General features: G+C 36.0%; 3 protein-coding genes and 3 pseudogenes across 3 annotated transcripts; 3 read left to right on the top strand and 3 right to left on the bottom strand.

The window, feature by feature from the left end:
- Positions 1-2,348: 2,348 nt before the first annotated feature.
- Positions 2,349-8,450, top strand: LOC113349137. Its single transcript, XM_026593058.1, has 4 exons — positions 2,349-2,500; positions 3,995-5,680; positions 6,343-7,057; positions 7,588-8,450. Exons 2-4 carry the CDS (start codon positions 4,066-4,068, stop codon positions 8,222-8,224), a joined length of 2,967 nt encoding a protein of 988 aa, XP_026448843.1. The 5' UTR covers positions 2,349-2,500; positions 3,995-4,065; the 3' UTR covers positions 8,225-8,450.
- Positions 8,451-34,523: 26,073 nt separating this feature from the next.
- Positions 34,524-36,542, top strand: LOC113353951 (annotated as a pseudogene).
- A 1,850-nt stretch (positions 36,543-38,392) lies between these two features.
- LOC113351968 lies at positions 38,393-40,278 on the top strand (annotated as a pseudogene).
- Positions 40,279-40,431: 153 nt separating this feature from the next.
- On the bottom strand, positions 40,432-42,582 carry LOC113353950 (annotated as a pseudogene).
- Positions 42,583-42,693: 111 nt separating this feature from the next.
- Positions 42,694-44,921, bottom strand: LOC113349135 (L-gulonolactone oxidase 3-like). Its single transcript, XM_026593056.1, has 2 exons — positions 43,923-44,921; positions 42,694-43,834 (listed from the first exon to the last, which is right to left on the bottom strand). Exons 1-2 carry the CDS (start codon positions 44,875-44,877, stop codon positions 43,017-43,019), a joined length of 1,773 nt encoding a protein of 590 aa, XP_026448841.1. The 5' UTR covers positions 44,878-44,921; the 3' UTR covers positions 42,694-43,016.
- Positions 44,922-45,145: 224 nt separating this feature from the next.
- On the bottom strand, positions 45,146-46,734 carry LOC113349136 (E3 ubiquitin-protein ligase PUB23-like). The gene has a single exon (XM_026593057.1). The coding sequence runs from the start codon at positions 46,464-46,466 to the stop codon at positions 45,408-45,410; it is 1,059 nt and encodes a 352-aa protein (XP_026448842.1). The 5' UTR covers positions 46,467-46,734; the 3' UTR covers positions 45,146-45,407.
- Positions 46,735-72,089: the final 25,355 nt, after the last annotated feature.

Here is a 72,089-nt window from a genome sequence, read left to right as displayed (position 1 = left end):
TCAATGTATCAGTACAGATTCTTATTCGGTGTTAGTTAATGGCTCTCCGGGTGATATTTTCTATCCTTCCAGGGGAATAAGACAAGGTGACTGTCTTTCCCCTTATATTTTCATCATTTGTATGGAAATGTTATCTCGTCTCTTATTAAAAGCTGAAGCAGATAACATGATTCAGGGGTTTAAGCTAAAGAGTAATAGTCCTTCCATTTCTCACTTATTCTTCGCCGATGATTGTATGTTATTTTCAAGAGAATCCCTTTCTTATGCTAGACACCTTATGAAGATTATTGGTAATTTCTCAAAATCCTCAGGTTAAGCAATAAACTTTGAAAAGTCTGGGTTTTTTACTAGTGCAAAGATGCATCATAAACATGTTAAATTGATGTCTAAAACTATAGGAATCAAATACTTGAGTAGTACTGAAAAATACTTAGGTACTCCTTTGTTTATTAACAGAAAGAAGTCTGAATCTTTTCAGTTTTTGATTGATAAATTTTATTCAAGATTATGTAATACTAAGAGAACTAACCTTAATATTGCTGGTAGAACAGTGATTACTAAGCATGTTCTTTCAAGTTTGGTAGTTTATCACATGTCATGTTTTCCTCTCCCCAAAAAGATTACAGCAAAAATAGATTCAATACAAAGAACTTTTTGGTGGTCTAAAAGCAATCCAAGACGTGCTGCTTACTTTCGGTCTTGGAATGATATTGGTAAACCAAAAATGTGTGGGGGTTAGGTATTAAAAACTCTTATGCTACAAATAGAGTCTTCATTGATAAATTGGGTTGGAGAATTAGCAATAACCCATATCTCTTAATTTCTATTTTCTTAAAAGATAAGTACTTCCCAAATCAGAATTTACTGGAAATTGATAAAGCTGCTGATACGTCTTCTTGGATTTGGAAAGGTATAGTAAATAGTTTAGCTTTCTTAAGGTCTAACATTGTGATGAAAATAAATGATGGTACTGGTGCAAAAATCTGGACTTCTAACTGGTTTCCCTTAAGTAATGCTCCACCAGTGTCGAATAATCCAGATCATATCAATTTTACTTTGGTTAGTGAGTTAATCAACAATGAGAATAACACTTGGGATTTAGATTTATTGCAATCCTTGTTTGTTCCTGAAGATGTTAAAAAGATTAGTTCTTTAAGGATAAATACTAATAAGAAAGATGAATTAAAATGGGCTCATACTAGAAGTGGGAATTTTACTATTAAATCTGCTTATAATGTGTATATGAATATTTCTAGATCAGTAGAGGATACTTGTTTTTGGAAGAAAGTTTGGTCTCTTGATTGTCTACCTAAAATCAAATACTTCATGTGGAAATTTTTTGCAGAAATGTTGCCTGTTGAAGTTGTACAATGAGTATATTGATGATTGTTGTCCCTTATGTAAGAATGAAAGAGAAACTGTGATGCATTTGTTTTCCAGGTGTCCTATTGCTTCTCATATTTGGTTTGCTTTATCAATACAACATATGGTAGCTTCTGGGACTGATTACATTGAAGATATTTTTCTGTTTTGGTTTGATAATTCTTTTGGAAAGTCTCCCTTTGTGGTTAACTGGCCAAGCATTGGGGCTATAGTTATGTGGAGTATATGGAAAATGAAATGCGAGGTTGTTTTCAAAAATGCTTCTATTAATCTGGATAAAATCATCTTAGATACCAGAAGACTTGTAAACACTTATGTAGCTGCGCTAGAGACTAAGAAGTCTTCTAATTTGATTGCTAAAACTTCCATTCAGAATGTTGATCACATAATGTTTTTAGATGGTTCTTTTAAGGATTTTAACATGGGAGTTGGTGTTATTCTGTGTGATATTGCAGGAACAGTAAGGGAAACGAAGGCAGACTTTGGACTTATCTCAGATGTCGTTCTCTCATTTTGGCTATCTCTTGGACGAAGGAGATGGATTTGTCTAGAGTCCTGTTCGTGAGTGATTGCCTCTAGTTGGTTGATTTTGTAAATGGAGGCAATGATATGGTACATTGGAGAAGCAGTGACCTGCTGGTGCACTGTCGGAGTTTATTTGTTTGCAGTAATACTTTCAATCTTGTTTATATTAAGCGTTCCCAAAATAATGTAGCTGATCGACTTGCACGTCGAGCTAGGAAGTTTAGTTTAAAAGACAGTTGGATCTCTTTTCCTCCCTTTTTGAACTCTCTGTTGAGGAAAGATTCCCTTTCGGCACTATGTAATTCCCTTTTATTGTGATATAGCAGTATGTTTCTCATAAAAAAAAAAAAACTGATTTGGGTTCCACATCTTGTGGCAATCAAACTTCAAAGCCTACTATGTAGGTAGCCCTTATCTACTAGGTATGTGGTGAGTTAGAAATGGTGTTTTGTTTCGAACTCTATCTTCGATAGTACTACAGCAACTCTGAGTAGGGATAAGGATTTAAAGCCCCGCCTTTCGTTCCTCTCATTTTTACTTCTTCTACTCTGAAATCCTATCAACAACACTAAACCCTCTCAAACAGAAAGAGGTTTGTTCTTCAACTCTACATTTTTCTTCTTAATTTTTCTGCCAAATTCTTTGGGGGGTGAAGTGTTGTATCTTTGTGATTGTCACTGATTGTTTTGAGTAAATGAGTTTTCCAATTGTAGTTTTTGGTTCTTCCTAATTGCTTCACTGTATCTTTTCTATCTGGGTTTTGTTTTTTCTTCGTTGGGGTTCCTTTTGTTAATTGAAATTCTCAACTTTAGTACTCTTTGAAGAGTAGAATTTTTGTGAAAAGATAGAATTTTTATGTGCGTCCTTGTGAATTAAACATGGAAAAGATTGTATCTTTGAGTCTTTGGAATCAATATGATGATAATTACATGGAGTTCGGAGTATGAGACAGAGAACATAGAGAATTATTTGGTTTATTAGTAAGAAGACCACAGTACTACCAGTAAACATTGTTCAACCTAGAAATTTGATTAGAATTTATGATTACTTTGAGGAATTTTACTGTTTTAGATTGAGACTGAACAATGTTTATACCCAATTGTACAAAGAGGCATTCAAAGGATAGGATACCTCTTGGTACAATTCGGCTCACTCATAATGGTTCAATTGTCATTTTTTATTCTAGTTTTCTTGTCTTAAAAGGTGCTTTTTATCTTGAGAGAACTGTGAACAATTACCATCCGAAGTATCTAATAATTTTGGATAATTTTAGTTTCTGCAATATAGAGTGTAGGTAGTTAAAAGTTATTGCGACATTTAGTCCGTGCTTGGCATCTGCTAAAAGTGAGCATGATTCAAAGGCCAACTACGCCTTGAATATGAAGTGAGCAATATTAAAATCTGATTGCAGTTTGCATTGATTCTTAAAAGAAAGAGGCAGTAAGGCTGAGAAATTTGCACATCTTCTAGAAAATGTTAACCGTCTCTCCCTTTGCCTCTTTAATTGGCTCCAAATGTCAAATGATAGCGAAAATCTAAAAACAAGGCTCACAAAATATAGTAGAAGTTATAACATTTGCGTCATGCAAATTGTTGGCTGGATATGAACATTGTTAATTTTCTGTATGGTAAAAGACTAATAGGGATAGTTAGTAAGAACTATTGAAACTGTAAGTAATGAATAAAACATGTCAGAAGTTGTCTTAATTGGTGATTTTGTGGATATTCGTCTGGGTACTTTTCACCAAGTTAATGAAATTTATACTCCAAGTAAGCTTGTTATACTAGTATCATTTTTCCTAGAAGTTTTGGGATGGAGACAGACTTCTTTTTCTTGTTTTGTGGTTGTTATATGCTACTCCTTAAAATAGCAATTGATACCTCTGTGAAGTTGTGCTTCTCGAGTCTCCTGCAATAAAAAAAAGCTAAGTTAATCAAGCGGATTGGAGCTTACTTTAAAGATCTTGCAGTGTTGCTTGCTAAACCTTTTGTTTCAGATTTTTTATCTGTCAAGAATATAGCTGCCAAATAAATTCTCATATCTATGCATTTATATAATCATGCTCTTTGGTTTTACAATGTACAGATTGGAAGAAGAATGAGAAGAACCATATCTGCTACAGAATAAACCTTTAGGCTGTGCGGTTTACTGTCAATATGACTCCTCTAGCTCCTTGTTCCACAAGCAATGCTGTAGTCTTTCCTGGAACTACCTTTGTGTCGCCGAAAAGTAACCATCTAACACGATACAGTACTCTCAGAAAATGTTCAAGACAAACTTTATCCTCGAAAAGGTGTCTCTTACCCCTTTCGACATCAGTTTGCCTGATTCCAACTTACAGAAGTGGATATTCGGTACCGCATCAATCCAGATTCCGTATTGTAGCAGCTACTGGTACTGATGTAGCTGTAGAGGAACCAGCTCCTGTCGTTGAAGGTGAAGAGGCTGGAACTTCAGAAGTTCCACCAACTACTAGTGAATATGGTGAAACGCCCGCAGCTGCAGATCCCGTTGTTACCCCTACATCTCAGTCTAAACGTCCAAGACCCGCGCGGAAAAGTGACATGCCACCAGTAACGAATGAGGAACTGGTTCCTGGTGCGACTTTTACTGGTAAAGTAAAGTCAATCCAGCCATTTGGTGCTTTTGTCGACTTTGGAGCATTTACAGATGGTCTTGTTCATGTTTCTCAGTTGAGTGATGGCTTTGTTAGAGATGTTGGCAGTGTTGTCTCTATTGGGCAAGAGGTTAAGGTTAAGTTACTTGAAGCAAATACTTCAAATGGACGTATTTCTCTCACTATGAAAGAGGGGGATGATACCAATAAGCCACAACAACGTAGAGATAGTCAAAGTGGTAATAGCAGTGACAGGCCAAGACCACAAAGAAAGAACCAGAATCAGAAACCCTCAAAGTTTGTGAAGGGGCAGGAATTGCAGGGTACTGTAAAGAACTTAACTAGATCCGGTGCTTTTATTTCTCTTCCAGAAGGAGAGGAAGGATTCCTCCCAACATCTGAGGAAGTTGATGAAGGATTTGCAAGTCTTATGGCCGGAGGATCTTCACTTACGGTTGGTGAAGAAGTTAGTGTCCGGGTATTGCGTTTGGCAGCGGGGCGCTTAACTTTGACAATGAAGAAAGAAGTAGTTGGTGGAGAAACCGCAGAAGTCACTGAGGGGGTGGTACACTCAGCAAGCAACCCCTTTATGCTAGCTTTCCGAAAAAATAAGGATATTGCTGCGTATTTGGATGAGAGAGAGAAAGAGCAAACACCACCTGAAACACCAAAACCCTTGCAGGAGATTGCTAGTGGGATTGTCGAAACAGAAACCATTACGGATTCTTCTGATGTGCCGGATCAGCCAGCAAAGAATGATGATGACCAGCTCACCGTTTCATCTGTAGTGGATGATAAAACTTCCGCGGATGAGGTGGTTGTTGAAAAGGAAGTTGAAGAGGTAAGCTCAACAAATTTGAATGCTGAGGAGAGTTTGGAGGAAGCTCCTATCTCAAATGAAGGTAATGAAATTACAAATGAATCTGAATCCACTGCAGAAGTTGGTAATAGTGATGAGGTTGTAGAGGCTGAAGCTGATAACACAATAAAAAATGAAGTCCAGGCAGAAGCACCGTTGACCGTAGAGAATGAAATACCATCAGTTACACCAGATGAAGAGGAAAAAGTTGAACCGACTACTGACAGTAATGGAAGTGTTGACACCTCAAATCAGCAAGCAAACAATCCAGCACCCCAAGAAAGCGCGCCTAAAGGTTTTTAGCTCTTTAGTTTTGTTTAGGTTTTTGTTTCTTGTCTAATTGGAATATGCAATTTTGGCGTGAACTTGATGTTTGAATGTTGGCTTTGGAAACCTAACCTTTTTGACATCTATAAACGTTTTTCTTACTTAACACTTAATGCTAGCATATCGGATCTTCGAACGCAATACTGTAGACTTGCATTTGCTTAAGCTCACTGAGGGTTGGTTGAATCCAGTTTAATATAGTCTATTAACTTGTAAATTTGGTCTTATCATTTAGGAGGTCTTTGCTCATTCTATGTGATGGATCTACAGAATTGAACCCCAACATATGTCATTTTCATGTTATTATAGTGTAGGAGAACTCTCACATTGGTCTTTTCAGTCGTAACTTGATGCAGAAAATATGGAATATGTTGTGAACAAGTAAAAGGAAGGAAAGACTTTAAAAATGAATGAACAAAGTAAATCTATTTATCTTTTTGTTTGTTTGATTATGTTTGGTGAAAAACAAGACTTCCGCATTGAGATAAGAAAGTAATTCAGAGTATCAAGAGAAACCAAACAAGGATATAAGTAAATGGAAATCTTTCTGTTTTTGGTAATGATAAGAAAGCCCAACAGAAAATATATCTTCCTTTACTTACTGATACTAGTTTCATGTGTGAAATTCAGCAACTATATCTCCAGCTCTTGTAAAGCAGCTACGTGACGAAACCGGAGCAGGAATGATGGACTGCAAAAAGGCTCTCACTGAAACTGGAGGGGACATAGTTAAAGCTCAAGAATTCCTCAGAAAGAAAGGTTTAGCTAGTGCAGACAAGAAAGCCAGCAGAGCCACAGCTGAAGGTAGGATTGGGTCATACATTCATGATAGCAGGATTGGAATCCTAATAGAGGTCAACTGTGAAACCGATTTTGTATCACGGGGGGAGATTTTCAAGGAGTTAGTTGATGACTTGGCAATGCAAGCCGCTGCTTACCCACAAGTAGAGTATCTTGCTACTGACGATGTCCCAGAAGAGCTTGTGAACAAAGAAAGGGAGATTGAAATGCAGAAGGAAGATCTTCAGTCGAAACCGGAACAGTTTAGGTCAAAGATTGTGGATGGTCGGATAAGGAAATGGCTTGAGGAGAGTGCGTTGTTGGAGCAACCTTACATAAAGAATGATAAGATAGTTGTGAAGGACTGGATAAAGCAAACAATTTCGACAATTGGGGAGAATATAAAAGTAAACAGATTTGTAAGGTACAATCTTGGGGAAGGTTTGGAGAAGAAAAGCCAGGATTTTGCTGCAGAGGTAGCTGCCCAAACTGCTGCAAAAGCTTCCCCTGTTGCACCAGTACAGGATCAACCGCCCGTGGTCGAAGCGAAGGATGCTGTTGAGAAGTAAGTGGTTTCTTTTCTCTGTAGCGAGTAACTTGCAACTTTTTATCATTTATATGTTCTGCTAATTTAGACTTAAGTAAAACCCACTACCTTGATACAAGTCGATGTGTTTTGAACAGATCCAAATTACCTTGATTTGAAAGAAGTATGAGTAAATATGTTGATTGGCCTGGAAGAATCACGGTCTTTTCTTAGTTACCATGATTGCTTCATAAAGTATAAACTTTAATTTGGACAATCCACCATTTCCAAAACTTCGAAAGATAGCGGAATCGGTTTACAATTAAGAGTGTAATAGGTTTTCCATTTATCAATCAACTTAGAAATACCGTTTGATTTGAAACTTAAATGAGGTAAGGTTGTTGTAAGACTCTCCATGGTCCCAACTAGATTATCTCCATAGTAGTAAACCGTCCTCAAAAAGAACTAACCTATAAATATGTCTCTCTCTGTAACGATTGATGTCCAATAACTCCATCCTAAGGAATTTTTATTCTTCCACTCACAAATATCCTGTTGACATATTGCAGAGCACCAGCAGTGAAAGTATCAGCTGCATTGGTGAAGCAGCTTCGTGAAGAAACAGGTGCTGGCATGATGGACTGCAAGAAAGCTCTTGCAGAAACTGAAGGTGACCTCGAAAAGGCACAAGAATATCTAAGGAAGAAGGGTCTTTCAACTGCAGACAAGAAATCCAGCCGACTGGCTGCAGAGGGACGGATTGGGTCCTACATCCATGATACCCGCATTGGGGTATTGATCGAGGTCAACTGTGAGACTGATTTTGTAGGGCGAAGTGAGAAATTCAAAGAGTTGGTTGATGATCTTGCAATGCAAGCAGTTGCCTGCCCGCAAGTGCAGTATGTTTCTATTGAAGACATTCCAGAGAGCATAGTGAGCAAAGAGAAAGATATAGAGATGCAGAGAGAGGATTTGCAGTCGAAGCCTGAAAACATTCGACAGAAAATTGTTGAGGGAAGGATCTCAAAGAGGCTAGGAGAGATCGCTCTTTTAGAGCAACCTTTCATCAAGAACGATAGTCTTCTCGTTAAAGATTTGGTAAAACAAACCGTTGCAGCACTTGGTGAGAACATTAAAGTTCGGCGATTTGTTCGGTTTACTCTAGGGGAATCAGTTAAGGATGTGAAACCAGAAGAAGCTGAATAATGATCTTGCAAAAACTATTTTTTCACATGAATGCGGCAAATGATTCTTTTTTGTTGTGCTGTTGGAGAGTTCATTAGGTGTAAGGTCTGAGTTAGCTGGTACTTCATGTATCTGTTTGTATTATTGTTCAAAGTTATTTTTGGCATCAAAATTTTGGGAATAGTGGTGCAAGAAAGATGCAAATTCATGTGCAGAGATAGAAATGCATTTACATTTGTGCTTGTTATTCCTAAACGGTCTTAAAACTCGATCATCAACATAAATCCTCTTACTTTCGTAACTCAGCTTCTATAATGAGCGTCTGAGCACGAATCATTTTCAGATACTTCCTCTGATCGTACCATCTGATAGGCATTATACATCAATGAATGCCACCTCACAGGAAAATAATGCAAGATAATTGGAATCTAAATTATTTAATGCTCCAGAAGGTGTCATTCTGTCACTCGTATGTTATTTACATATGATTAGGAGATTATCTCATACTTAGCGTCTTGCTCGTGAAAAGAATATGGAGTCTCCGTGATAAGAGCCTCTCGAATGGAACGTGTGTGAAGAAAAAAGTCTTCGTTCACTTGCGATCCATTACCATTTTCTTTTTAAATTCTTTCTCCCACCCTAACCTCTTTAATTAACATGTAAATGACATGACATGGTTTTAACAAGACATCCTCTTCCTCAACCTCTTGTTCCAGGGGTTCACCAGGAAGATTTGTTGCCATCCTAGTCAGACTTTTATAAATAAAAAATATAACTAAATTATGAAAAAATATTTTTAATCTAGAAATAAAAACGATTGGCGATTTTTGTTTTCTCCCTCAATTTACAAAACGAACAATTTTACCTCTCTTTTTTCCCGTCCAGAGCCATTACATCATCTCGTTTCTACTGCGAATCAATCAGGTAAAATATTATTTTTTATTATCAAAATAACTCTTGATTGAATTGAATCTCTAAAAATATATGGATGAAAATCAGCATATATCTTTTATCGGTATTTCAGAAAGAAAAAAATTCGGCTTCCATTGATGATGTCTAGGTTAATATGCTTGTCACATAGGAGCGATATAGGATTTGATTAAACCAACTCTCTCAAGATTTATAAAATAGGAGCGACGTAGGATTGAACTTTTTGATTATTTCTATAAAGTACTTTTAGTATGTGTCACATGTATAACTATTTTAACATCAAGTTGTAATATTTTTTTATTCGAGTTGTACGAGTATTTATGCATATATTATATTTTGTAGGTCGAATATTCGTGATGGCATTATCAAAACTTAAATATGACAATGATAGTTCGTCTTCTGACAGTGAATCAGATAAGGATGATTAATTATCTGTCGTGCTGAGCTTTAAAAAGAAAACACGGATTAACAACAACTTAGACTGTACAAATATAGCGAAGAAATCAACTGAAATTATGACCTTTTTTTCCACCCATGGTTGCAACTACGATCATAGACGACAAGGGGCCTCATGGTAGATCAGTTTTGGGTAGAAGATACATTGAACGGGATAGGAAGACTCGTCATAAGATTGAGTTGCTCCTAATAATCAGCTTATGGAGAGTTTTTCTATCACGTTCGATGTATCCTCTACCCAAAACTGATCCACCATGAGGCCCCCTGTTATCTATCATCAAGGAGCAACTCAATCTTATGACGAGTCTTCCTATACCGTTCGATGTATCCTCTACCCAAAACTGATCCACCATGAGCCCCCCTGTTATATATCATCGTAGTTGCAACCATTAGTGGAATAAAAAATGTGATAATTTCAACTGATTTCTTCATTATATGAGTATTGTCTAAGTTGTTGTCGAACCGTGTTTTCTTTTTAAAGCTCTGCACGACAGATATGAATCATCCCCATCCGATTCACTATCAGAAGCCGAACTATCACTGCCATATTTAAGTTTATGCCATCACGAATATTCAACCTACGAAATATAATGTATGCATAAATACCTACAACTCGAATATAAAAATATTAAAAATTGATGTTAAAATAGTTATACATGTGATCTCACTTATTAAGAGTACTGTTATAGAAAAACCCAAAAAGTTCAATTATACATCGCTCCTATTTTATAAACCTTAAGAGAATTGATTCAATCAAATACTAGATCACTCTTACGTGACAAGAATATTAACCTAGACATCATCAATGGAAGCCAAACATTTTTCTTACTTCTCTGAAATTTACCGACAAAAGATATATGTTGATTTTTATCTATATATTTTTAAAGATTCAATTCAGTTAAGAGTTATTTTGATAATAAGAAATAAATATTTTACCTGATTGATTCGCAGTAGAACCAAGATGATGTGATGGATCTAGATGAGAAAAAAGAGAAGTAAATTTTTATGTTCCGTAAAACGAGGGAAAAAAGAAAAATCGTCAATTAGTTTTTATTTTTAGATTAAAAATAAAACTCATAGATTAAGTATATTTTTTATTTGTAAAATCTGACGAGGATAGCAACAAATCCTCTTGGTGAACCTCTGCCATGTCATCCGCATGTTAATCGAATATGTTAGTTTTGGAGAAAGAATTTAAGAAAAATGGTAGTGGATCCCACGTGGACAAAGATTTTTTTCTTCACACACGCTCCATTGGAGGAGCTCTTAGCCTGACTCCATCTAGGTATTTTTCCTCCACGAGTTGCGCAGCACGGATGTGCCTAAAACGGTCATGTATCTGCACCGGACTCGCGTCCGACATTTGGACGCGCGCGTCTCTGCGTCAGACACATCGGTGGGATCACATGCATATGTCATATATTATTTCAATACAAATGTCTACTAAAAATGCTTGATTTTTTTTGTGTATGTATTATTTCATTATTAGTGTATATGTTTGTTCTTACACAAATTTATCATTTATCAACAATTTATAAGCGTTGTTGAGAAATTACATTCATAATATGTAAACTTTAGTAGGAAATATTACTAATTCCATAACATGTCCACTTCCTAGTTTTTTCATAATTTGTTCGCGTCCATGTCCGCATCCGTCGTGTACCCGTCACCATGTCCATGTCACTGCTACCCAGTCTGCAAGGAAAAATACCTTAAACAACAACCAATTTTCCAAAACATCGCGATCAACCCATCCTCGTCTAGTTTACAATGGAAACAAACGGTATTCCTCATATTTACATTCCAACAACTTATCTTCCATAGTATCTGAAACAGATTAACAACCGCAATACATACTAATTTGATTCCACTATTTGAGAATCTAGATCCTGCACAATGCACACTACCTAGACACTAGCAGGCTAGCAGATATTATTGATCCTCTTTCTCATAATTGGATTCATGATAAGGTAACCTGGTCAAAAAATCATAAATATCTACCTGCCCCAAGACAGACCCACTAACATGATTATCTGGACGCATTTAAAATCTGTAGAATACCTATTGCATCCGATACAAATACCTAACTAAAGAGGTTAACTAATCTCATTAAAAGCCCGTCATGGTTACCAAATTCCCTCGGACCTTACCATGTCCACCAAAAATACAACTTTTCTCATGGAAAACAATTAACGAAGGTCTACCGAACTTCTCTATCCTAAACCACATTCAACTCACCAACTTCAGCCTATGCCCTCAATGCAATTCTGATCTAGAATCGACCGATCACTTTCTCCTCCACTGCCCAATTGCAATTAATGATTGGAATACTTTCCTCACACGCCTCTCAGTCAATCCAAAATCCACCCATATTTTTCCAAACGTTATAACTCCCCAGACAACCATCTCGCAATCCTTAATTAGAAAAGACAACCCCAACCTCAACCACTACCTCCTTCTGTTTTCTCTTCTGGTCGTTATGGATAGCCAAAAATCATATACAACCAAAGTCTACCCGAAGGAGATTTAAAGCAACAACTATAGTATACTTGAGTAAAATAAACCTTACCTCCTCCTATACTACCTAGCGTTCCACCATCCGGTACACAATCAAATAACAAAAAAACAACAACAACCATCTCAGTGGGCAGGTCCAGCACTAATATGGATTGGATTAAGATCAACATAAATGGGGTTGCCAAGGGACACCCAGGAATTTCTGATACATATTTCATTTGCAGGGATTTGGAGGCGAGAACCGTGATGGTTGTGGCGCAACCATTAGGAATAACCACTCCTCTAACATGTGAAACTTGGGTCATGTTAATAACATCCAGAACCGCAATAGAAAGACAATGGCCATAAGTATTTTTTGAGACAGATTCATAAAATTTCATGTGTTTCATATGTTCTCCTACTGAACCACCATGGTATATATTAGGAATGATTTCTAAAATAAAGGAGAAATCATATTTTATATTAGGAGCATTAGAAATGTTGAGACAAGCTCGTGTTACTATGAAGAATCTGAAGACATATCGACATCAGCGAACACATTATCCTTTTGTTCGAGGTAAGTAATACAAACTTGTTTTTGTTTCTATCTACGTTGCTTTTAAGTTGTTTATACTGAAAATATTACATACAAAGTTATATATCAATACTTCTTTATATAAAGGAGGATGTTGAGGCTGACGTGTCAGATCCAGGTTGATTTTTATGTTTTCTGTAAGAATAGGATGCCACGTCGGCATATCAGTTTTACCAAATGAATCAATGCGTATCTTGGTCAAAGGTTGTTTTACCTAACAGATGAAAAGACTCAACTGAATGTATTACGTAGATAAAAAGTATTACCAACCAACACGACTCTTCAGTTACCTTTCCTCTTCGTCGTTTTATATGCCGAGATTCTTCCAAATGCAGTAAGTAGAGTCAATTTGGATTGTCTTGAAATGGCGCAAAGCTTTCTGTTTTACCCAATTGGCTTTATAGTAGTAGTGGTTAGAAATCAGTTCTTCCCATGGTTTACAATCACTGTATTGGTTTTGATCAAAACAACCCATTGAAATGATGGAAGTTGGAGAATTTGGTGAAGTATGAGAAAAAGATGATTTCTTGTAACTTTTGTTAGAGCACTGCTCGGTCAAACTCGCATGCGTTGCTATCTCAAGCATGTTTGTCAATGTTAGTGATCAAAACTATAACTAAGTCTCTTATAGCTAAGTCTCGGACTAGGATACTAAGTGTAGTTGAGCTCAAGGATTTCATGGCGATTCATCATACAAGTAGAAGATCTACTCAAGGAACCGGTGGAACTTATCGACAAAAAGGTATGTGGAGACTTGAACTTATCTGTCACTCAAAAGTCTATCTATTCTATCTCCTACTCTTTGAGACAAAAGTCGTATGCTATATATATATACTAGATCATACACATTTGGTATTTCGAGTCGAGTATACCTCGCCTATATATATCTCGAAATATGTGTTGGTAAGCTTTTCGCTTCGACCAAGTTTATCTTTACCTAGTGACGAAAGTCATGAATGTTTCAATCACTTTGAAAATTGCTTTGACGAGAAATAGTGTAACAACTATATAACGTCCTCTAAAAATGTTTTAATGATTGGAATGAGAGTTTAAATTACATAACCAATGGATTCCTTGAATCGAAGTTTTCGAACTTTGTTGATTAAGAGAACCAGAAGTATGGCAAGTGCCAATTCCGCGAACTCAGTCCGCGAACTGCCGAAGTTCTCAACCCGAGAATGTTTGCTGGAGTTGACAAACTACTTGCGTGAGCCCAGTCCACGAACCGGCGTAGTTCTCGAACCCGAGAATTTTTGCTAGAGTTTGTAAACTCTATCCGGTGTCTTAAGTTCGCGAACCTAGTCTGCGAACTTGAGAAGGTTATATATCTAAAGATGATTTCTAAACTTAATCTTAAAAGACTAAGGAATGCGTTTGAAAACCGTGGCTATTGAAGTTCATGAACCGATTCGAGTGAATCAAATCATCTTTGCTTCAATTGTGTCTTGTGTAGTTACATAAGATTTCCTTGCAATTGAACAACTCTCTTAACTAGTTCATTTGAGTCAATTGAACTAGTTATGGTGAAGAAGAACATGGTTGGTATGAAACGCTCATATGGTTAACCTCTTTGGGTAGACTATTGTTAAATCAGGTTTTCATCTAACGGTGGATATTGATTGCTTTGTAACTAAGGCAAAACCCTGATTTGAAAGGCTATATAAAGGAGACATCTAGTATTGTACAAAACTAATCCCCACACCTTAAGTGTGATACTAGTTTGCGTGCTAGAGTCGATTCTCCTTTAACCTGTGGTTTTCTTCTTCTAAAACCAGGTTAACGACTTAAAGACTTCATTGGGATTGTGAAGCCAGACCGATACTACTTTTATCGTAGTTGTGTGATCTGATCTTGCATCTTCTATCGTAACAGTACAATCATATTGATTGGATTGAGATCGTGAGAGTTCTCCGATAGGCAAGATATAAAAAGTAATCACAAACACCTTCGTCTCATCGTTTGTGATTCCACGACATCTTGTTTCGCTACCATACGATTAAGATTGTTCTGAGGTGATTGATTAATCTAGGTTTTTTTTCGGGAATATACAACCGGATTATCAATTGGTTCCTGTTCACCTTGATTATTATCAAAAGACGGAACAAAAACTTTTAGTGATTTTATGTGGGGGACAGATTGATCCTTTGATAGACTTGTCTGTGTGAGACAGATTTGTTTATTGTTAAAGCCTGCGATTTTGGATCGTAGCAACCCTTCGTTGTAGGTGAGATCAGCTAAGGGAATCAAGTGCGCAATATCCTGCTGGGATCAGAGGCGTAGGGAGTACAACTGTACCTTGGATCAGTGGGAGACTGTTTGGGATTTAACTATAGTCCAGTTCGAAGTTAGCTTGGAGTAGGATAGTGTCTGTAGCGGCTTAATACATTGTGTATTCAATCTGGACTAGGTCCCAGGGTTTTTCTGCATTTGCGGTTTTCTCGTTAACAAAATTCTGGTGTCTGTTTTATTTCTATTTCCGCATTATATTTGTTTATATAATTGAAATAATACAGGTTGTGCGTTTGAATCAATCAATTGGAAATCCGACCTTTGGTTGTTAAGTGATACTGATTGATCCTTGGACATTGGTTTTTGGTAGTGTTTGATTATAGACTCGCTGATTTCTATTAGCTTGAGTGAATCAAAACAAGAGAGAGATATTAACTCCTTGAGATAATTTTACCTAGATTGAGTCTGACTGTCTAGTTGATTCTCTTGAAAGTGTTTCGGAGTTACTCCATACAGATTGCTAAGCGAATATTGGGTGGTGTTGTTAGACCCCCGCTTTTTCAACTTTCATGCACAAGTTCTTAGATAATTAATGGACAGGTAATTAATAACTTTGAATTCAAGTCTCTTTTGATTATATTCTCTCTTCGAAACATCTTAGGATGCGTCCCTTCGCTCCAGTATCAGAAAAGATAAGGTTATCGCCACCATCACCAGCGTCACTGTGTTTCGGAAGACAGTCAGGCATCATCTTCCTTGACCAACAACCATGTGTTTTGGGGAAAAAGAAATCATTTCCACATTGTTCAGAGATCACGATGATTTACTGTATGGAAGTGAAGATATGCCACATTTTCAAGTCTCAAACACATTTAGTTATGCCACATTTCAAATCGAAAAAAAACATGCTGTGAAACTTTAAAGGTATAACTATACATGGTAATCTTTACAGGAACACCGTTTAAGATATTTGTACGTGTAATAGTAATTTTCATCCATGGTAATAAATTAAGTTTTTTTTTTTTATTTTTCAGTCATTTTTGATTGGGAAGTTGATGCTCTAAATAACATTAGCAATATTTTCGAAAAAGTAAGACATGAACACATTATGGTTTGATTTTCTCAGAATATACGAGAAGATAGGCTTTAGTATAATGTATGCCGAATGCACATCACTTATCAAATTGACACCATGAAAGATGCAACAGTTCTTTCTTTATGGTGATAGTAGAAATATTAAGGATTTCCTCAAAGGAATCCTAACACTGCCAAACATGTTAGATCCTTTTCCCTGTTCTTCTTTTCTATTAATTCTGAAGAGATAATTCTCGACCAACCGATGGATCGGAACAAGGGGTAAGTAAAAATGGTTTTAATGTAAAATACAAATTCTTCAAAATTTATATCTGTTTGTTACCGTTTTTGAAGATTAGGTTGATTTAGTTGGAGGTTATAATGATGTTGGTGATCGTGTAATCCGGATGGATATGACTGTAACTATGCTTTCATGGAGAGTAATTTCGTGTGGAAAGCAAATCGCTAACTCTGTCATTACGAAGACATTGTTGAAGCGATAAAGGGGAAATTCTTTATAGCTCATACGTACACAAATATTTTGTGGGTTGAGGTATTTTCATATGCAATGAATTTTTTTATTCAGCATTTTAGGAAAACTTAAGTATGACAATAATTCTAGATTTAAATTGAAGTTTAGGATAGGAGATTGTGTAATGTTGATCATTATTGTTGGTACTTGGTAGTGATTGGAGTCTTGGAGACGGTCTTACTAGAAAGATATATCAGAGAGGTAAAAAAGACAGTTAAATTGTAGGCTTCCACAAAAGAAACACGATGAAGGTGAAATCAAGTTTTCTTTTAGTTTTTTGTTGGAAAGATTAATAAGATCATTTGCTGTAGTTGCAGGAATCCTACACCCCTCGTATGATTTTATTATTAATCAACTCATTTTAGGTTTAAACTCTTTATTTTATTGAATAATCTTTGAATATTCTTACAAGAAAAGATAAAGAAATCAAGAATGATCTCTGTTCTAGACTTTCTGTCTCCTATTTACTTGTTTCTTACTCAAAAAAGATCCCTCCTCTCTTTACAATTCGAACGACTATTTATAAGGAAATACATATTGGATGACAACTAATTTGTCCCTTATTTTCGGATATGGCTTGCGACATTCTCGCAACCTTACAAATGTTAATTTCGCAAACTCTCTAATTTTCGCAGGATTATCATATCTTTCTCGTGATCTTAGCTGACGTCATTTATTTTATCATTTCTGAAATTGTTCTGCGACGCTGTTGTTCTGTGTCACTGATAATTTCGCTGAAACATTGTCATTGCGAGATTCTGATCCTACATCTTTCCTCTTCTCATATCTTCTCTGCAAAGTAGAGAATGATGTGAGAAATGCCGCAGCTGTTTATCTTTTCATATTCTACATTTATCACACGTATTCTCTCTTCCATTTATTTCTTGACACATCTTCTGTAACCGCTGCTTTTCAACCGCTCACGTCTTTTCGTCTTAATGCTGTTTATTTCTTCGAGTAAAAAATCTCCTTTATATACTCTTCTTACCCCCTTTTTCCACTTTTCTTTTTACTTTCTCTTCTATTTTTATTCTCTCGTCTCTGCAACTCTGTTATTCTTCTGCAAATTCTGCTGCTGTAATTTTTTCTTCCTTCAATCCTTTTACTTTATATACATTCCCATACTCTATATTCAAACATGTCTCCAAGTGGTCATAGATATGAGAAGAATTTACAAGATGTCCAAAAAGATCTTGCTGATAAAGGTTTCACACTCTCCACCATACCTGGTGAGAATGCCAAATCAATTCTTTTTGTCAAGCTTTTCTCTGATCAGTATTGTGATGATCAATCAATCATAATTTCTCTAGGTCATATTCTCGCAGGTCTTCCTATTCCTCTTTATAACCCAGATTCTCCTTTATTTTATGAAATTCTCGCTCATTCGGGATTTTCGCGAGCCATCTTCCAACTGAGTGGGGACTGCATCCGTCTGATGCTAGAGTTCGCTAATCGTGGTGCTGGTAGAGGATCTCTGTACTCCAAAGAACTTAGGGATCTTAAATTCGCAAACCTAGAGATAGTTGCTGAGAAGTAGACAGTAGCGAATTTCTTTGAGAACTATGAACTTATCTCCATGAAGAAAGAGAATACTCGCTGGGGTATTCGCTTAAAAAGGAAAGATAACATTGATGAAGCCAAAGTTCTTATGCAAGATATTGATTGGCATTCTGGTAAAAACAAAACTCCTCGCCAATCAAAAGATGATAAATGGTGTGTTTTTCCTTTAATGCTAAAAGGACCCTACATTGCTGGTTCAAATATTCTTCATGCGAATCTCGCTGCTTATCAACCTTGGGTTTTCTCTTGGCCCGAGAAGGAGAAAGAGGTATGTTTCTCCCCTTTAACTCATTTTATATTTCTTTATTGATTTTTACTATTCTGTTCGCTAACTCTTGCGACATTCCGCAGATCCAAAAACTGAAGGATAGTTATAACAGGACTGGGAAATCTAGTACTCTGTTAGCTCTTCGCTCATACACAGATGAGGTAAGAAATTTTCTCTTATGATTTTAAATAGTAATGTTACTTCCATGCTTCCATTTCTTATTTCTATCTGTGTGTGAAGATTATTGCTGAAGTAGAAGAATCTTCTGATGTTGCTAAGATTGGTGATAAAGGGAAAGGTGCTCTTCGCAAGGAAAAATCAACTGGTCCTCCTCCAAAGAAAAGGAAAGTTCGTTCTTCTTACCCTTCAAATATTCCTCCTCACAAAAATTCTGAAAGTGATAAGGGTGATGAGGACAACGATGATATTGCTTCACGTGAAGATTCTCCACCTGAATCTTCTATGGCTAAGTTATCTGGCCTCTTTTCTGATTCTCTACAAGGAATGGGAGATAGCCAATTCGCAGATACCTGCAAAGCTCTCGCTACCCTTTACGATGTTCCTTTACTGTATGGTGATAGCTCTCTTGGAGTTTCTAGATCAGCGACTCCCGATTTTTTTCATTCTCTCAATAGTCTGGTATATTTTTATCCTTTTACTTCTTCATTGTTATAATTCAAAATTTCTTTCTATATTAATATTTTTTATATTTTTCGCAGGATGGAAAAGCTTCTTTTGATGTTGCCTCAGATCTAGAGAGAAGACGTGAAAATCTTGAAAAGAAGACTCTTCAATTTCGCAAAAAGAATGAAGAATTGGAAGCTGAAGTTAAAAGTCTTAGGGAGAAAAATAGACAATTAGAAATTGATTCTTCCTCGTATAAGAACAAAATTTCTAGTCTTCAGCAAGCTAATAATCAGCTTTACGGCATGTTACTTTTCTCTTTTCTCTTTATTCATTCATCCTGTTGTTTTATCTTATTTAAACGATCTTTTTTGCAGACATTTATGGTCTTTCTGATGAAGCTACCCTTCTTCGTTCATTTCCTAATGCCTTGGATAATGATACCCTTCTTGATCGTCTTAATGATTCCTTACATAGCTTCTCAAATGATAGAATTTCTTCTCTTTCTCTAAATGAGCTTAGATCTAAATTTCGCCTCTTAGAAATTGATCATAGATCTAGTTTAGGCTTAGGAAATCGATTTAAGCGAGATTCCAAGAGGCTCATAGATGATAAGGATCGCATCTCTGACCAAGGTGCCAAGGCTCTGGCGAGATTCCAAGAGGCTCTTCTTGAAGTTCAACTTGAACGAGATGAAGCTAACCGCAAGAATATCGAACTCTGCGAAAGGGAAAATCAAATTCGTTCTCGTCTTCTTATAAGTAGTGAGGATGAATTTGTTTGGGATGCGAAAATCTTAGATGATGCTAGAAAATACTTCGGTGTAAATGTTAGTCTTCAAGTTGAGCATACAGCCTTGATTAAAGATATGATTTCTGACAGAGAAGGTTACTAACTGCTCTTCTTTACTAATTTTTTGTTTCTTATGAATTCTTATCAAGTTAATAATTGATTGTCTTTTGCTCGCAGATTCTGAAAATAGATATCGCGAAAAGATTGAGGAACTCGAGGCTGAAAAGGAGGAACTCGCAAAGAATCTTTCTTCTCGCAGCGACAAATATTCTAGATTGAAGAATCAAATCAAGATCACTGTTGCGAATTTTCAGAATGATGCTATGCATTTTCGCAATCAAACTATCCAAATGGTTTGTGATGATCATAATATCCCACATTGTGATTATCCTTGTCTTTTAGAAGAAATCCCACAAAATACTCCCAGTTTGATTATCTCTGATAGCGAAGCTGACGATGAGGAATCTGATAGTAATGGAAGTTCTGATGGTGATGAAGATTCTGACGCAGACGAAGAAGGGAATAAGTCTAATGAAGATAATGAAGGATTAACCAAGAAGTAGTCTTCATTTCTTTCTTTAATTCTTTGTAATACTTGTACATTTATTTCTTCTTTCTGTATATTTGTGTCTCTTTCATTTTGACCTGCATTAATTAAAACAATTCTTCTTTGCAATACAGTTAATCAATATAATCATTAATTCTTGAATCTTTGAGTAAATCTATCATATGGGAGCAAATAACATTTTCTAATTTCATACATTCCCATACTTGCCTCTGTTATTTGAATCCAAATGAGAGATTTCATAAAAATTCTTATTGTATAACTTCGCAATATTGTGCGAAGTGAATTTAGTTTCTTTTCAAAATCTCATTCATGTGTGGTCTTATTTTTCCTTCCCAATTAAAGGTCTTATTATGCCACCTCTTGTCATTGCGACAAAATCGCAGGACGTCCTTGCACTTTCATGAAAAAACCCATTGATCTTGCCTTAACTTTTTCTTTTGTATTATGGCCTCTTCATGAATGTTGCGACAATATGACGGGCCTAAATATTCTTGCGAAAATAAAGCCCCATGACATTGCCGTCTTGCGACGAAATCGCAGGACGTCTTCGCACTTTCATGCGAAAACCCATTGATCTCGTCTTATCCTTTTCTTTTGTATTATTGCTTCTTCAGGATTGTTGCACAAATATGACAAGTCTTAATATCCTTGCGAATAAAAAGCCTCATGACATTTGCGTTTTAAGACACTTATCAGCTCCCTAATGGAGGGTGCCTCCCTTATCTTCCCCCTGGTTGCCTCTTCAAGGAGGCGTACTTCTACGATACAAGGTTAGATCCTCCCATCCAGTCTTAACAACAACCAGTTGTTTTCGCAGCCTCTTATCCCTTTTACCTAAAGGGCTTATGGTTACGATACCGCACCCTAAGTGGGGTTTTCTTCAGGCCGAGTGCAGTATAAGCCAAGACTTGTCAAGAATGGCAAGGACGCTTCAAACGCCCCCGGCACTCTTGACTCAACCGTGTACCTCGACACCTTGATCATATTCTGCACTCCTTGGGAGAGTCCTTATTACCTTAGTCACCCAACCTAAGTCATATGCTTAAGCTAAGAATCCAAGGTGCCTCTCCCGGATGGGATTTATTGACCCCAAATCTCCATGACTCAGGTTCCGGGGGTGGTGTAGCCTTTACCTGAGCCATGCAACAGGTACCCCCTTATATGACTACTTTAGGTCTTACATTTTCCTCTTGCGAAATTGTATTCGCGAACTAGGGTGTACGCCATAAAGGTTCGCCTCTTTCTCTTTTGTCATTCTTCTCTGATTAGTTTTTGTAAACTTCATTATCTTTGCGAAAGTCTCGCAAATCATTATATTATATCTTTCGCAATCTCAATTTTGTTGTTCAATCAAATGTATTTTTGAGAATTTTACTTATTGCGAGAATATCGCAACAACTTAATCATTCATACATTTCTTGTTTTTATTACCTTTGCCATCCTCTGCTTCTTTATTATTTTCTCCTACTGCTTCTTTGGTAGTGGTATGTTCATCATTTTTAATCGAGCTAGCATTAATTTCGCAACATCTCTTCTCATTTCCTTTTGATTGTGTCCACCATCAACCTCTCACTTCTTTTTACATCTTTGATTTTATGTCGCCAGTTTTCCTTCTTGTTTGCTCTTCCTTCGCAAGATTCTATCTTAGTTTCGTAACATCTCTTTCCTTCGACCCAATATCCCTTTATGATTCCTACACCATTGGGGTGAGGGAATTTGATGCACTGGTGGAAAGTTGAAGCTACACCTAGAATCCCATGTAACCAAGGTCGACCAATTAACGCATTAAAAAGTGATTCTACATCAACGACACATAATGAGATTTCAGAAGATATTCCCTTCAATGGAATTCGCATAGTAACCTCCCCTTTAGGCTTGTTAGCAGTACCATTAAAACCATATATCTTATATGTTGATGGTATAAGATCATCATCTCTTCCACCCATGGTTTTATAAGTATGATAAAATAAGATGTTCACAGAGCTTCCAGTATCAACTAGAATTCTATTGATTGCCCATGAATCTTCAGCTTCATCATCCTCATCTTCTTTTGGTTTTGGATTAATTTCTAATTTTATTACCAATGGATTGTCATGCACCTCTTCTCCTTCGGGAATTTCTTCCGCAGTAAAAGAAATGATCTGTTTCTGCCATTCCTCTAGTGGCGAGATTTTCGCAATATTTATAATTTTTATTCCATCATTATCTCTTGCGAACACTCTACTCAAAACATTATCATGAAAATCTTCAATTGTCTTATATGAATGTACGATAGAGTGACAGAATAGATTTTTTGCTTTTGCACCAACTTCTATGAAGAATGTTTATTTCTTTTTCATCGTATTCACTTTGTGATGTTCTGGTGGTGATGGTAATGGTTGAGATTGCGGATGCCCTACCAGAAAGTCATTTAGTTTTCCTTGATCTATCATTCTCAAAATAATTCTTTTTACATTTCTGCAATCATTTGTGGTATGTCCATGAAAATGATGATAAAAACAAAATTCATGACTCTTGTGGTTTGGAGGTGGTTTCGTTCCCATGTTCCACGGTGTTGGTATATTTTCCATCAAAATTATAGCTTCCCATATCTTATCCACACTTGCATTTAGAGGTGGCATCTTTATTTCTTCTCATATTACCTTGTGACTTCCTTGTCATTTATTATAGTTTTGTCTTTGACCTCCATAAGTTTCTTGCGGTTGATCGAGCCTTTGAATCTTGTTATTTCCTCCACGGTTGTAGAAATTTATTTCTCTTTCATACTCTTCTTGATCTCGGCTCTCCATAGCTACCAATTTCTGCTGATTGTTACTTGTCACTTTCTCTTGTTGTACTTGCGAAGTATTCGCCACTGTGTTTATTATCTTGGGTAATAAGCTTGCATTCGCTGTTTGTGAGCTGGTGTTCGCAACTGGATATGATTCCATTTCATTTTGCCTTTCCTCTAGAGCAATGTATTCTTCTTGAAGTTCTAGCAATTCAATCATTGTAATCGTATTCTTGACTCTGAAAATTTGGACATACAATAGGTTTGTTGCAAACATAGCATTGATAAATGATAATATGAGATATCTCTCATCTACACGTCCAGCCATTTCGCTACACATAGTTCTCCATCTTTTAGTCAAGTGTTTCAAACTTTCGCCAATCCTTTGTTTTAATCCAAACACATCTTCTATACCAGGTCGTGAGGAATTATTACTTATATATGCCCCCAAGAATGTAGTCTGCAAATGATTGAAGGAGGTTATTGTATTCTTTGGTAAACCTTCAAACCATTTTAACGCTTCTCCTGTTAAGCTGGATGCGAAATATTTGCACAATACCGCATCATGATTTTCCCATTGTAACATGCACCTCACATAGGCTTTAATGTGCTGAATTGCACAAGTTGTTCCATCAAAAATGCTGGTTAATGCGGGAAAATTGCATTTCAATGGTATTCCTCCTAATTGTACTTCCCTTGTAAATGGATTTTTCGCAGCTTCTTCCATTGCTTCATCCAATTGTCTTCTACCTACTTCTCCTCTGTTATTTAGCATTCCTCTCATTTCTTCTAATTCTTTCAAGATTTGTTTATTTACGCCTGAATCTTGATCCATTGGTCTCTTTAATTTTGCTTCTCTTCTTCTATGTTCACGTCTATCTTCTCTTGCGAAATTTTGCATCTCTTCTTCATTATCCTCATCTCGTCTTCTTCTGTGATTCTCTTCCTCATCTCTATCCTGAATTCGCAAATGATGATGTCTTTCATTTTCCCCTCCATAATTTTGTTCATTTCTTATCAATTCAATGCGTTGTCTTTCAGCCATTCTTTTTACTCTATCATACTCCTCATTGAGATTATCGTTATTCTGGTTTTGTGTACGTCTTCTTTCTCGATTGTCATGATTGTTCTGGCGAATTGTCTCCTGAAGCTCTTGTTCTTCCATTTCCGCTCTCAATCTCTCACGTTCGCAGATTAACGTGCTTGTTCAGCATAATGTCTTTCAATTTCTTCTTCAATTGTCTGTTGATTTCTTTGAGTTTCTCTCACATGTAAAATTCTTCTTCATTCCTATTGATTTCCTTCGCCATCTTGGTTATTTTGTCCCTGATTTTGCCCGTTCTCTTGATTTCCTCTAATTTTCCCATCATCAAAAGTTTCATTTTGTGGAACGTAACGATCATCAATTCTTTCTCTATTTTCGCGATATTCTTCATTAGGATTTGATATTTCTTCTTAATATTATTTCCAGCATTGATTGTGGGTGAATTTCGCCTCATTTCTCTTCTAGTCGATCTTGAATATGATTTTGTAATACTTCTCGATCTTCTATTCTGTAGTCTTATATTCTCCATCCTTAATTCGTGATTTTGCCTTGTTAAATTTGCACGCTCTTCTGCTTCAGCTCTTCTTTCCTCATGTATTTTTCGTCTCAATGTTTCTAACGCTCCAATTTCCTCACCTCCATGAATTATTCCTTCATCTGCTTCTTGATTTCTCTCTCCTCCTGTCTATAATTTCTGTTTTGTTTCTCTTCTTATATTTCTTCTGCTGAATTTGATCGCCAAGTGTGTATGCTCACCCTGTCATAATCTGTATTCCTCTCTTGAACTAGTGTTTGTTGAATTGGCGGTTGAATTTGATTTTCTCTATTATTTCTCATTCTAGTAGATTCTCCGATTTCACTTTTTTCTCTTCCGGCAATTCTTTTGCTTCTTCTAATAGTAGTCGGTTGTTCCGATGTATTTCTTCTTCTAGCCATTTCTTCAATGCTAACATTATTGCAAGAAATTATGAAAAATTCTTAATCAATCACTTTAAATTTTCACAAATCTCAATATCAATCTTTAGCTTTTTCTAGAATAATCTTCAACTCGTCCCTGTTTCTAGCGCCATTATGTAGTTGCAGAAAATCCTACACTACACCACTCGTATGGTTTTATTATTAATCAACTCATTTTAGGTTTAAAATTTTTATTTTATTGAACAATCTTTGAATATTCTTACAAGAAAAGATAAAGAAATCAAGAATGATCTCTGTTCTAGACTTTCTCTCTCCTATTTACTTGTTTCTTACTCAAAAAAGATCCCTCCTCTCTTTGCAATTCGAACGACTATTTATAAGAAAATACATAGTGGATGACATCTAATATGTTCCTTATTTTAGGATATGGCTTGCGACATTCTCGCAACCTTACAGATGTTAATTTCACAAACTCTCTAATTTTCGCCGGATTATCATATCTTTCTCGTGATCTTAGCTGACGTCATTTATTTTATCATTTCTGAAATTGTTCTGCGACGATGTTGTTCTGTGTCACTGATAATTTCGCTGAAACATTGTCATTGCGAGATTCTGATCCTACATTTGCGACAGTGACCGGGTAAATCAAATTTACAAACTTGCCCGTGCAATTGAGCGGGTTTACAGAACTTGTATATAACTATATATATATATATAATTATATAACTATATATATATACATATAACTATATATATATACATATAACTATATAAATATATATATATAAATATATATATATATATATATATATATATGCATCTCTACTATAGGTTATTTAATCATTGTATTTTGAACTTTGTAATTACGACATAACACTATTTGGTAATTTGGTATTACTTTAATGTGTTGAACTTTGAAAAAATTCCATGCCTAAAAAACGGTGTTTAATTACATGAGTTTAAGGAAGTAGACTTTCGAAACTTGTTTCACAATTGAAAGGAATCAATGGATATATTCTAGGACCGATCCCTTGAACAAGGATCAATATTATGACCGGTCCCAGGGATCTATAGCAAGACCAATCCCCACATGGGGATCTATTGCAGGACTGATCCCTAGTAGATTAACTAATTGCAAATGTATTTCCGAATTATCTATTACTCCAGGGTTTGCATTGATATTAGAATATGTTTTGGTTAAGATGGAAAGTTCAAAATGTCGTTATAGTATTTGAACATGTACTAAATTCTTATTTCTTAATGTTCAAGTATTTTCCTTGATACTCAAGGTGAGATCCCAAATCGAAATATTCCATAATATATTTTGATACTCAGAATTTATATGTCTAATTTTCCAGTAATTAAAGCATATCTATGGATTATATATTAGTAAAGTATACTTGTACGCTAGATAATATTGAGTTGTCATCCATGAGATATTCCGGTACATTAGTTGGACAATAATTGGAATTTAGTGAATACTGGTATTTATTGCATATATCTTTTGATATTTTTGGTTTTGAATATTTCTTGGTGTCCAAACTACTTTGGTCTTTAAATATTGAAGTTTGTTCTTATTACAGACTCATCCCAAAACACAAGCACTTCATCTTGTAGTCAGTGTGGGAAGCCGACTAGAAGTATTACTTGTAATACTCATTTGGGAAGGAGATTATCCTAATTAGGTGAAATATCTTATGTCGCTTTATTTAAGGACTCTTGTAGGATCAAGAAGGAGTTAAAAGTATTGTTGGTGGTAAAAAAGAATCGTATTGTTTTTTAGTTTTCGATTATTGATTTGATTGACTAACCGTAGTTGAACCTTGATAGTCATTAGTTTGTTTATTCTATGATCCTTCCCTTTTGATATGAGGTCACTCAAACTAGATCAATGATCGATAAAGTTCAAATATGTTCTTAGATCTGAAGATAAGCTTGCGATCATCCATTGTTAACATACTATCTTCTATGCGTAATCGATCACAAGGGAATCAATTTTATTTATGCAGGTATATTGAAGACTGGAGATTTGAAGATAAGAAGATTTCCTGATTGGTATTATGATCTTTGTGATTATATTTCGTGCACACTTGATTGGCTGAGATCCGACAAGTTTGTTTATTTTTGATAGAATTTCATAACTTGTTATGTAGATCAACGATCTATCATTTAGTGGTTCTTTTCAGGGTCCGAATCTGATAAGTTATAAACTAAGGTTTGATTATCTCGATAATCTAGATATTAGTTGATCTAAACGGATACAAAGGAGTTTAATCTTTTAAAGGGAAGAGCCTTTATTTAACTCAACATATATCTCTGATTTAGTTCTTGAGATTGATAGAGAAGTTACCGACGTAGATTACTTCTTTACTGTTTCAGAATACGATCCAAAGGAGTTGAGTGCTAGAAGTCTTCACAACGCGTGAAGCAAGTTAAGATAGTGGACTTTATTTTATTAGGATTCACGTGCATTGACCAGATTGGTAGTAGGCGCAGGGATACTGAAGGAATCGAGTAACTTGGAGTTAGCTTACTTGGTCTCAATTATACGGAGTTGGTACTAGTCTTTGTATAATGGCTTAATTAATTCCGCGAGTATTCAAAAACGGACTAGGTCCTGGGGTTTTTCTGCGTTTGTGATTCTCTCGTTAACAAAATCTTGTTGTATGCTTTTACTTTACTTTCTACATTATAATTATTTTTGTAGTTATAATAAAGTAATTGCATTGTACGTTAATCAAACATTCAGTTGGATCTCATAGTTGGTTCGGTCCGAATTTATACTAAATACAAAGTGTACATCTTGTGGTTGTTATCTTCTTGACAATCTTTGTCTATATTAGATCACACAAGGCGTGTCTTGAATAGGTTGGTACGAAAAGATTGTGGTGTACTTGGTACCCTCGTCATTTCAAGATGAAAATACTATATTTTGTCGTCCAGTACAACTACATAAAAGAAAATCAGGGAGTAGATGGCCTAGCCAATCACGCAGCAGATGAAAGTCAAACGGAAAATCTTTCAACAACAATCTGTGACCAAGCAATCCCACAATTTCATAACCGAATTATTTTAAATGACTTTATGTGTACCAAAAATCCACCGTATTATTTTAAATGACTTTATGTGTACTAAAAATCCATGTGTAATTGTCCTCTATTTGATTTATAAAATTCATGCTTAAAAAAAATAATATGAAAATCTCATCTTTGTAAGGAGTCAAGGACTACTCTTCTTCATGCTAAAAATCTGTTATGACGGTTAAAATAGCTTTGGTTTAGCTTCAGATCAACGAATTTTTACCTAACATATTTGGTATAATTATGAGCTTAAAAATTAGCGTTTTTTTTTTTTGCTTTCTTTTTTTCTTTATAAGATAACTATTTAGAGGGACTACTTTTCATAGTTAAATCAATCCAATATGAAATATTTTTTACTCTAAAAGTTAGGTCCGAATCTAGACTCCAATACTACAATCCAACATCGAATGTTTTGACTCTCTTATAGTTAGGTTTAAATCTACGCTCCAAAATTACAAACACAAGTTGTTTCAGGAAGCAACAAAATCTATTATAGGAAAGTCATTTATAGACATATTTTCAAATAGAATGCTTTATTAGTTTCTTATACCTAAAAACAACCAGCTAATGTAATTTTGTCATATTTTTTGAAAAAAAAAACATTTTTTGAAAACATTACTTTGAATCAGTTTCAATAGATTCTGTGAATTTTATTTTAGAGACTTTTGAGGGGGAACTGTCTACACCTTTTGAAAACAATTTAATTCAGATTTTCACACATACATATTAGGAAAGTAACGGTTATGCAGATATCTTGTCTAAATGGGGAGATAGTGCTAATTCTGCGACATTGTGGTTGGATCCTCCTATTATGATTTATCTTGTAATGGTAAGTGACCAAGATGTCATTCCACTCTTTGTTTTCATTAGTTTTTATTTACTTTTCTTTTAGAGGTAAGGTCTTTGTCCCCCTCCCTGTTTGTTTTCTTGATTTTTGATTATTATATAATCCATTCTGGCAGAAAAATAAAATTAAATCATCGACCAGCTCACACTACAAAGGATTTTTTTGTAGGACATAAAGGTGGCAATTTAAAGGCATGAGATGTACTCTGTAACAACAAAACTAGCAAGGGATTCGGTCTTGGAGACCTTTATATCAACAACTTAGCTCAACTAAGTAGAGTAGCTTAGAGACTAACTCAAATCCCATAATTCATGTGAAGTCAAGTATGAAAAGAAAATATATTTTCCTGATAGTAAACACCCCCTTAGAAACAACTAATAAAATTCAAGCTCATTGGAATGGAAGTATATGCAGAAACGTCTAACACCGATTAAGGCTAGGTTTGGTAATGTTTTTTTTTTTTTCAAAAACACTTTCAAAACCTATATATTTCAATAAATTTTGAAGTTGGTGTTTGGTAAAAAAAAATGAAAGTGCTTTCTATCAAGTGGTAATTGAATATATATCCTTATCAACAATATTTATATCCTTACCTTTTAAAAAGGAAATTAATTTAATTGATGATTCCAAATTTATCCCGCATGTAAATTAGATCTAGGACTTTCCCCACCGAAAGAAAATCTGTTGTCTCATCTTTTTTCTTCTCAGCTCCTCTCCCAACGACAGCCACCGCCTCCATCTTCAATCGTCTCCACCACCATTCATACATCACCAGTTCCACCATCTCCAATCATCTTTTTTTCTATATACTTCCACTAAATCCACCACCAGGAGCACCACCACCACAACCTAAACAGTCGATTTAGATTCAACTAAAAATCTTAAATCTTGTATATATATTTTAGAATTTAAATGAATCTCCAAGCGATTCATGCATCGAGGGTTTATCAATGAATAATTAACTTACCAATTCAACTTGAAAATCATTAGCATTAACATGAATTGATTTTTTTGTCTTTGTCTTCTTACCGATTGCTTCTTTCGAAGAGGTATGAGATCGCTTCGATTTTTCAATTGATCTTAGATCTGAAATTAAACAAGTAAAGAGATTTTCTTTTCCTAATTTTTTCTTTTAAGTTCATAAAAGAAATAAAAAAAAAATGGCGATGCAAACCTTTCTTGCAGGGTAATCTCTCTTCTCTATATAATTAGCTTCTTAGTCATTTTTGAATTAAAACTAAGTTGTTGGGATATAATTAGGAACTACTATCTGGTGCACCACTTTTATTTCAACTCCAATTGTTTCAGGGATCTCATGTGCAGTAAACTTTGTATAGTGAAGGAGGTAGTGGCGGTGATTGTAATATTGGTGCTGTTATGGAGGTGGTGATGGTGGAGATTGAGAGATTTTTGTTATTTTATTTCCCATGTACAAACTCCAGTAGAGTGGTAATGGAGATAGTGGCAGCAACAGTGCTATAATAGTTAGCAATTTTTCATTCTCAAACTTGCTCAAGGTGGTTCTGCAGTAGCATACAAGAAACTGTATTCTAGTTCCATTTCGCTACAGGTGATGATCAATTGTTGTTGTTTATATGTTTTTACGGGATCAATTGTTGCTGTTGACCCAATTTTTTATGGGATCAACTACGATTGCTTCCATTTATTGGATCAACTCTTGTTGTTGACCTAATTTTTTATGGGATCAACTCCTGTTGTTGATCCATTTATTAGATCAACTCCTGTTGTTGACCCAATTTTTTATGGGATCAACTAATGGTGTTGATCCTTCAACTCCTATTGTTGACAATATTTCCTTGGATAAGTATAATCATGCGTAGTTTAAATCGTGTAAATTTCTTCCAATGTTGAACTTGTGGTGCAATGGTAGCATGACTGACTCCATGTCAGATGATGCGTGTTCGACTCACGCCAAGTTCACTCCATTTACATGGATCAACTTTCATTGTTGATCCAATTTAGTGGATTAACAACCATTGTTGATCCCCTGAATTGGATCGACTTCTATTGTTGATTTTTTTTTGGATAAACTACTGCTGTTGATCCCCTAATTTGGATCAACTTTTACTTTTTTTTTTTTTGGATCAACTACTGTTGTTGATCCCCTAATTTGGTGGTGGCGGCGGCCGTGGAGTAGTGGTGGTGGCGGCGACGGCGGTGGTGGTGGCGTCAGTGGTGGTGACAGACTTGTGGTGGTGGTGCAATAGTGGTGGTGGTGGCGGACTGGTGGTGGTGGCGGTTGGTAGGTGGTGGTCTTCGAAGGTTGGTGATGGAATGGTAGTTGAATGTTGGTGGTGAGGGTATTAATGTAATATAATTTTAAATGGATAAGGTTATTAAAAAGTAGGGACATATTCATTGTTGTATAAGGATATATTTATTGGGTGTCAAAAGTAGGGACATATAAATAATGTACCCTTCTATCAAAAACACTTGCCAGATTCCACAATTTTTAAAAGCTTGGGAGGAAGAGCTTTTAAAAGCTAGAAAAGCATAAGTTTTGGTCCCACCAAAATTTAAGGCTTGATTTATCCTTTTTGTCCCTATTTTATTTTGTAAATGACAAAAATTACCCTTAAATATATATACAATCAATTTTTATTTCTTATATTTTATTCTTTAAATATTATTATATTTTATTTTCAAACTATTTTATAATATTATTTCATTTAATTTGTCAAAAATAAAATGTTAAATAATAATTTATTGTTTGAAATATATATATATATATATTAAAAAGTGGTTAAGTAAAATAATTTTTTTAGCAATCATAATAAAGTAACAATTAAATATATATTTATATTTAATAGTAAAAATATTAAATATTTCTAAATCCGATAGAAATTGAATAAAATTATCTTTAAAGATATGTCTGTTTTTGTCATTTTCCAAAACAACAATGGTTGAATATGATATTTTACCAAACACACTTTGATTGTTTTTCTAATCGGCTTTAACTTTAATTAATATTTTACCAAACGTCTAACTGCTTTTTTCTCACAGCACAGCAACGCACAACAGAAAAGTGCTTTTATAAAAGCTGCAGCAATACCAAACTAAGTCTAAAACTAATTTAATTTAGGAAGTAGGATAAGGAAATAATATCTATATTTGGGAAGTTTGTTGGGTACCTAACAATCAAAGCCAACTAATTGGACCTCCAGATAACACGAATTATAACTATGTGAATAATCTTCTCTTTGCTAATGGAGAGTGCTACGTCAAACTCTTAACATGTTATTCAACCTAACATGGGAAAGGAAGACATAGCGAGATGGAATCACACTATAACTGGTCAGTTTACTAGTGCATCTCAATATACCACACTCAAGATGACCAATACATTTAACAATCGTTCACGGGAAGTAGAACTTTAAAATTCCTAACAACATATTGTCTACGTGTGATAAATATCTTCCATTTTGAATATGTGTCCAACTCCAAACCATGTAGAGTGCGTGCTTGCAAGGAAAATTTACCACATTTATTAATCACTTTCCCTTTTGTAATGATTTTGTGGTTTGCTTGTACTTATAATCTCTTTTCTACGGATGTTTGAACTGCCAGATCCAACAAAAATGGTGTTAAGATGAAAAAGATACCCCATAAGATGAAATGAGGAACTAGGCAATTGGGGTACCAATCGTGCAGCCATAATTTAACATATATGGAAAGTTCTATACGCAAGAATATTTAGGAACAAAGCACATACATTGAGCAAATTGTTTTTGAAATCAAATTTACATCAGAAAGATACCCATGATTGACACTCGTCAACATGTAACCAGTGGTTCTGCAAATCATGTAACAAACATTTATCACAATTGGGCTAATTATACTTAATTGCTTTGAAAATTTCAGGAGACCAAGATCAGGACACCAGAAAGCAAGGAAAGGCAGTCGAGCTATGACTCTAGCTTCAATGGAAATATTTTCTTGGGCTAAGTTATTCCCCGGAGCAGAGTTGAGCTAGAAGAAGACCATAAAAATAATTGTCATCAAAATACTCAAAACCAAAAACCAAGTGTTAGTCATCAGAATTCACCTAGAAGATCTTTCCCATTTCATGTAAAGCAGGGACGGGCCTAGCAAGGGGCTAACCCGGATTCTAGATCGTCCCTAGATTTGCTGAATAATTTTTTTAGTACACATGTTTACCATAGTTTTTGGAATCAGCCCAACATTAGGATGGAGTTAGCCCATATTCAAAACTTGATACGTGTGTATGCTTAAAAGAGAAAAAGAAATTTCTCTGGTTGTGGGTGGTTGATATATGAAAGATATAGTGTCCCACTCCACCGGCAGTCGAAGTCGGAAGAGACTTCATTCCTCTGGACAAAGAATTTAGAAGATTATCACTCATTTTTGTTTCTGTAAGCTATACTTTTTTTTCTATAATCACACCTTGTTATTGTTTTTTATTTGTCTATCTATCTAGCATGGTACAAGTGAACTAGAATTAACTTTTAATCACGCTTATTATTCAGAAAAATTTTCGCGGCCTTTGGCCGCCATGCAAATTATTGCCATTCCAACCCTACCCAAAAAAAATTCTTGGGTCCATCCCTGATGTAAAGACTATATAAATTTGGGTTTTATTATCTTATGCATGGATGCACAAAATAACAACCAATCATTGAATTGGGTAAGTACAGAACAATCTAAAAATCAGAGGCTATTTCTTAACGTGGTTAGTTTTTTTTTCCTTTTTTGGAAAAAGAGGTATTAAGACCTCAATACATCATATTACGAATTGTCATTACATCTTGATCCCAGATTTGGATGTTCAGGAAGTTTAATAAATCCCATAATTTATCTTCCGTCCAGACATGCTTAACATTAAAATTATTACAGAATAAAGAGAGTTTTACTGCCCATATGATGTCTATTATTTTCACTAAAATAAAATCCTGGGCTCTAAAGTTCATTTCAAACTTTTTAGTATTTCCAAAATCTTCACTGATCCTGTATCTTTGTCTGCGAGCTTCTGCATACAATCCCACCGGTAGCACTAAAGTCTGCTCTGAATCGCTCCTAATGATGGACATTACAACCCATATCATATCTGTTTCTAACTCCGATTCTGCCCAATGATGCTAGAGACTTGTACAACCTCTGTTTTTGCAACAATTTTTTTATAGCAGAAAGCCAGAAACTGAAGCGGTAGAATACAGACTCTCATTACTTCATTAATTAATGCATTATTTTCTCTATCAAGTTAATCAATCAAGCCATATAGCTATAGGACACCACCCGAATATTTTATTTGGTTAACTCGTTTATGCATCATCATACCCCAATAATAGAGTTGATAAGAACAAGCATTTCCAATACATAGAGTTAACAATTAACCAAAATATTACTACTAAATAATTAAAATGTGACCAAATAATTCACAAACTCATTAAAGAATTGGAAAATTATTACTGTATTATATGACAACAACAAGACGTGGATATCACCCCCATCCATAGTCCCCTTTCCACCTCCTATTCACATTATTGTTGAAATTTTATATTGTATTTTACTTCCTGAAGACTTCTATAAATAAAGATGTTCCCGTTCAGTTTGAAAATCCTCCTTCGCTGAAAATTTCATTACTACTCTAAAAATTTCATTCAATCTTGTTCAGTTCTCCAGTACTCCTTCCAACTTTTCTTCAACATTAGCTAGCTATGGATATGTTCTGCAAATCTGTTCGCGAAACCAACTCTTCTTCTCCTTTTGATTGCCTTCTCTTCGGTATATATACAACTATAATTAACTAAATTGTCCATTAATCAATTTTAAGCAAAAGTTAACTAAATTGTCGATTTTATGTTGTGATCAGATCTTGATGATACTCTGTATTCCTCCAATACTGAAATTGGTGCCGCTTTGAAGACAAACATTGATGGTAATCAAGGCCTAGCTAATTTGGTTGATCAAGTTTCTAAAATGTTCATCTTCTTAAGGTTTTAATCGTTTTGTATTTCTTCTCCAGATTTTCTCGTAGAAAAGTTTCGATATTCAAGTGATAAAGCATCAAGTGTTCGAATTGAACTTTTCAAAACTTACGGAAGTACACTTGCCGGCCTTAGAGTAAGTTCCATTAAAAGAGTTAGTTCAGAAAGATTTAAAAAGCTTCATAATGATTCTAACTTAACTGTATTGGTTCTTTGTTAACGTAGGCTTTGGGATATGATATTGATGCAGATGATTATCACAGGTAAAATTGATCGAAACTCGAACAGAGTTGAAGTTAAATTATGATTAGGAAAGTCCATGGACGGCTATATATAATTTATGTTGCTGTTTTTTTTTTTTTTTTCAGTTACGTACACGGAAAGTTGCCTTATGAGTTGATCAAACCAGATATTCAACTACGTGATCTTATTCGAAGCATTCCTCAAAGAAAACTCGTAAGTTATATTTTTATATACATTTCCTTCTTAAAAATCTTGCTTGCCTGCGTTGCTGGAGCATTTTTTTGATCAGTAAAATTTTGTTTCTTATATTTTTGTCAGATTTTTACAAACTGAGATAGAAATCACGCCGTAAAAGTATTAGAGAAGTTGGGATTAGAAGGTTGTTTCGAACAAATTATATGTTTCGAATCAATTAATCCAAACCTATCAAAATCAAATGATCCTAGAGCATATCCAGTCTGTTTGAAACCATCGGTTGATGCTATGAAAATTGCTATCGACATTGCAAATGTTGACCCCCGTCGCACGGTATGTATTTGTGGTCTCATTTCATTTCTTTGTTGCTGTTCCTTTTATTTGTCGGTCTGTTTTTGAATTTTGACTTTTTCGCTTTTAACGTTTTTCACGTTTTTTGTTCAGGTGTTTCTTGACGATAACGTTCATAATATCGCTTCTGGCAAATTTGTTGGCCTTCACACTGTTCTGGTAAATTATTTAGGCTCAATGGCTTTATCCTGTATTTTTATTTATTTTTTTATTTTTTTTAATTTTTACCGTACTTTAGCGAAAATTCGGTAATTCACACCTTAATAGCAACATTCTCTAATTTACACCTTAATAGCAAAAATTCGGTAGTTCACATTTTTTTTCAATAAAAGTATCATTTTTTTTGAAACACAATGATGCACTGTACTTAATTTACACCTTAATAGCAACATTCTCTGATTTCTGACGCTGATTTGTTTATTTTGGAATGGATGATAATGAAGGTGGGGAAGGCGGTGAAAACAAAAGAAGCTGATTATGCATTGGAAAACATTGTGAATCTCAAGCGAATGGTTCCACAGATATGGCTCAAGATTACTGCTGCTACTTCAAGTGTACGTGACAGTGGAGATAAAAGGATGTCACGTACGAGGTCCAGAAGTGACATTGAAGCTACCATCTCTAATGCGACAGCTGTCGGGGCTTGATAATGGTTGTTGCTGGGTCATTTTCTATGTACATATTTTCATCATGTATGTCTTTTCATTTCATGTGTAAATTTTCTGTTTCTAAATAATCGATCATTTGTTTATTTGTGGAACTTTTAGCAAAATCAAATGAAGTTTGTTTTAATTTTCTTTTGATTGGGTAAAAAATCTGATGTTGACGAGTTTCAAACTTACATTTCTAATCGTCTCTCATCGATTGCTTTCGATAAAAATAATCACCCATTGGCGATATTTTTGTCCTTTGTTCACCCACATTTCTCAAACCAAAGAATTTAATTTATAAATTTGATATCGTTGGAAATTTTAAAAGTCCCGCGTAACGAGTTTTCTCTTGGCTTCATTTGCATTCTGATCGAGAACTCAAAATAAATCATTTGGTGATGGATGACATATTATACGAATGTTGCAAACGTTTTACTACCTCTGTTTCTGGAAAGATGATATTTTCATTTTTTTTCTTCATTTTAACCTAAAAATAAACCAAATTGAAAAAATGAAACTAACATTTTTCCAGAAACGGAGGGAGTATATCTTATCCATCGAACTAGATTTGACAAACAGATAGCGATGGGCATCACTACCATTAGCACCATCAGCTAAGCATTATGCTTAGTTAAGTGATCAGACTCGGCACCCACTAATCATCAACGCTTACTCATCTCTAGTTCTACATTACAAATTCATTAGAATTGGAATGAAATGAAATTCAAAAGGGATCTTATGTTCTCGCAATCTTTATAAACCGATATGGATGGACATCGCCACTAGTCAGCAATGGGTAAAATCTCAAATTCTATCCCGTATTAACTTTTTTGGGATTCGGAATTGGAATGAAATGAAATCAGAAAGAATCAAAATCTCTCACATATTTCACAAACAGATATGGATGGATTCGGCATCAACAAATCGCTAGCTGAGTCATCGCCCACCAATCATCTTTATCTGGTTTTGTACACATCTCATAAGTGTGCGCCGGACATCTATGTTATAAAAGGTGCCCTGGGCGCCCTAGGCGCACGAGCCACACAAGGGCCCCCAGGCGCCAAGATGTGTACAATTTTTATTTTAATTTTTCCGCGGGCGCCTAGCACAACATAACCTGACATTTCAATCTAATTCATAAATTTAGTTTTCCGAGTGATATAATGAGCTCAAAATTATTTTTTAACACGAATGCAGCAGGTGGTTGATTCCATTTTGCTGAGTGATCATTAGGTGTAAGATCAAGTTGGTACTTTATGTATCTTTTTATTTATTGTTCATTTTTGGCATCAAATTTTTGGGAATAATGGAGCAAGAAAGCTGCAAGTTCATGTGCAGAGATGGATATGCATTTGTAAATGTACGTACTTGTTTTTGATAAACAGCTGGTCTAGAAACTCGGTTATAGCATCAACTTCTACTTTCTTAGATCCCTTGTATAATTCGAGTATGATAAGTGGAACATTTTCACATGCAACCAGCATGTCAAGAAGTGGTTAAATATTTCTTCGGGCTACATGATAGACACATAGATGCTTACATGAGAAATCGGCAGTGGACTCTCGTTTGATACAACATCCAGGTAGCCATCTTGGAATGTCACCCCAATCAATTCCCTACCTTGGGAGCAAATTTTGGATTAGGTGTTGTATGGACTACAGATGACTCCCTGGAATCTTTGAAATGTGAAAAAACACAGCCGAATTTGGAATCTTAGGATTCTCAGAAGCCTTGCATTTTTAATTCTATGGTTCACAACCCTTGTTTTGATCCCTAGGAGTTATAAATATCTTTAAGATAACTGCAACTATCAAATCTTCAATAACTATGTGGACGGTATCTTCGATTCGGTGGTCGCATCTATAAATAAAAGCTTAAAATTGAACTAAATAATAGTGGTACCTCATTTGGTAGTTAACTTTGCATGCATGGGTTCCCTAGGCATATGTCTGTCACTACTCTTCGGTTTCGTTTTGCTTACATGGGATTCAATGGTAATCATGGAAACAAATGCAATGCCACCACCATCGCCAGTGAAATGCGACAGAAATGGCTGCACACTCTACAATGCATATGGTGTTTGGGACGATAGGAGGGATTGTCGGGCTCAAAGAGTAGTTTTCCCTGAAACAGAAGAAGAATTACTATTAGCTGTTGCTGAAGCAAACAAGAAGAAACTGAAAGTTAAAATTGTGACAGGATTCTCTCATAGTATACCCAAATTGGCATGCCCACTTCGGAATTCTTCAGTGCTTATAAGTACTGCAAAATATAACTCAGGCATAAAAGTTGATGTTAAGAATATGACTGTTACAGTCGATTCAGGTGTAGGCTTACGAACTTTGATCGATAAGGTAGAAGAAGCTGGGTTGAGTTTAGTCGTTTCTCCGTACTGGGAGGGATTGAGTATTGGAGGAATTGTAAGTACTGGAGCTCATGGAAGTTCATGGTGGGGAAAAGGAGGTGCAGTTCATGATCATATTGTAGGCATTAGTGTCATTGTTGCTGCCAATGCCTCGGATGGTTACGCAAAAAAAAATTCAACTTGATGCTCAAAACCCTCTATTTAATGCTGCCAGAGTATCTCTAGGGATGCTGGGTGCAATCTCAAAGGTAAGCTTGGTTCTACCAGTTTTTGACTAGCATGTAGGAAAACTCAAAATCTTGACCATTGTTGCAGCCAATGCTCAAAATCTTCTATGTGGCATATGCATCCTCTAATATATGCCTGTCCATGTAGGTAAAGATCTCGCTGGAAGCTGGATTCAAAAGAAGCATTACGAACGTATACCAGAATGACACCAATTTGGAGGATGAATTCATGGATCTTGCACTTGCACACGAATTTGCAGATATCACTTGGTATCCTTCCTTTCATACTACGGTATACAGGAAGGATGATAGAGTTCCGTTAAACACTTCGGGTGATGGAATCAATGACTTCATTGGCTTTCAACCAACTTCACTCTTCATTTCTGAATCTACAAGGTCTACAGGTAATTTATTATTCTCGGCACATGCCAAATTTTTTTGGCTTGCCCAATTTCTTTTACATGCATTTGTTGCAATAACTTTGATAATTCTGAAATGTGATTAAACAGAAGAAAACATAAAGAAGACGCGGGATATTGAAGAGCAGTGCGAATTGGCATCTACACTTGTAGGATACAAGAAATCATTAGCCAATGGTTTGAAAAACGACGGAGTTAGTTTCACTGGATACCCAGTTGTGGGTCGTCAAGGAAGAATGCAAGCTTCAAGTTCTTGTTTATATTCACCAAAGTTGACCCAAAGTACATGTGTCTGGGATCAAAGAATCAAAGGATTGTTTTTCTATGAATCAGGAGCTGTATTTCCAGCTTCAAATTTTGGAGACTTCATTCGAGACCTTAAAAAACTAAGAGATCTTAAGCCAAGCAACTTTTGTGGCCTAGACATGTACATCGGCTTTTTGATGCGTTTTCTTAACGCATCCGAAGCGTATTTAGGCCACTCTGAGGATTCCGTTGCCGTTGATTTCACTTACTATCGGGCCAGTGATCCCTCAACTCCAAGAATGAATCAAGATATTTGGGAAGAAATAGAACAAATGGCCTTCTTTAAGTATAGTGCAAAACCTCATTGGGCAAAAAATAGAAACCTTGCATTCTTTGGTGTGAGAGAAATATCCAAAGTTCAATAAGTTTCTTGAAGCAAAGAAGGTGTTGGATCCTGGAAACATGTTTTCTACTGACCTGTTAGATGAGATAGTTTTCGGGTTGAGGGATGTGCAATGGAAGGACAATGCATCTGTTCTGAAGATAAGCACTGTAATCCTAGGCTGGGATATTTCTGCCAACCAGGCCTTGTATATACTGAAGCTAAAGTTTGCAGGCCTTCATTTTAGTTTCCTTACACGGCCATACCACTTGGCACCAGTAATTTAGTCATTTTTCAATAATCCTTATATAGCTATTACTGCCTCAGCGAATCTTGTAAATGTGCTTACTGAAATTTTAATGTGCTTACTGAGAACATAAACTTAAAATGACAACTGAATTACAATTTGTTTTTTAAGGCCAATTAAGAAGCTGAAAACCTACATACTCTAGCTTCATTATATACGATGCCTGGTTTGCAAAGATATCCCTTGCTTGGATTGCAATGCTTATCCTCTGAACATATGCACAGCCCTTCCATTGCACAACCCTCGCCTTTTGCGGCTTCATTTCCATAAATTATCTCATCTGACCAATCACTAGAGAACATATTTTCAGGATCCAATTGTTTCTTTGCTTCAAGAAACTTTCCAAAATGAGGATACTTCTGTTGCACACCCAAGAAGGCGAGATTCCTGTTCTTGGCCCAATGTGGCCTTGCCCCATACTTAAAGAATGCAATTTGCTCTACCTCTTCCCAAACATCTTGATTCAGCCTTGGTGTTAAAGCCTCGTTAGCTCTATAATAATTGAATTGGACAACAACAGAATCCTCTGGTTGGCCTAGATATGCGTCAGAAGCCTTCACGAAACGTATTAGGAACCCGTAGTATATGTCAGCTCCACAGAAATGTTCTGGTTTCAGATCTCTTAGTTTCTTTACATCTCGGATGAAGTTTCTAAACTATGAAGCTGAAATTATAGCTGCTGTTTCGAAACAAAATGCTCCTTTGATTCTAGGGTCCCAAACGCATGTGCTCAGGATATCCAATTTAGACGTATATAAACACGAACCAGATGTTTGCATTTTACCCTGACGACCCACAACTGGATATCCAGTGAAGCCTAAATTTTTGTTTCTCAAACCATTGGCTATCAACTTCATGAATCCCACAACAGTATCTGCCATTCTACATTTACCATAGACATTCCGTGTCGCCTCCTGTACTTCCTCTGCAGTATCCAATAAATTACATGCACAACACATCTGACGACTCAAGTATGAAAGTTGATTAGAGAGATTGGATATTTTAACATACCTGAAGACCTTGCAGCGGTGGACGTGACAACTAAAAAAGATTGGAACGGGAAGTAGTCATTGATGCCATTTCCGGAGCTGTTTAAGGGAACTCTATCATCTTGTCTGTAGATGGTTGTACGTTTTGATGGATACCAGGTGATATCTGCAAACTCATGTTTCTGAGCAAGGTCCATGAATTCATCCTCAAAATGGCTATCACTGTTGTAAATATTTGTAATACTTCTTTTGAACCCAGGCTCCAATGAAAGTTGTACCTGTGGAACATATTATTGGCATGAAGTATTTTGAAGTGCAGAAATGGATGTGCACACTGCAAAGGATAGTGATACAAATTATGTTATCCAAGGCGCCCCAGGCACACGATTCGCCGATATGCACCTCGCCTTGCCTAATATGTGCACAAGGCCTGGAATGACTTCATATATAGGGATATGTTGTCAAAGGAGAGCGAGGCGCCCGCAAAGGTGCCCAAGGCGCACGATGCAGAGTGTGGGCGCCTCATAAAACATAGTTATTGAAAGTAGTGAAGACAACATTTTGACCTCACCTTTGAAATGGCCCCCAACATTCCTAGAGACACTTTTGCTGCATTAAAATTTTGATCTCGAGAATCAAGCTGAATAATTTTTGCATACCCTTCAGATTCATTTGCAGGAACCACAAGCCTTAGGCCAACAACATGGTCATGGACAGCACCACCTTTTCCCCACCATGAACTTCCATGAGCCCCAGTGCTGATTACTCCTCCAATGCTTAAACCTTCCCAATATGGTGAAGTAACTAAACTCAATCCAGCTTCTTCAACCTTATTAATCAAATCGCGCAAGCCTACTCCCGAATCTGCTGTAACAGTAAGACTCCCAACATCAACTTGGATTCCTGAATTGTACTTAGCAGTGCTTATAAGAACAGAATTTTGTGTTGACTTTGTGCCTGGGCATGCGAGTTTGGGGATCGAATGAGAGGAACCAGTTACAATCTTTACTTTCAGTTTCTTCTGATTTGCATCAGCAACGGCTAGTCGTAGTTCTTCTTCTGTTGTTGGGTAGATTGTTTTTGGTACCCAACACTCTTTCCGGTCATTCAATACACCATAAGCACTGCGAAGAATGCATCCAGTTGCATCACATTTTACTGGTGATTGTGGTGGCATTGCATATGCCTTGGGTATGAATGTTGAACCCAACATCAACAGCCACAGACAAGAAACTAACCATACAAAGCTAGCCATTGTTAAGTTCATCATTCTTGTTGCAGATGCAAGTAATGAAAGAGTTGGAAAAAAAATGAATTTAAGAGTTGACTTGAATTACTATACTAGTATTAAGTAATTGGGGTCTAAAGATTCTCCACATAATGTGCTGGATTTTAATTAAGAATATGGTGGCTATGGATACAACTTGGCTTGATCTGTTTATAGTAAGCAAAACTTCATTGCAACTGAAAGTGGTGGGTAATGGTTGTATGTGTTGCTGGGGGTTGTCACATGAGTACTTTTCAAGCCATGGGGTCTTGCAGTTCAGAATAAACCAAATCGAATACTAAAAACAAACTGTTGTCGACAATTTACACTCTTCCAGCAAAACATGAGGACACTGCCAGACTGCCAGTGCATTTTATTGGAAGTACAAACTTAAAATCACAACTACTTCATAACTGACTGTTTTAGGCCAATAAAGAAGCTGAAAACCTACATACTTTAGCTTGATTATATACAATGCCTGGTTTGCAAAAATATCCTTTGCTTGGATTGCAATGCTTATCTTCTGAACATATGCACATTCCTTCCATTGCACAACCCTCGGCCTTTTCTGTTTCATTTCCAAAAATTATCTTATCTGACCAATAACTAGAGAACATATTTTCAGGATCCAGTTGTTTCTTTGCTGCAAGAAATTTACAGAAGTTGGGATACTTCTGTTGCACACCCAAGAACGCGAGATTCCTATTCTTGGCCCAATGTGGCTTTGCTCCATGCTTGAAGAATGCAATTTGCTCAACCTCCTCCCATATATCTTGATTCAGCCTTGGTGTTGAAGCCTCATTAGCTCTATAATAGTTGAAATCGACAACAACAGAATCCTCTGGTTGGCCGAGATATGCGTCAGAAGCCTTGATGAAACGTATTAGAAACCCGTTGTATATGTCAACACCACAGAAGTGTTCTGGTTTCAGATCTCTTAGTTTCTTCACATCTTGGATGAAATTTCTAAACTTTGAAGCAGGAAAGATAGCAGTTGTTTCGTAGAAAAATAGTCCTTTGATTCTTGGATCCCAAGCACATGTGCTTAGAGTATTTGAGGCGGACGAATATAAACATGAACCAGATGTTTGCATCTTACCCTGACGACCCACAACTGGGTATCCAGTGAACAGCAAGTTGTTGTTTTTCAAACCATTGGCTACCAACTTCTTGTATCCTACAACAGTATTTGCCATTAGACACTTGCCATTGACACTCCGTGACGTCTCCAGTGCTTTCTCTGTAAATCGCAATAAGAACATATGCTAAGAACTGCAAACCACTCATACATGTAAGTTAAGCAGATGGATTGGAAATTTTATGAATACCTGAAGACCTCACGGTTTTGGAAATGAGGATTAAATTAGACTGGAACCCAAGATAGTCATTGATTCCGTCCCCGGAGCTGTTTAAGGGAACTCTATCATCTTGTCTGTAGATGACTGCATGTTTTGACGGATTCCAGATAATATCTGCAAACTCATGTTTCTTAGCAAGGTCCATGAATTCATCCTCAAAATGGCTATCATTGTTGTATACATTTGTAATGCTTCTTTTGCACCCGGGCTCCAGCGAAAGCTTTACCTTTGAGATGGCGCCTAACAATCCTAGAGACACTTTTGCTGCATTAAAAATTTGATTTCGAGAATCAAGGTGGATAACTTTTGCATATCCTTCGGTTTCTTTTGCAGGAACTACCAGACTTAGGCCAACAACATGATCATGAACTGCACCACCTTTTCCCCACCATGAACTCCCATGAGCCCCGGTACTAATTAGTCCTCCAATACTTACACCTTCCCAATATGGAGAAGCCACTAAACTCAATCCAGCTTCTTCAACCTTATTAATCAAATCGCGCAGACCTACTCCCGAATCTGCTGTAACGGTAAGACTCTTAACATCAACCTTAATCCCTGAATTGTACTTAGCAGTACTAATAAGAACAGAATTTTTTGACAACTCATTTCCTGGGCATGCCAGTTTGGGAATTGTATGAGAGAACCCAGTTATGATCTTTACTTTTAGTTTCCTCCGATTCGCTTCAGCAACAGCAAATCGAAGTTCTTCCTCTGTTGTTGGGTAGATTACATTTTGCACCCAACACTCTTTTCTGTCATTCCATACACCATAAGAGTTGTGAAGCTTGCATCCAGTGGCATCACAGTTTACCGGTGACGGCGGTGGCATTGCATATGCCTTGGGTAATGATGTTGAACCCAAAATCAATAGCAACAGAGTAGAAGAAACTAACCATACCAAGGTAGCCATTGTTAACTTCATCTTCCCTAGAAACTAAGAATAAGAGAGAAATTATTGCTGTGTAAATTTCAATTACACAAGGGAGTTACATATATGGAAACAGTATTATACTCCATTAATATGAAGGATATCTTGCACATATCCCTGATATTCTGCAACATTTTCTTCTTTGCTACATTTATTTGTGTAGCTGTAGGTAATTCCCTAAAAGCAATGTGTATCAGAAAATGAAAAGCTAAATCAATCTTAGAAGACATCCACTCACATCATACTAATTAACTTCAAAGCAAAGTCAAAAAAGAATGTGAATTAAGAAAAAGACTTGACTTTGGTGCCAAAATCACTTCACACCCAAGAAAAACACAGCAGAGCAAACCCATTTCAGGGTTCATGTCCAATTTTCAGATTTCTTTATGATCTAAGAAAAAAAGAGTGCAATTTTGAATAAATCAAGATCTTTTTCCCAACATATGCACAATTCTAACTTTATTAAACATTTTATTATTGCAAACTACAACATCCTCAATTCCACCACATCCACAGTGACACCCTTAATCAAATCTCAACCCTGAATCCATTGATTTCACCATCACCATCCCACCTTCATCACCAAAATCCAACCTTCCATTCTCTTGTGCAACTTTCAATAACTGTGTCCCTTTTCTTCTCCCTCTAGCACTGCACTCTCCTTGCAAAGCCATAAATACTGCCCTCCCAACTTCTTCTGGTGGGCCCACCATCTCTCCACCACCACCACCACAATAAATAGCAGCAAGGACACTAATGGCACTCTCTTTACCTCTCCCAACCATCCTTCCCATAACTTCAACTAGCATTGGGACGGCCAAAGCATGGGCCCTGATTTCAGCAACCCCTTCTTCAACTGTGGATATCAATTCCAGTGCAGCTAATGCTCTCTCTGCTGCCGCCCCGTCTAACTCTGTCAACACCTCCACCACTTCCATCACCGCCCCTGCTTCCACCGCCACGTGTCTGTTCTTTTCTGTTAAGCACAGAGCTAGTAATACTTTTGTTGCCGGTTTTGCCCCTTCTTTATCTTTTAGACTTCTCACTATTTCCTTCATTACAGTGACCGGACATGTGGGTTCTTTACTTACATCTGTCGGTGGGTTTGGAACTAGAGAACGTTCAAGTAAGTGTAGGGTTAAAAGACGTGAACCGGTTGTTCCAGTTCTGAGTTGAATCTCTGCGACTCGGTATAGTTCTAAAAGATTAGTGCAAGGTGGTTGTGGTGGCGGTGGTGGCGGAGGTAGTGATGGCTCCTCTTTAGGTGTATGGTTTGAAGTTGATTCTTGATTCAAAGTTGGTGGATTTTGTACTGGAAATCTCCATTGAGTAAAGCTTTGAGATGTTGTTGATGAAGAAGATGAAGATTCTGATTCAGGATGCGGAGTTTGTGATTTCGGATTATTAGTTGCGGAATGCGGTGGTTGTGGGTTAGAAACTGGTGGCGATGGGAGTGTAGAGGGTAAGTGAGAATTAGGATTAGGAGTTGTAGGACTGAGAACAGATCCAGTGCAGTTGCGGAACATACCACATGAGAAGAGTGGACGAGGTGGGGTTTTGAGTTTCCCATGGTGGGTTTTCATGGTGGAGGGATTAGTGACGATGATGATGGTGAAGGGAAGAAGTAGAGAGGGTTGTGAGCTTGCTTTTATCTGTTCTATGTTGTGAATTGTGATGTTTAATACTGAATTAGTAGTAGCTAGGGAGAGAGATATGAAAATGAGATGAGGAGGAGGAGATATAATGGTACTGAAAAAGTGTGTTGCAGAAACTGTCACTCTGAATTTCTGAAGTTAACAGTTGCACTCACTACACTGAGAGTGACTTGATAATAACAAAAGTGTCCTACTATTCTATTATTGTACTGCACTGAAAATAACATGTCTGTCGCCCAAACAATTCTCGAACCACTCTATCTTAAATAGTCCAATTGACTCGTGAAATTGTCGGGGCACAGGCACTGTGGTGATTCCTGCGGCCTGCCTATAGGTATCACCGGATGGTTACTGAATCCTGATTATCCAATACGGATGAAGCTCTAAATTAATGTTTGGGCCAAAATCTAACACAAAGTTAGACTGAAATTTTCAAGATTGATAAATTTATTTGGCTTGTACCCGATTCCGTATAAAACAAAATATCTTTCAACTGGCATACCCAAGCAATTTGGTACTCCAATTAGAGGTAGAGGGAATTTTATCCAAAAAAGAAAAACAAAGTAGGCAGTAATTAAGGGTTTTTGCAAGCAGGATCCGCGATATCAATATCTGCATATATAATATTGATACAACTATAGCAATACTCCATTCCCTAGCCTAGACACCAATTCCGTGTACAAGAGAGAGTTCAAGATGGCTGAAAGTTTGTGTGTAACGAGTTTTGAAGATTTCGGGTAAGGAAATGATCTGGTTGAAGATTTCGGGTAAGGAAATGATCTGGTTGAAAAGAGATACTCCCTCAGTTTTTGGAAAAGAAATACTATTACTTTTTCAGTTTTGCCTACTTTTAGGCTAAAATGTAAAAGTATATTTTTTCTATAATCAGAGGGAGTATAAGTGAGGAGGAAGTTTGGGAGGCAATTACATAGTTCAAGAAAAATAAATCTCTGGGTCCAGATGAATATAGCTTGGAATTCTATAAGGTTGTTTGGGAAGTGATTAAAAGTGATTTCATGGTAGTAGTGAAGGAGTTTTATTTATTAGAAAAATAAGATTGGAGAACTAATTGTTCTTTCATTAGTCTGCTGCAAAAGAAAAAAGAGTAAATTGGTCATCTTGAAGACCAATCAGTCTGGTAAGTAGCGTTCACAAGATAATTTCAAAAATTCTTACTCAAAGAGTCAAATTGGTGTTGATTTCTGGAAGTCAAGGAGCTTTCATACAAGACACAAAGCAAATTCTTGATAGGTTCTCATTGTTGAGGAAGTAATTGATTCAGGAAAAAATAGTGGAGTACCAGGTTTCCTATGTAAATTAGATATACATAAAGCTTTTGATAATATTAGCTGGTTGACAATCAAAAATGTATTACAAAGTTCAGGGTTTGGTCTAATGTGGTGTATGTCTTCTTCACAACATTTTGTTTTAATGATGACAGCTCCACCGAAAGATTTAAACCTCAAAAAGGATTAAGACATGGTGATCTTATCACCATTTCTCTTCATACTTGTTACTGAATTTTTTACTAAATTGAAGAACATAACAGTGCAACTAGGTATGGTCTTTGGGTTTTACATTAACAACAATGTATCAGGCTCCCACTTACAGTATGTTGATGATACATTAGTGTTTCTATAGGCCACAGCAGAACATAGAACTTGTTGTTAATTCTCCACAGTTTTGAAGCCATCACAGGTCTTCCAGTTAATTTCTCCAAAAGTGATGTTATAAACATGGGAGATGACCATAAAATTCAACGTATTGCGGATATTTTAAAGTTCTCAATAGAAAAACTTTCTCTAAAATATCTTGAGATGTCAATTGGAACTATTGCAAGATTTACTTCAATTTGAGATTTATCCATTGAAAAAATTTCTAAAAAAATGCTAGCACCTCGAAAAAATAAATTTTCACTAAAGAAGTTAGCGTTATGTTGATCAAATCACCTTTATTAAGTCTTCCAATTTACTTACTATCTATATTCCCTATTCTTGTGAAGGTAGAGAAGACGTTAAACCAAATAATGAGAGATTGTCTTTAGGGTTCACCTACATAAAGTAGAAGAAAGATAAGATGGATAGCTTGGAAGAAAGTGTGTAAACCAGAGAAAATGAGAAGACTTGGCATTAGGAATTTAAGACTCACAAATAAAGCCTTATCGGCCAAATGGTCTTTGAGAATTTCTAAAGAGAAAAAAAATATGGAGGAAAGTTTTTCAGAACAAAATGCAAGGAAATTCTGGAGATATATGGGTAAAAAACCCCTCTATACCTCAAGGGAAAGGTCTGTGGAAAGGTATTTGAAACCAAAAGTGTGTTGCTGAGTAGATGTCTATAACAGAAATCAAAAAGCGGTCCTCTATCAAGTTTTGGTGGGATAAATGGAAGGATAACCAATGTTTAAAGTTAAAATTTCCTAAAATATTCAAAATATCTTCTCAGAAGAATGTCAATATCAATGAAATAGTCGATCACGGGGTTTGGAATTTGCTTCTCAGAAGAAATATAAACTCTGAGAAGCTGCTGGGGTGATGGAACTATTTGCTTTCTTAGGTATTCCTCCTAACTTGGATCTTGAAGAAGATGAACTAAAGTGTCAGATGACAGGCGGGTTGAATGCAAAACATTGTTGTAGCTGTTAATTACTCAACATCAATTTATACCATCAATTAATGGTACTTGTCAAAGAAATTTGGGTCAATTTTGTTTCTCCTAAAGTGCAGATTTTCTCTGGTCTGCAAATCAGAATGTTTCCTACAACAAATAATCTAGTAAGAAGAGGTTGCCAGATAAACAATGTGCAATGCTCTTTGTGCAATCCTGCAGCAAAATATGTAAATTATATTCTTCTATATTACAGTTATGTGCAAAAAGTGTAGGGCATTTTTATTGATGATTATAATGTTGGATGGGTACATCCAGGCACAATTTCTCCCAACTTGAAGCATGGAAATGCATAAGAGGGAGAAATAAAGGAACGAAAATATGGCCAATTCCCATCTTTGCTATATGTTGGGAAGTTTGGGAAGAAAGGAATAGAAGAACAGTGGCTAATAAACTCCTCCAGAAGCTCAGACATTGTTATAAACGAAGTTAACGCAAATATATTTCAATGGGGAGCACATGGGAATCGGTTCAAGACAACATATTTAAGAGATTTAATCACTTGATGAAAAGTCATCATTGATTGTAATTAGGTTAAGGATGATAGTATGGAGTCTGATATTGTAATCTGTAAGCTTTAAGCTTATATTTGGCACTTTTTTTTATTACAATTCAACCTTTATAATTGGGGAAAAAAAGAGTTTAGCGCAATTTTCTGTTGGTGTGCACTAAATTATATGAAAAGAGTTTTAATCTTATACTGCGTAGGATGATTCTAAATTAAGCTAGTTGTCAATGTTAGATTTACAAAACAAGTCTACTAAAGTCAAGTCTCGCGCTAGGATTAAAGTACGGTAGTTGAGTATCAGACATCACTGAATAACCCTCGAAGATTGAAGGTTCAAGAAAAAACTTCATCAATAAAGAGTTATGTGAAGACTAACCTATCCTATTTACTTACGGAATTTATCATTCTATCTTATGAGACTATGTCGTACGATTTTAGTAGATTTAATATGGCAAAGAAGAAATTTCGAGTGTAAGCATGACTTGGTTAAACTATAGAAATATGATTCAAGCAATGGTTGTTTTATATCCTTAGTAATCTTAGTTAGAATAATTTATCATTCACAAAATATTTTTGTTTCAAGTTGATAATTTAGAAATTTCCCAAGAAACAGTCTCATATTGTACATGGCCATTGGGAATGTTTCAAACTAATAATGTGAGAGACAAATTGCTCGGCGATAGGTAAATATACTTGTATTTTTTACCAAAGTCCATCTGAATTCCGTGAATTATCTAGGTTTCAAACCCGGTTTGTGAGCCCTTTATATCTAAGTTCAGGATTCACAAACCTGGTTTGCAAACCCCTACCATTTGACTTTCGCGAATTTCCAAGGTTTTCAAACCTATGGAACTGAGTTTCGTGAACTTCCAAGGTTTGGAAACTCTTGTGTCGTAACTTGGCAAACTGTCAGAGTTTTGCAAACCTGTCCGGTTCCAGTATTAGCAGAAGTACATGAACTCTTAATTATGTATGATTGTGTTCACTTTTGCTACAATTCTCAAAACCTTCTAAGACAAATTAATTTACAAAATCACTTGTGGTTTTGCATCATTGATTATGTCTTGAGTGTTATTGAACAACTCTAGTGATTATAAGTTCAAAGGCTACTTAGCCGCAATGAACCATCATTATGCACGGTTCCAAAATCCTGGACCATAATGCATATTTTTCTTTGTAAGTTCAAGGAAGATAGCTCACATGTTTACATGAATTCCTAATATGAATTTCATTTAAACTGAGAAAGTGTTTGCTTGAATTACAAGCCAACCTAGTTTGAATTCAAAGCTACATAGAGCCTTGAAAATATGTAAATATAAAGATTATTGGGAATTTTAACAAACTGCCACACTTGTAAATCCCGATTCAAGAAACTGCCACCGTTTTTTTCAGAGTTTATTTAATGCCACAACCGTTAGTTTTTCCGTCAGGACCCACACACTTGGTCTTTTTCGCTGACTCGGTCAAAAGAATCTTTCATGATTTACATATTTACCCTTGAAAACCCTATTATACTAGTCATGGGTTCACCGTCTTTATCACCGGTAAACAAAAAAAGAAAAGAATAACAGGAGGAAATGTGTTGCTTCCGTGAATCATTTTTCAGAGCCTACAATGGGTATTTGCCAGGGTCTATCAAGAGCTTTTATATCTCGACTTCCAGGCTGAAATGAGTTCGAAATGCTGAGCAGTTTATGGAGTTTGAAGACCAATTAAACCAGTGAAGATAATGGTCTTGTTGGTTGATAATTTGGACTGGATTTGGAGATTTATGATTGTTGAATAGTTTCTGAACTATGGGTTTGTTGTGAATTGATTTTACAGGTGTTTCGGTGAGTTTAGAAGCGCTAGAAATTTCAATGTTACACCAAGATGAGAATGGCACATTAGGTGTTCGATAAAAGTCCTAAATGGATTTTTCTTCACCTCTTCAAGCTCAGTTTCTACCAGTTGAGCCTGTGTACAAGGGATGTTGCTGAAAGTTGTTGAATAGAAGATGGGTTCAACTCGGATTCGAGTTTTGAGTGATTTTGGGGATGAAATTAATATCGAATTGAATTTTAGGGTTCAGTGAAGAACAGCTTCAAGGAAAGGAAGTTGATGAGAACAAGGGATAAGAAGACACTCCTGCTACTTCCATTGATGGTACTTGAGGAAATGATGTTGCTGTTGATGTTATAGATGAACTGAAGATAGGTTTGAGCTGGAATTGCAGGTATGTTTTGCAGTGGTAGTTGCAACGGAATTGAAGGTGGTTTGTGCTTGGTTAATGTCACAGGAGCTGCAGGGAGTTGTTGTAGGATCTTGAGATGAAGCAAGAGAAAATGACTGCGATGGTTGGTGATGAATTGCCATGGAACTGAAGTGTTGCTACAGAGTTCCATGGGTATTTGGTGACTTAGATGAATGCTAGGACATGTGACATGACAGTGTTGATGCTGGAGAGTTTTACTGGTGGATGTTGCAGGTGCAGTGAACCCAAGAACAATGAGGAATCGGTGATGGATTACGGATGGGTATGATGCTGTTGAACTGGACATGGCGAGATTGCAAGCGAGATTGCAAGAGATGTGCTGGTAATGAAATTGAATTGGCACTGGAAATGGTATGAGGAGATGTATGTTTATGAGATGAAATGGTGCAGCTGGTATTGTTGCCGCTGCAGTTTGGTGGTAGTTCTGATGTGGTCGCAGGTAGAGATTGCTGGAAATGAAGAAAGGAGGTTAAGCTGGCCGTGGTCCTGGTGAAGCTGAGTATGCCAGATTACAGGGTGATGGCTGGAGTAAATGGAGTTGAGATGTTTAAGCAGAGATAGAGCTGTGACTAAAGTGAAGAAAGAGCAAGAGAAGCTGAAAGAATAGTGCCAAGTTGGTGGCTTTGGCTGTAAGCTGAGAAGATTGAGCTATGAACTGACGGTGAAGGCTACAAGAAGTGTAAGAAAAGAAGGGAACTGCCAAAATAAGGAATGGGTTTGGTGAGTTGGTGACAGATTTGAGGGTGTATATGTCTTTTACTAAGCTGGATAAATGCCACCTATGCACTAACTGATGGCAACAATTTTTTTGGATGGAAAAGGTCAAACGTGTGGCATTAAATAAACTCTGAGAAAAACGGTGGCATTTTCTTAAACTGCAAATTGGAAGTGTGGCACTTTATTAAAATCCCCAAGATTATTTTAACATGATTTGTCAATCCCTGGCACTCTTGTGTCCTATTTGCTAAGCTAGAGTCGTCCTTTGTAACATAGGTTCTTCATAGAATTGTATTCTAGGTTACGACATTAAAGACTTCACTTGGGGATTCGTAAAGCTCGGTCACACTATCTTTTACCTGATAGTTCTTGAATTAGGATATTGTTCTTATTGTTATTTGGGGTTTATGTAATCTAGAATCAGAAATGAAATAGATAAAAATCACAAAATTCTATTCGTCTCAAACTTTGTGATTCCTTAATATAGTTATATCTAAACTCTTCCTTGATTTGTTTGGATTGTTCTTGAGAGATGGTTAGTAACCCAGGCTTCTCAGCTAACTAAGTATAAGTGTTCCAGATTCATGAGGTTTGCTGGACTTCATTTACTGCGAACATATTTCCAAACTTAGACTTAAATATCAAAAGGGAAATCAAATAGGCTTGTTTGTTATAGGAAGATTGGTGTCAAAAGTCTTCATTGAGGTTGAAGTAACTCTTAGGTTGTAAAGGAAGTCATCTAAAGGAATCAAGTGCACAGGATCTTGCGAGGTTCAAGAGGCATAAGAAAAACAATTACAGTGGAATTGCTTTGAGGGTTAATTCAGTCTGAACTACATTCCAGTCTGAAGTCTAATAGTAGGCTAGTGTCTGTAGCGGTTTAGTACAGTGTGGTGTTCAAAGATGGAAGAGGTCCCAAGGTAATTCAGCTGGTACAGTTTTCCCCGTTAACGAAAATTTTGTGTTTTAGTGCTTTTTATTTTTTTGCACTAAAATTTATTCTTTTGATTGTTAAGAAGTAATATCAAGTTCTTATTCCTATCAAACGAAAAAATTGGTGGTCTACTTGGTACCTTGATCTTTTCCAATTGGTATCAAAGTAGGTTCGTGTATTACGATGTAACAACTGACATGACGATCCGATGCTTTGATATGAGCATTCTGTGTAGAAATTCTGAGTGTGTTTCTAGAAACCATCAAAGATAACATGTGCACTGATCTGAATAAATTTATCGATATTCTTTGTCAAGAGAAATAATGATTGATAAGGAAAATTGATGGACTTCATTATGAACTATAGTCAATAATTCTGATCTTTGAGAAGGATAAGAAAGAGAGAGTATTCTTTACAAAATGATTTTATGATCAAATCCGTATAAACAAGAATTTTTTTGCCATGTTAGCTGATGCAAAAGCTGCTTTGACAAAAGCTCGTGCGGATTTGACACCTGTAAAGGAATCATCAAAACCCTTGAAGGATCTGAATTGTCCGTATCTTGATTCTTGCTTAAAGAATTTTCGAAAATCATGATATAAACGAGGCCTTGGCTTCGATATACCTGGTATCACTAAGATTTCATATAAATGGCCTGATAATGTAATTAAAACTCATATCATTTCCCTCCTATACGTTTTCTGGTTCATATGATCACTATCAATATACCCGTAAGCTCTTCCAAAAAAAAAAAAGATGAAGACTGCTAAAACTCTTCACAAGCAAAGATCAAAAGTTTTTTTTCTAATGTCATAAGACTTACAAAGAATCTAACAATATATTCTGAAAAAGGGAAACATAACATCAATATGGAAGCATTTACTCTAAAATCCACTTCACCCTTTCAGTGGTTTCTAGATAATTGTTGTAGCCGACACATGACATGTGATCTTTCGTGGTTCGTGAGTGTAGATGATTTAAAGGAGGACTTGTAACCTTTAGATATGGGAGTTGTTGCTACATTATAAAAAAAAATGAATGATCAAACTTCCTGGAGTGCCTGAAATTCATAGTTTTGTTTACATCAAAGGTATGACTGATAATCTTCTTTCAGTTAGTCAAATTTGTGACAAAGGCCATGAAGTTGTCTTCAATGCTAAAGGATGTAATATTCAAGACAAGTTAGGAAAAGTAATTATTCATGGCATATGTGGCAAAAATAACTGTTATCTTTTAGTTATTCTGTTTAATATTTGTTGCAACTTGACCAAGGTGGAATCTATGCACCTTTGGCATGAGCATTTTGGTCATATCAATTATTTCTTACTTGGAAAGATCATTAACAAAGAACTTGTCGGGGAAGTACCCAAAATCAATGCTAAGGTTGATGGTGTTTGTGGTGCTTGTCAAAAAGGTAAACAAGCAAGAATTCCACATAAGTGAACACAAAAAATTGACACCAAAGCACCACTTGATTTAATTCATATGGATCTTTTTGGACGAATCCGACAACCTACTGTTGGAGGAAAGAAATATGCTTTGGTAATGGTTGATGATTATACCCGGTTCACTTGGGTGGAATTCCTAGCTCATAAGAATGATACCCTAAGTGAATTTAAGATCTTTGTGAATAGAATCCATAATAAACAAGGTCGCAAACAACGGAATTTAAAGATAACTAAGGTATTTGAGTTCTCTGACACTTGGTATAGTTTAACAAAATTCATCATCTATAACTCCAAAAGCTAATGGAGTTGCAGTAATATCCAAGAAATGGCCAGAGTAATGCTCTATTACAAAAACTTACCTCTAAAGTTTTGGGAAGAATTGTTTCTACAACATGTTACCTAATTAAAAGGGTATACTTGAGGTCACGAATCCTGAATGGTCCCTACGAGTTATGGTATGGTAAAAAACCTAACTTGAGTTATCTCCGTGTATTCGGAAGCAAGTGATACATCCTCAAGGATCGATAACAAAAAGGAAAATTTGATTCTAAAAGTGACGAAGGAATATGCATAGGCTATGCCTCGGATAGTAGTGTGTCCAGGGTATACAATCTGCGAACTAGTGTCATGATGGAATCAACTGCTGTTACTATTGATCATTTGAGTAATTTTCATCATGATAGAATTCATGCTGAATTGCCTTCTATGGAGATAATTGATGCGACTGGTTATCAGGATAAAATCTCAGACGAGGGTATTCCTAATGAACGAACCAGTTTTCAACCAAGGTGGGTTCAAAAGGATCATGATACCAACAATATAATTGGGGGAACATACTCTACTGCTAAAACGCGGGGTCAGCTTCAAAATATATGTAACTTTGAATGCTACCTATCGCAAGTTGAGTTCAAAAGGATCATGATACCAACAATATCATTGGGGGAACAGACTCTACTGCTAAAACGCGGGGTCAGCTTCAAAATATGTATAACTTTGCATGCTACCTATCGCAAGTTGATTCCAAAAACATTGATGAAGCTCTGAATAATCATGCCTTGGTTAATGTTATGCATGATGAGTTAAATAAAATTCAAGAGACGAGATGTTTTGGACCTTGTCCCTTTCCCTACCAATGTAAATATTGTAGTACCAAGTGGATATTCAAGAACAAGTCAGATGAGTTCGAAATGGTGGTTTGGAATAAAGAAAGACTTGTCAGTCAAGGATATTCTTATATCTAAGGGATTTATTTTGATGAAGTGTTCTCTTATATATTACACACCTTGAGTCTATGAGGCTTTCATTAGATCATGCTTTGTTTTCTCAAGATTAAGCTATATCAAATGGACGTTATATCCGCATTCTTAAATGGGTATTTGAAGGGAGAGGTTTATCGCTCAACCTAAAGGATTTGAAAGTCCAGAAAACCCTGATCATGTGTTTAAGATCAACAAGGAATTATATGGATTAAAACAAGCACCTCGAGCTTGGTATGAAAAGATAAAAACTTCTCTTCTTAGAAAAGGTTTCTCAAGATGTGGAGATGATAAAACGTTATTTACCAAATGAAGTGGCAAGGATGTAAATTTCATATCTCTTTAGGTGAAGAGTTCGAAATGAGCAATGTTGGAGAATTAAGGTTCTTTCTGGGTCTACAAATTCAAAAACATAATGATGGAATTCGATTTCTCGAGAGTAATATTCCAAGGATCTTATAAAAAGATTTGACCTTGAAAAATCCACTCTGAAGTTGTTAAAGTGAGTGGCTACATGATGAGAAACTAAGCAGTGACAATGAACCAAACTTCTATGATGTTTTGAGTAAGGTAAAATCCAGAGATTTTTCTGTCAGAGCAGCAACACATAAGGATGATCATCTTGGAGCACCAGTGGTAAAAGTAGTTCCTTTTGATGAGAATAGAGATCCATGGTCTAGAGATAAGGAAACCCAGATGCTAGTAATAGAGGAGTATTTCGAAATCAGAAGAAGTATTGATGACTCCCAAGAGGATGAGGAAAGTTACAAAATATTTGTTGTTGTGATTGGAGATGGGCAATTTTTTTTCCACTGATGATGTTGTAATTGGTTTTCTTGAGTCTCGAATGAAATGGAATCCCATTAGGAACTTCCTGCAATGGATATGCTAAGTATTGTATGATTTCCTATTTGGTTGTTCAAGAAGGTTCTCGTCGTCACTAGGTCGCTACCCGCATGATCACCAGGGAACTTGATTTGGCTGGAGACCAAGGTGCCCTTTATATTTTTGCAACAACTCCAAATAACTGGAATGGAGCATTGGATATGTTTGAAAAATTCGGGTTTTAAAAAACCCTCAAATAACAAGATATTCCATATTTTCCCCTGGTTTGGGAGGACATAACCCAGGATCAGAAGAAAAATAAAATACTCACATTTATGTCGCCTTGGCACTATACCCCTTAGGTTTTCAAGAAAAAAATAGAGACCTTCTTTATATGTGATGAAAAACATAAAGAGTCCCTTTCTTCTCTTTTGATGGAACAAAGAGATATTTTCCTTTTTTTTTTTTTTTTTTTTTTTTTTTTTTTTTTTTTTCGTTTTACTAGTTTACCTTCATGTTAGACATATCCTTTTCATTTTACTAGATTGGCATTGGTTTATTTGGCTTAAAAAAAGAGACAAGTATGTAAAGTATTGGAATTTTCAAGTTTACAACGAGTATATAGAAGATATTTTTACAATATACAACCAGTAACATAAACTTTGAAAAAAAATTTAAAAATAGGCAACCTATAATACACTGCTTAGAAAATTTATTAAAGTCTTTAGAAATCACTTGAAGTATTTATTATTAAATAAACCCTCATAAAATAAGTGGTTAGATTAAGGAATACATGGATTCAGAGCAGAAACTGAAAAATTGGATTATTCCTTCGTTATCTTTAGGTCAAACTAATTCAGTTAGATTAAATTGCCGCTTATAAATGATGGATATTAATAAAATCTCAAATTTTTATATTAAATATTTTCGATAATGAGTTTTTATTAAAAGAACCATGCGTAGCCACCCGAATTTTGCATATAAACCTATAGGCCTTAATGAATTGCCAAGAATTCATATCCCGAAATTCCAGAACAAGTCTAGCACCGTGCCATGGACTTATGGTTGCCACTATCACCTGGAATCTGTGGATTCAACCCGGACCAATCATATTTTTGCGGGTGCGTATCCATATCATTTGCTAATAGGTTGGATGCGGATGGGATATTTAAGACTAACGATTACGGATTGGGCCCGCATATAACCTTGAAATTTCGTTGGACATCTATAGACTAGACCCGTTAGGTTATAAATTGACACTTTTGGGAAAACATGCGAAGTAGCTTTCAGATGTGTTTACGTCTTAGTATATTAGCATGTTTTGACTCCAGAAATGGTAAACGGCAGATCGAAACGAAACCGGCCAAATTTACACTGAACCGATCCGAACCGTATATCCAACGGTCTGTGATAATTTAAACATCCAAAACCGTAGGATCTTCGGCTCGGTCAACAGTTTGACTCTAAAAACCCACCGAGCCGAACCGATGAACCGAGATTTTATTAGCCATTGATATAACTTGTAATCTAATCCTGCCCGTGTATCTAAACATTAACCTAAACCCTAAAAGAATAACACTCGATGTCTTCTTCTCTTTCTAATTTCTCTTCTTCACATCCACATAACACAACTACCACCTCCACACCAGAGCAATGCACCTTCTTCTTATTTTTTTCTCTTTTTTTTCTTTATTTGTTATGTTTAATCGGGCCAAAGCCCACAAGCAATCACCATTGAGAAACAAATAGGGGATCTAGCGCTGATTTTCATGGCTATGAGGTTGTATTTGAACCCGATTTAGAGCCAACAAGATCATGAAGAATCGGTAGTGATGAGTGCTGAAAAGTGGGGGTCTAACAACCTCACCCAATATTTCGCTTAGCAATCTGTATGGACTAACTCTAATATACTTTCAAGAGAATCCACTAGACAGTCAGACTCAACCTTAAGAAAAGTATATCAAAGAGTTATATCTCAATTTCTCGATTCAATACTTACTCAAGCAAATAAAAATCTGCGAATCTAATTAAATACAAGAGAAATTCACTTGAATGGTACCAAAGACTAATGTTCAAGGATCAATCAAAGGTTGGATTTACCAATTGATCGATTCAACGCACAACCTGTGATATTTCAATTATATAACAAAATATAATGCAGAAAAGAAATAACACAGACACCAGAAGTTTTGTTAACGAGGAAACCGCAAATGCAGAATAACCCAGGGACCTAGTCAAGATTGAACACACATTGTATTAAGCCGCTACAGACACTAGCCTACTACAAAATAACTTCGGTCTGGACTGTAGTTGAACCCCAATCAATCTCACACTGATCCAAGGTACAGTTGCGCTCCTTACGTCTCTGATCCCAGCAGGATACTACGCATTTGATTCCCTTAGTTGATCTCACCCACAACTAAGAGTTTCTACGACCCAAAGTCGAAGACTTTAATAAACAAATCTGTATCATACAAAAAAGTCTACAAGAATAGATAAATCTGTCTCCCACAGAAATAGATACATTTTTTGTTTCGTCTTTTGATAAATCAAGGTGAACAGGAACCAATTGATATACCAGACTTATATTCCCGAAGAACAGCCTAGAAATATCAATCACCTCACAATAATCTTAATCGACTAGTGAAACAAGATATTGTGGGATCACAAACGATGAGACGAAGATGTTTGTGACTACTTTTTATCTTGCCTATCGGAGATATTAATCTCGAGCCAATTATTCCAATTGCATTCAACACGATAGAAACAACAAGATCAGATCATACAACTACAGAGAAAATAGTTGGGTCTAGCTTCACAATCCCAATGAAGTCTTCAAGTCGTTAACCTACAGGGTCTCGGTAGAAACCTAAGGGTTAAAGGAGAAACGACTCTAGCTTACACAACTAGTATCACACAAGAGGTGCTGGGATTAGGTTTCCCAGTTTCTAGAGTTCTCCTTTATATAGTCTCCAAATCAGGGTTTGCAATCTAAGTTACCTTGGTAACAAAGCATTCAATATTCACCGTTAGACGAAAACCTGATTAGATTCAAGCTAATATCTTTTAACCGTTAGATCGAACTTATCTTGTTATATAAATGTACGTTCATTTAGGTTTGTGTAACCATACTTAAACGTGTACACCTAGTTGGTTCAACAGTAGTTAACCACATGGTTAGCCATATGAGCACTTTCATATCAACCTTATTAATCTTCACCATAACTAGTTTAAATGACTCAATAGAACTAGTTAGAGAGTTGTTCAATTTCTTAGATCTCATAGAAGTATACAAGACACAATCAAAGCAAAATCGGTTTTGATTCACTCGAATTGATTCATGAACATTATAGCCACGATTTGCAAATTGCATTCCTTATCATATAAATGTTTTAGTTCATGAACAAACCAATTTTAGAAGGTAACACACTTAAGTATGTGTACGGGTATGGGTACTTAAGTAACCGTATTTGAATTTGTTTTTGTTTTCAAACTCAGCAGAAATTCACGGACGTGAACTTTCCGCCAGTATGCATACGGGTACGCATACTTAGGTAACCGGATTGAGTTGGTTTTGATTTCCAAACTCAGCAAAAATTCACGGTCGTGAGTTCCGCCAGTATGCGTACGGGTACACATACTTACCCAGTCTCCATCAACCATTTAGTATACACACAAGTATGCATACATTTGGTTCCTGGTTTTGGACTTATACACTAATGTGCGAACACACTATATGCTTATATCAAAATATGGTTACATGTTCTAAACTCTTTATTTCAATGATTGAAATATTCTTAGAGGATGTTATATAGAGGTTATTCACACTCTATTTTTCATCAAAGCGATTTTCAAGATATTGAAATAATCAACATGACTTTCGTCACTTGTAAAGATGAACTTGACCACATCGAAAGCTTACCAACACATATTTTGAGAAGTAGATAAGAGAGATAAACTCGGCTCGAAATAGCAAATGTGTAAAATCGAAGTCTATATAGCAATACGGCTTTTGTCTCAAGATAGGAGATAGAGTAGATAGACTTTTGAGTGATAGATAAGTTCAAGTGTCCACATACCTTTTAGTCGATGAAGATCCACCAGTTCCTTGAGTAATTCTTCGTCTTTGAATGATGAACGTTGTGGAGTCTAGAGCTCAACTACACTTTCTATCATAGTCCGAGACTTAACTATAAGTAGACTAGAAATCAAGACTTATAGTTTTGGCAACTAAACTTGACAAACAAGCTTGAGATAGCAACGCTTGCGAGTTCGACCGAGTAGTGCTCTAACAATCTCCCCCTTTGTCAATTTTAGTGACAAAACTATTAATACATATGGGATACAAAATAAATAAACTTTGAAGCTTCTCTTACACATGCATGATCTCCTTGGTTCTTCAACATTACTCGAAATCTTCGTCACTTCCAAGGACTCCAATGATTCCAAAGATGTCCAATGCAGAATCATCGTTGTTGAAGATTCGTAGCCATAACAATGAGAAAACAAAAGCTCTCAATCATTGTTACACAGTGTCATAGTATTATTACACAGTATCAAAGTTCAATTGTATCACAACTTTGACAACAATACTATGGTGATATGTATCACTCCCCCTTAATCAATACTTCATCTCACATGAAAACCACTCCTCCTTACATAATGATCCGAAAACCATATGTATTTTTAGTGTGAACTTATTAGAGCACTGCTCGGTCAAACTCGCATGCGTTGTTATCTCAAGCATGTTTGTCAATATTAGTGATCAAAACTATAAGTCTCGATTTCTAGTCTCTTATAGCTAAGTCTCGGACTAGGATAGTAAGTGTAGTTGAGCTCAAGGACTTCATGGCGATTCATCATACAAGTAGAAGGACTACTCAAGGAACCGGTGGAACTTCTTGACAAAAAGGTATGTGGAGATTTGAACTTATCTGTCACTCAAAAGTCTATCTATTCTATCTCCTACTCTTTGAGACAAAAGTCGTATGTTATATATATAGATCAGATTATATACATTTGGTATTTCGAGCCGAGTATACCTCGCCTATCTATATCTCGAAATATGTGTTGGTAAGCTTTTCGCTTCGACCAAGTTTATCTTTACCTAGTGACGAAAGTCATGATTGTTTCAATCACTTTGAAAATTGCTTTGACGATAAATGGTGTAACAAATATATAACGTCCTCCAAGAATGTTTCAATGATTGGAATGAGAGTTTAGATTACATAACCAATGTATTCCTTGAACCGAAGTTCGCGAACTTTGTTGATCAAGAGAACCGGAAGTATGGCAAGTGCCAAGTCCGCGAACTGCCGAAGTTCTCAAACCCGAGAATTTCTGCTGGAGTTGACAAACTACTTGCGTGATCCAAGTCCGCGAACTGGCGAAGTTCTCAAACCCGAGAATTTCTGCGGGAGTTTGTAAACTCTGCCCGATGTCTTAAGTCTACGAACTTGAGAAGGTTATATATCTAAAGATGATCTCTAAACTTAATCTTAAAATACTAAGGAATGCTTTTGCAAACCGTGGCTATTAAAGTTCATGAACCGATTCTTTTGAATCAAATCATCTTTGCTTCAATTGTGTCTTGTGTAGTTACATAAGATTTCCTTGCAATTGAACAACTCTCTTAACTAGTTCATTTGAGTCATTTGAACTAGTTATGGTGAAGAAGAACATGGTTGGTATGAAATGCTCTTATGGTTAACCTTTTTGGTTAAACTATTGTTGAACCAACAATGTACACGTTTGGGTGCGGTTAACAAACCTAGAAGCGTATAGTCATTTGTGTATGACAAGCTAAGTTTTCGATCTAACGGTTGATAAATATTAGCTTGATTCTAAATTAGGTTTTCATCTAACGGTGGATATTGATTGCTTTGTAACTAACACAAAACCCTGATTTGAAAGACTATATAAGGGGACATCTAGCAACTCTGCAAAACTAATCCCCACAACTTACGTGTGCTACTAGTTTGTGTGCTAGAGTCGGTTCTCCTTTAACCTTTGGTTTTCTTCTTCTAAAACCAGGTTAACGACTTGAAGACTTCATTGGGATTGTGAAGCCAGACTGATACTACTTTTATCGTAGTTGTGTGATCTGATCTTGCATCTTCTATCGTAATAGTACAATCATATTGATTGGCTAGAGATTGTTTGATTTCTCTGATAGGAAAGATATAAAAGTAATCACAAACACCTTCGTCTCATTGTTTTTGATTCCACGACATCTTGTTTCGCTACCATACGATTAAGATTGTTGTGAGGTGATTGATTAATCTAGGTTGTTCTTCGGGAATATAAGACCGGATTATCAATTGGTTCATGTTCACCTTGATTATTATCAAAAGACGGAACAAAAACTTTAGGGTTTTCTGTGGGAGACAGAATGATCCTTTGATAGACTTGTCTATGTGAGACATATATTTTTATTGTTAAAGCCTGCGATTTTGGGTCATAGCAACTCTTAGTTGTGGGTGAGATCAGCTAAGGTAATCAAGTGCGCAGTATCCTGCTGGGATCAGAGGCGTAGGGAGTACAACTGTACCTTGGATTAGTGGGTGACTGATTGGGGTTCAACTATAGTCTAGTCCGAAGTTAGGTTGGAGTAGGCTAGTGTCTGCAACGGCTTAATATAGTGTGTATTCAATCTGGAGTAGGTCCCGGGGTTTTTCTGCATTTGCGGTTTCCTCGTTAACAAAATTTCTGGTGTCTGTGTTATTTCAGTTTCCGCATTATATTATTTATCTTTATAATTGAAATAACACAGGTTGTGCGTTAGATCATCAATTAGTATAATCCAATCTTTGGTTGTTGATTGTCATTGATTGATCCTTGGACATTGGTCTTTGGTACCGTCCAAGTTATTCCTTGTGTTTTATTAGAACTCGCTGATTTCTATTAGCTTGAGTAAATCAAAACAAGAGAGAGATATTAACTCCTTGAGATACGTTTATCTAGATTGAGTCTGACTGTCTAGTTTATTATCTAGAAAGTGTTTCGGAGTTAGTCCATACAAATTGCTAAACGAAATATTGGGTGGTGTTGTTAGACCCCCGCCTTTTGAATTGGTATCAGAGCAGGCAAACACATTTAAGACCTTACACGTCTGTGTTTGTAGCAATATGAGTCTGCGGACGAAATATCTTGCACATACCAAAATTCCTCCTAAAGATTTCAACTTTGTCAAGTGTCTCGAAAATACCTCAAAGGATTACTCCTTAGTTGATTCTTCCGAATTCCGAGGTAGGAAGACTGTCCCATCTTGTGTTGACCACTCTTCCTCAAATGAGACATTGGACACAATGGGAAAAGCTGAAATGGAGCTCACTAGAATTGCAAAAAAATCTTATGAGTTTGTTGATTTTCAGAATCCTGAACAGCTCATTGATGAATTTGAAAAGTCTGTTGATCGTGAACATGTACTTTATAACATCATAGAGTCATTCTCTAAGGATATTGAGAAACTTATTCAAGAAAATAATCCACAACATCAAAAGATTTATGATCTTGAAAAGTTGATCAAAGAAGGCAAAATTAGAGAAAAATGTTTGATCAAGACGCATTCATCTGATCTTGACAGACTTCGTGTAGAAAAAGAAAAGCTAGAAGCATCACTTTCACTGGACCATGAACAGTGTTTGACCTTGAAAAAGGAAAACTCTGTCTTAAGGAAAAACTCTTATGTTCCAACTGTTCCTCTTAATGTGGAGCACATGAAGAAATATCCTCCAGAAGATTGTGTCAAGAAAAGGTTATACAACTTACAATCTTCTCACAGGGCTGTAAAGTTAAACAGATGCCGACTCTTGCGACCTTTTCACGAACCTGTACCTTCTGTGGAAAAGGAAATCACTATGATGTCCATTGTTTTGCTAGGAAGAAACAAATTTCTAAACTTCGCAATTTGCTTCTTTCCACTGTCAATGGAGTAAATAGTCATACGACTACTGCAGTGAACCTCTTCACAAGGAATCAGACTTCTTATAAAAATGATCTCTTTTCTAGAAATCATTACAAGACTGGGTTGCACCCTAGCGGTAAAAATTCTTGTGCTACCTATGAAAGCATGTCCTGTGTTTATAAGAATAACTCTGGTAAATCTAAGTCTAGAGTATGGAGACCCGTTTCTGAAAATCCCCTAGAACCAATCTCTAGAGGTCATAGACTTTGTGATCAGAAAGATTCCTCTCTTGTGCTTCCAGGAAGGGTTGTGAGACATTTCTCTAAATTTGGAGACTGCCAGGAAAAGATAAGAAATGCTGAGATCGGATATCCTGGAGGAAATCACAACTATTCTCTCAGATCCTTTGGTGAGACTATGTCTCCCTCTACAACCTAGTAGAAAAACTCCATTCTTATATCTAACTTGAGAGATACAAGGATGATGTCTGAGAGATGCTCAAGTATGTTTTGCTGATTTTCTTTCGGTTTGTATGTTTGATTTTTTTTCTTTTTTTGGTAGTTCTTTCTTTCATCACTGTGACTTTTTAGAGATGAAGGTTCTTTGAAAACACACAGTATGTAGTGTTCCTAATTGGGTCTATTTACTCTGGTAATTCGGCCTGCCCACGAACGTCCATATCTCCTCAATGAACTCTAGGGTTTCTATCTAGGGTGTATACTTGAACGCATATTATAGGATCAGAATCTCGCAGCAATAATGCCTCAACAAAATTATTAACAAAACAACACGACAGTGTCGCAGAACAGCTTCAGAAACGACATAATAAACGACATCAACCAAATCATGAGAAAAGTGTGACGATCCCGGGAAAATAAGGAAGATTGCGAGATTGATATTTATAAGGTTGCGATAATGTCCCAAGTCATATTCGAAAATAAAGGACAGATTAGCTGTCATCCACTATGTAATTTCCTATAAATAGCCGTTCAATTGTAAAGGAAAGAGAGAGATCTTTTTTGAGTGAGAAGCAAGTAATTAGGAGAGAGAAAATCTAGAGAAGTGGTTATTCTTGTTTCCTTTATCTTTTCTTGTAAGATTGTTCAAATATTCATCAATAAAATTAAGATTGTTAATCCAAAAATGAGGTGAATGTTAATGAAATCTTGTGAGGGGTGTAGTGTAGGATTTCCTGCAACTACACATATATATCTTATATGCGTTCATTAATCTTCAGAAAGGAACACGATGGAAACTGTTCCAAAAGAAGAAGTTAACCCTAACTTGGAAGATGATCTTAAAGGATGTGATTTTTCTCAAGAGTTCATCATGAAGAAGATGCTGGAAAGGAAAGAGTATAACTCTTGGATTGGAGAGTCCGTCAAGAATCTAATTCGTGTTAAGAACGAAGTTAAGAGCGAACTTGCTAACCTTCAACTACAGATAAACCAGCTCATTGATGGACAGGAAAAAAAATCCTTGGTACTTAGAATATCTTGATCAGGAGTCAGAAGAAAGTTATCCTTGACTGCGCAAAGGCCGTCATTGTGCTCGCATTGTTGATCGAAAAACTAACGTTCTAACTTATGAACATGGTGTCTCTACAGTCAACATGATCAAGGATATCAGTGATTCCTATTTCGATGGACCATTTCAGAGGTATGAAATCATCAAGGAAAACTGAGTGTTTCTTATCTCCTAGTATGTCTTCTTTTTGGCTTAGTTGGAAGAATAACTAGTGCTTTGAATAGAAATGATTGTGACTACACATAGCTATTATTTTCATCTTCTTGGTTTTAGGTTTTTGATTCTAAAACTTTTTGGAGGATGATGTTCTGCAGTATTTAATCTTTTATATTGCAATTTATTATGGGATATTGGTGTTTACGTCCGTGAACTATGTTGTCCCATATTTTGTCAAAAGTAAAGTCGTTCATGATTGGTAGTCGTTTATTGGTTCAAGAATGAATAGACTTTTGACATATACAAAAGTTAAGCTTATATTGTCAATCTTTGATGGAAGATAGGTTAAAATCTTTTGTATCTAAGGATTATTGGTATTGTATATGCGTGTGCAAAAGAATGAATCCTTGTGTATTCCACGGTATTGATCTTCATTTATCCATCCTTTTTGTATTACCGTGAGGCTCCGTAATGTGTCTTATGTTGAGCACGATACGACAAAGTTGATTATTTTTGATTAGCCTTGTTGGTTGTTCGCAAGATACTTTATGTTGAGCATATTAGAATTAAATTAATCATCTTGTTGGTTATTTAGTTATTACTCCACAAGTTTCTCTTGTGTTCAGTATATGAACGATTAAGCCAATCACTCTCTTGTATGGTTAACTTAGTCGTTTCTTCGTAAAATTACTTATGTTGAGTACAATGAATTAAATTGATCACTTTTGTGTTTAATTTGGTTATCTATTCCGATTAAATTAATCATAGGTTTACTTATGATTAATTTGATTGAGTTTTGGATATAAGAATCATTCTCATGGTTTTGGTGTCCAATAAAAATCCTTCTTTTCTCTTGAAATTAAGGTCGCTCGTTGTTGTTCTTTCAGGAATGATATCAAATGGGGTAGAGTTCTTTTGAACTTGTGCTTAATGGTCATATCTTGAGGGGTGTGTGGTTGTGGAATTTTAGAGGGGTTATCTTGTATCTTTAAACTCCTTGACGAATGCTTTTAGCTTCGGCTATATGATTGCATCTAAATAAGATGGTGTGTGGTTCTTTCTCTCAGTCATGAAATGTCTCTTACAGAAATTTCATTATGAACCTGTTCTTGTACCTTTGCCAATTTTATTGACAGAAAGGGGGAGAATTAATATGTAGTTCACACTACAAATACATATGGTTTTCGGATCATTGTGTAAGGGGGAGTGGTTTTCATGTGATATGGAGTATTGAATAAGGGGGAGTGATACATATCACCATAGTATTGAAGTTGTGATATAATTGAGCTTTGACATTGTGTAATAATACTATGACACTGTATAACAATGTTCGAAACCGATGCTTTCTCATTGTTATAGCTACGGATCTTCAACAACGATGGTGCTAAACTTACAACCTTTGGTATCATTGGAGTACTTGGAAGTGACGAAAATTTCGAGGAATGTTGAAGATTAGACATGTGGAATAGGAGCTTCTAAAGTTTCATTATCTTTTTTGTATTCCATATGTATTGATAGTTTTGTCACTAAAATTGACAAAGGGGGAGATTGTTAGAGAACTGCTCGGTCAAACTCGCATGCGTTGCTATCTCAAGCATGTTTGTCAATGTTAGTGATCAAAACTATAAGTCTTGATTTCTAGTCTCTTATAGCTAAGTCTCGGACTAGGATAGTAAGTGTAGTTGAGCTCAAGGACTTCATGGCGATTCATCATACAAGTAGAAGGACTACTCAAGGAACCGGTGGAACTTCTCGAAAAAAAGGTATGTGGAGACTTGAACTTATCTGTCACTCAAAAGTCTATCTATTCTATCTCCTACTCTTTGAGACAAAATTCATATGCTATATATAGACTAGATTATACACATTTGGTATTTCGAGCCGAGTATACCTTGCCTATCTATATCTCGAAATATGTGTTGGTAAGGTTTTCTCTTCGAACAAGTTTATCTTTACCTAGTGACAAAAGTCATGAATGTTTCAATCACTTTGAAATTGCTTTGACGAGAAATGGTGTAACAACTATATAACTTCCTCTAAGAATGTTTCAATGATTGGAATGAGAGTTTAGAGTACATAACCAATGTATTCCTTGAACCGAAGTTCTCGAACTTTGTTGATCAAGAGAACCGGAAGTATGGCAAGTGCCAAGTTCGCGAACTTAGTCCGCGAAATGCCGAAGTTCTCAAACCCAAGAATTTCTGCTGGAGTTGACAAACTACTTGCGTGAGCCAAGTCCGCGAACCCAGTCCCGAACCGGAGAAGTTCTCAAACCCGAGAATTTCTGCGGGAGTTTGTAAACTTTGTCCGATGTCTTAAGTCTGCGAACTTGAGAAGGTTATATATCTAAAGATGATCTCTGAACTTAATCTTAAAAGACTAAGGAATGCTTTTTCAAACCGTGGCTATTAAAGTTCATGAACCGATTCTTGTGAATCAAATCATCTTTGCTTCAATTGTGTCTTGTGTAGTTACATATGATTTCCTTGCAATTGAACAACTCTCTTAACTAGTTCATTTGAGTTATTTGAACTAGTTATGGTGAAGACAAAGATGGTTGGTATGAAATTCTCTTATGGTTAACCATTTTGGTTAAACTATTGTTGAACCAACAATGTACACGTTTGGGTGCGGTTAACAAACCTAGAAGCGTACAGTCATTTGTGTATGACAAGCTAAGTTTTCGATCTAACGGTTGAGAAATATTAGCTTGAACCTAAATCAGGTTTTCATATAACGGTGGATATTGATTGCTTTGTAACTAAGGCAAAACCCTGATTTGAAAGACTATATAAAGGGACATCTAGCAACTCTGCAAAACTAATCCCCACACATTACGTGTGCTACTAGTTTGCGTGCTAGAGTCGGTTCTCCTTTAACCTTTGGTTTTCTTCTTCTAAAACCAGGTTAACGACTTGAAGACTTCATTGGGATTGTGAAGCCAGACCGATACTACTTTTATCGTAGTTGTGTGATATGATCTTGCATCTTCTATCATAATAGTACAATCATATTGATTGGCTAGAGATTGTTTGATTTTTCCGATAGACAAGATATAAAAGTAATCACAAACACCTTAGTCTCATTGTTTGTGATTCCACGACATCTTGTTTCGCTACCATAAGATTAAGATTGTTGTGAGGTGATTGATTAATCTAGGCTGTTCTTTGGGAATATAATACCGGATTATCAATTGGTTCCTGTTCACCTTGATTATTATCAATAGACGGAACAAAAACTTTAGGGTTTTTCTGTGGGAGACAGATTTATCCTTTGATAGACTTTTCTGTGTGAGACAAATTTGTTTATTGTTAAAGCCTGCGATTTTGGGTCGTAGAAACTCTTAGTTGTGGGTGAGATCAACTAAGGGAATCAAGTGCGCAGTATCCTGCTGGGATCAGAGGCATAGGGAGTACAACTGTACCTTGGATCAGTAGGAGACTGATTGGGGTTCAACTATATTCCAGTACGAAGTTAGCTTGGAGTAGTCTAGTGTCTGTAGCGGATTATACAGTGTGTATTCAATCTAGACTAGGTCCCGTTTTTTTTTTTGCATTTGCAGTTTCCTCGTTAACAAAATTTCTGGTGTCTGTGTTATTTCAGTTTCCGCATTATATTGTTTATCTTTGTAATTGAAATAACACAGGTTGTGCTTTAGATCATCAGTTAGTATAATCCAACCTTTGGTTGTTGATTTTCATTGATTGATCCCTGGACATTGGTATTTAGTACTGTCCAAGTTATTCCTTGTGTTTGATTAGGACTCGCTGATTTTTATTAGCTTGAGTAAATCAAAACAAGAGAGAGATATTAACTCCTTGAGATACGTTTATCTAGATTGAGTCTGACTGTCTAGTTGATTCTCTAGAAAGTGTTTCGGAGTTAGTCCATACAGATTGCTAAGCGAAATATTGGATGGTGTTGTTAGACCCCCGCTTTTTCAGAACTACACATTAATTCTCCCCCTTTTGTCTATAAAATTGGCAAAGGTACGAAAACTAGTGGGACCTAATGAAATTTCCATAGAGACAGTTCATGACCAAAAGAAAGTACATATCAACTTTTTAGATGCAATCATATAGCCGAAACTAAATGCATTCATCAAGGAGTTTATCAAGATACAAGATAACCCCTATAATATTCCACAGACGCACTCCCCACAAAGATTTGGCAATTAAGCACAAGTTCAATTAAGAACTCTCCCCCATAAAATGTCATTCCCGAAAGAACAACAAGAGTGACCTTGCTTTCATGAGAAAAGAAAGATTTCTTTGGACATAACAAATCACATGAAACATGAATTTGTATCTAAAAATCTTAACTAAATTAACCACAAGAGAACATATGATTAATTCAATCGGAAATGCTCAACATAAGAAAACTTATGGAACCACACGGTATATACATAAAACATGGATCATGGAAGATCAATACTGCGGAATAAACAAAGATTTATTCCATCTTTCATCACTATTTGCACAATGACATATAATAGATTTAATCTTTGTAAACAAAAGCTCATCCTTTCTTCCATCTATATTTGCATAATGAATTAAAAGGCTTAACTTTTGTATGTCAAAGGCTCATTCAATCTTTTATCAATACTTGCATATCGACATACGAAAGACTTAACTTTTGACCACGTATGGGACAATCATAGTTCACGGATGCAAACACACATATCCCATAACAAGTTGCAATATATAAAATCATAAAGATTAATACTACAAAATATCTTCCAAATAAACTTTAGAATTTAAATAAATAATTCTAAAAACATTGAAGATGAAAATCATTGGACATAGCTATGTGTAATGGCTATTCCAAACTCTAGATATTATTCTTAAAAACGCAAGAATAAAATTCTCATAAGAAGTGTTTAGGAAAAATCTAAAACACAACTCATATGAAGCATTTCACTTACTTTGAATACTTTTCTCATATTCCCTATATTCATCAATCTCGTCTTCGATCAGATCAATCCTGGATTCAAGATTATCCATCTTTTCTTCAAGTCTTTTAGAAGAGGATTCAAGTTCACTCTTCAGAGCATATATTTGTTCCAAGACGAGATTCATGGTTAAAGAGAGTTTATCAAAGTGAGAGACTGAAAGATTCCCATCAGGAGAGGAATCACGCTTGTTCAAGTACATCTCATTATCAGAAGAATCAAAACGAACCTTCTTCGAGGGAAAGAGAATAGTCCAGACATCACTTTCTTTGCTTGAAAGATTTCATGAGGATATGATAAAAGAGAAGGAATGAAATGCTCACATCAAAGGGAAATCTTCATCTTAAGAAAGAATGAAGATAGGGGATAAAATTTCCAAAAAAACCTTTGACCAAAACCTAAA

This window comes from Papaver somniferum, chromosome 2, assembly GCF_003573695.1.
Source record: "Papaver somniferum cultivar HN1 chromosome 2, ASM357369v1, whole genome shotgun sequence".
NCBI classification, from domain to species: Eukaryota; Viridiplantae; Streptophyta; class Magnoliopsida; order Ranunculales; family Papaveraceae; genus Papaver; species Papaver somniferum.
Note: the sequence above shows the minus strand (reverse complement) of the source record. Positions and strands in the feature narration are given on the sequence as shown.

Bases quoted from the DNA above. Each gene is read 5' to 3' on its own strand.
- LOC113349135 (XM_026593056.1), bottom strand. From the start codon at position 44,877: ATGAAGTTAACAATGGCTACCTTGGTATGGTTAGTTTCTTCTACTCTG. The intron at 43,835-43,922 runs GTATTCATAAAA...TGCGATTTACAG, and splicing joins CAAAACCGTGAGGTCTTCAG to AGAAAGCACTGGAGACGTCA.
- LOC113349136 (XM_026593057.1), bottom strand. From the start codon at position 46,466: ATGAAAACCCACCATGGGAAACTCAAAACCCCACCTCGTCCACTCTTC.
- LOC113349137 (XM_026593058.1), top strand. From the start codon at position 4,066: ATGACTCCTCTAGCTCCTTGTTCCACAAGCAATGCTGTAGTCTTTCCT. The intron at 5,681-6,342 runs GTTTTTAGCTCT...TGTGAAATTCAG, and splicing joins CCAAGAAAGCGCGCCTAAAG to CAACTATATCTCCAGCTCTT. The intron at 7,058-7,587 runs GTAAGTGGTTTC...GACATATTGCAG, and splicing joins GCGAAGGATGCTGTTGAGAA to AGCACCAGCAGTGAAAGTAT.